Source organism: Leptodactylus fuscus, chromosome 1 (genome assembly GCF_031893055.1).
Source record: "Leptodactylus fuscus isolate aLepFus1 chromosome 1, aLepFus1.hap2, whole genome shotgun sequence".
NCBI classification, from domain to species: Eukaryota; Metazoa; Chordata; class Amphibia; order Anura; family Leptodactylidae; genus Leptodactylus; species Leptodactylus fuscus.
The window spans coordinates 45,032,605-45,104,693 of NC_134265.1; the positions used below are offsets into that span (position 1 = coordinate 45,032,605).

General features: G+C 43.1%; 1 protein-coding gene across 1 annotated transcript; it reads right to left on the bottom strand.

Annotated features, from left to right (window-relative positions):
* Window positions 1–22,918: 22,918 nt before the first annotated feature.
* DEPDC1B (DEP domain containing 1B) lies at window positions 22,919–49,922 on the bottom strand. Its single transcript, XM_075269238.1, has 11 exons — window positions 49,875–49,922; window positions 38,922–39,187; window positions 38,251–38,386; window positions 36,120–36,247; window positions 35,488–35,618; window positions 32,467–32,514; window positions 30,754–30,894; window positions 28,802–28,968; window positions 26,266–26,442; window positions 25,971–26,156; window positions 22,919–23,080 (listed from the first exon to the last, which is right to left on the bottom strand). Exons 1-11 carry the CDS (start codon window positions 49,920–49,922, stop codon window positions 22,919–22,921), a joined length of 1,590 nt encoding a protein of 529 aa, XP_075125339.1.
* Window positions 49,923–72,089: the final 22,167 nt, after the last annotated feature.

A 72,089-nucleotide genomic window follows, 5' to 3' on the forward strand; every position in this document is an offset into this window, starting at 1 on the left:
GAATTTGCCCAAACTGGGCTGGTTAGAGGCTCCCTCCACCATGAATTTGCCCAAACTGGGCTGGTTAGAGGCTCCCTCCACCATGAATTTGCCCAAACTGGGCTGTTTAGAGGCTCCCTCCACCATGAATTGGTCCAAACTGGGGTTTTTAGGGGCTCCCTCCACCATGAATTTCCCAAAACTTGGCTGTTTAGAGGCTCCCTCCACCATTAATTGGTCCAAACTGGGCTGGTTAGAGGCTCCCTCCACCATGAATTTCCCAAAACTTGGCTGTTTAGAGGCTCCCTCCACCATTAATTGGTCCAAACTGGGCTGGTTAGAGGCTCCCTCCACCATGAATTTGCCCAAACTGGGCTGTTTAGAGGCTCCCTCCACCATGAATTGGTCCAAACTGGGTTTTTTAGAGGCTCCCTCCACCATGAATTGGTCCAAACTGGGCTGTTTAGAGGCTCCCTCCACCATGAATTTGCCCAAACTGGGCTGTTTAGAGGCTCCCTCCACCATGAATTTGCCCAAACTGGGCTGGTTAGAGGCTCCCTCCACCATGAATTTGCCCAAACTGGGCTGGTTAGAGGCTCCCTCCACCATGAATTGGTCCAAACTGGGGTTTTTAGAGGCTCCCTCCACCATGAATTTGCCCAAACTGGGGTGTTTAGAGGCTCCCTCCACCATGAATTTGCCCAAACTCTGCTGGTTAGAGGCTCAATCCACCCTGATTTTCAAAACAAATGGTGCCAACCTCAACTTACTACAAGGGCCAAATTCACTGCTGGTGACAAGCTCTCCTCACTGCAAGTGCCAAATACACATGTTTCAAGGTGTTTTCCTACTGTCAGAGAGGTGGTATTGAGTGTGTAAAGTGTGTAGTTGTTAGGCTGTGATGTTGGGGTAATAGAGGGTCTTTGGTGTGTTAGATGCCCCCAGACATGCTTCCCCTGCTGTCCCAGTGTCATTCCAGAGGTGTTGGCATCATTTCCTGGGGTGTCATAGTGGACTTGGTGACCCTCCAGACACGGATTTGGGTTTCCCCCTTAACGAGTATCTGTTCCCCATAGACTATAATGGGGTTCGAAACCCATTCGAACACACGAACATTGAGCGGCTGTTCGAATCGAATTTCGAACCTCGAACATTTTAGTGTTCGCTCATCTCTATTAGTTTTATCTTAGGTTGTAGTTAAAAAATAGCAATATGGGGGGCCACACGGTGGCTCAGTGGTTAGCACTGCAGCCTTGCAGCGCTGGGTCCTGGTGTTCAAATCCCGCCAAGGGAAAAAAAACATCTGCAAGGAGTTTGTATGTTCTCCCCGTGTTTGCATGGATTTCCATCCCATATTCCAAAAAGACACACTGATAGGGGAAAAAAATGTACATTGTGAGCTCTATGTGGAGCTCACAATCTACAAAAAAAAGAAATAGCATTATGAAGCCCTGAGGATAGGAAAAACGTATAATGCCCCATTATTATTTCACTTGTATGGCGGTATTATTTAGAAATTGAAGGACAGCCTGGTGATTCATTGTCGACTTGTAGTATTGGGGTCTTGAGGTTTTATCACGATATGGCAGTATTACAGGGGCTGAAGTTACAAGGAAAATTGCAGTATATGGAGGCCAATTTACTATTTGGCTTGGTCCCAATTTTTTACAAAATCAGCTATAAAAACCACCCAGTTATATGGCCTCCCATTCAGTATAGTAGCACATCAGGCTGCTGTGGTGATTCACCACAAACCACAGATAAAGTGTAATGTGCGAGCCCATCGTTACAGTGTCCTCTCTCCCTAATGACCCCTGGTTTGGCTGCTCTTAATGGTCGTACCTGATTGATGTTCTGGGCACTGCTCAGAGTATTTTTGTTGATTCCAGAAGTCCTGACCTTGCGTAGAACAGTATGATTGTCTGTATAAATGATGAGAAAGTGACTCAGCTGCTATGCCAGATTGAAAAGACTGCAACATTTGTTGAGTTACTTGTCCTTAAGGTTTGTAGGACATTGAACCTATTAGGTTATACTATGTCCGGTGTGCCTATAGAGTAGTATATATGGGCCACTGACTGCCATAAAAGTATGTATGCAGCTATACTGATTAATATGGGGAATCCGATGCATCCTAGCTAAATGTAAGTTAAAAGGACACTCATTTGGCATATATTTGTCCATTGAAGTCTATAGGACTATGGGTGTAATGGTTGGGAAATGTTCTCAGCATATATGATCAGGGTCCATTCATACAGTGGAATCTACTGCAGATTTTGAGGTGGTTAGGGTCATTCGGCTGGACCTAATAAATGGTGGAAAGCCAAGGTAGAGGTGAGTAAGCCGCAGTATTATGGAATTGACCCTCATTCTGGTGGCAATGGTATCTCTCCTCTTTAGCAGTTTGCTATCACTATGTCTTCCCCTGGGGGTCTTCTCCAGTTTGTCCTGACCCGAAAATACCTTTTTGACCTGGGTTTCTCATGTAGTTCTCTTATTCTATCTGTACTAAGATATATATCTTCTTCCCCCACTCTCCTCATAGACTCATGCATCATGGCTATCTTGTCACATTCACAATCTCGGGGAGGCTTCTTCCTCCGACCCCATCATAGACTTCCCAATTGTGAATTCTTTCCTCCATCACACCATGACCCGACTCCACACAGAGGCGCTCTATTAAACTTATGATACCCTCTCCTCTTTGGTGGGAACCTCTTTTACTATTTTGTGACTAGTCCACAGGAGTTATGGGGAAACCCATCACCTAAGAATTCTCAACTAGACCATAATGTTCTCAAGGTATACTCCAAATATGAACAGAGCTTAATCCATCTCTTCCTATCCAAATCAAATCAAATCAAACAAGCCTTATTGGCACGTCCGAATAGATATTTGGCATTGCCAAAGCTAGTAGAGGGGGGGGCAGGAGTTGGATTTAGGTGGGTGAGTGGTGGGTATGAGGGGGTGGGGTGGGTGGTTTGGGGTATAACAGCCTGTGGAGTCTCGTCTTCCTTTTAGTTGGTGACCGCTATATGGGAGGTGGGATGGGGTGGAGTGGTGGTTTGGGGTATAACAATCCGTGGAGTCTCATCTTCCTCTTAATTGGTGACTGCTATATGGGGAGGTGGGGTGGGGTGGGTGTATTGGGATAAATATAACAGTCCGTGGAGTCTCATCTTCCTCTTAGTTGGTGACCGCTGTATGGGGGGGTGGGGTGGGTGATTTGGGGTATAACAGTCCATGGGGTCTCATCTTCCTCTTGTTTGGTGACAGCTGGACACATATTGGGCATCTCCACAATGGCCTCCTCTTCTCCCAGTAGGATGTAGAGTTTCCTCTTCTCGTCTGCAGATATGAAGTCTGGGATGTGGGCAGAGAGTCTTTGGTAGTAGACGGCCCTCACAGCTGAGTATTTGGTGCAGTGTAGCAGGAAGTGGGTCTCGTCTTCTAGGGCCCCCTGGTCACAGTGCTGGCACAGTCTATTCTCCCGTGGCTTGTACGTCTGCCTGTGTCGCCCCGTCTCCATCTCCAGGTTGTGGGTGCTCAGTCTGTACCGGCTCAGGGTCTGTCTGTGTTTGGGGTGGCGTACTCTCTCCAGGTAGGGGGCCATGGTGTAGTCCCTTTGTAGGGATTGGTACACGGTGAGTTTCTTGGAGTTATTTATTTCGTTTCTCCATTTTTCTATGTACCGCTCTCTGTTTGCCTCTGTGGTCGCCTTTATTTCGGCCTTGGTTATCATCTGTTGGTGTTTTTGGTTTGGTGGTTGGCTGTTTGGTTGGTGGGTGTCTGGTTTGCTCAAGTGGCTTAGCCATGCTTGGTGGTGGTAGGAGTCGGGCTTGCTCCCCTGGATGTGTGCCTGGAAAGCTAGCGCCCTTTTCTGTATGGTGAGAGATAGGGGGAGTCTGCCTAGCTCTGCCCTGCAGGCCATGTTGGAGGTGTTGCGATGGACATGGATCAGGTATTTGCAGAACTCCAGGTGGTAGTTCTCTGTTGGGCTGGAATCCCACTTTGACTGGTCTGGGTAGGTGGCTGGGCCCCAAACCTCGCTGCCATAGAGAAGGATTGGGGAGATGACTGCGTAAAATATCTTCAGCCAGACCCTCAACCATATCTTTGGAGACCTATATGCGGTACTTTAAGAGGGAAGCTTTCGCACATATGTTTGATGGCACATTTGCAGGAATATAACCTGGAACTTTCTGTAGAGCAGACAGTATTGTCAAACATTGTTATAAAGAAGAATTATATCATTGTTTCTTAGGAACAGTTTTATGTCCTACTTAGCTATGACTCATATGCAAATAAAAGTAACTACAAGGCACAGACATATGGTGCTCATGAAAATTGTAATGACTGGTTCAGTGTTTTAGCTGGAGCAGTTGTCGTCCTGATGTAAATTTCATTACATGGCAGTTGTCAACAATACAAGATTGGAATTTTTAAATCAACAACAATGAAGAGAAATGTTCCTCTAATTTCCACCATCTGCCATAATCTTGACATACTTTTCTGCCTTGTTTTATGCGGAAATAGTTTATAGTTACTTGTATGCAAATAATACGCACAGTAGCGTGATGTCAAGGCAGTGGTGAACTAAGTAAACCAAAGGCAATGGGCTGTTCCAAAACTAGGGCACTCCATGCTCCCCATCATCACCCTGCCATGTTGTGTCTATTGTCAATATCACCGTGCCATGACTAAACTGACAACTGGGTGTTACCATGCTTACTCAGGGTAACAAATACTTTATGTCTGGTGCCTACTTGTTCTCCAGCACCCAGTGAGAACAGAACCAAATTGTAATGAATTACTAGATGTATAAGATGGATAGATCCTAGATTAATGTATGGTGGAGCTTGCCTTCTCTCTGATGTGTACACTGTCTACCAATAAGTATTTGGACACAACATTTATTCTATCCAATAGTTGGTAGACCCCAGCAGATGCTTCCTTACAGATGGTACTGAGTGACACAATACTCCCGGATGAAACTCCTGGTGTATGTGAGCCATCGGTTGGGTGCGGTTTCTCTGGCCAGCACTCGTCAGTCTCTATCTCCCAGTTTCGGGAGTCTGCCGACTCGGTGCACATTCCGACAATCACCGTTCACCTTCCACTTCGTAATCACATAGGCCCTTGTCAATTTTGGGTAATTCAGTTCGTTTGTTATGTCCCTTAAGGATCGACCATTTCTGTGGTACCCCACAATTATCCCTTTCTCAAAATCGGACAACTCTGCACTTCGTGGCATCTTGCATGCGACTAATGCCAATGCTGTTCCCTACACAATATTTACGGCGGAAGGCACTGCAGATATCTTAATTTGCATGAGTGTCCAAATACTTATTGGAAGACAGTATATAAGGATGTCCAAAATCTTGGGGGGCAAAATGATCAGTCATGTTGACCTTTTACATGACCGATCCTTTTTTTCTAAGAGAAGATAAACTAAGGTGTCTAGTAGTGGCTCATCACCTCTCCCCATTCAGAACACATGCATGCTCGGCTGGGCGAAACGCACATATGTGTGGCAGTTTGGAGGAATAGCCGTTTGTTAAAGAGCACAGGAAACCTTTATAGCCTTTAATAATTGTTTAGATAAAGTGACTATAAAACCCACAAATATTAGGCTCTTCATTGGAGTATGCAAACACCTGTCTTGTTCTAAGGCCATATCTTAATTCCTTACAGCTTTGCTGATAATATCACATGTGTCTAATAAATCACAGTCGTAGTAAAATAAACCGCTATCAGGATCTTCTTGTAAAGAAAACAATAGACTCAGCAAAACCAGCGGATGATTTGAACGTAATTAGTTTTCTCCTTCCTATGACAGCCATTCTCGGTCTCCCTGTGTGGCCCCATAAGCTCCGGTAATATCAGAGGTATTTCATTAATCGTCCCTGTCTCTCTAATCTTTTTATCTCCAGCACTGGGTGGTTCTGCCTTCTGGGAATAAGAACGATAAGAGTCCTTGTATTTAGCGATACACAGACAATCTACTGCTGAGGTCAGCACTTTTACATTAGTGGAAAGAGCCTGGAGAAAAAATACTCTGAAAATTATCTCTCGCTTAGATTATTCTTACTGCTAAAAATAGGATTGCTTGGCGTATAGAGCATTGCAACATGATGGTTTGGTATACAGCCGTCATTAGGCGAAGGCTCTATGTAGCGGGCCGCAGCAAAAAAAAAAAAAAGAGCTGTGGGAAAAACTGCAGCGGGAGCGCATTGCGGTTTTCCTGCTGCGCTTTTCACAGAAAGTCCACAGTGGAAACCTCTGCTTTTTGCTTCCATTATACCTATAGGGAAACCGACGGCATTTCCATAGGTATGATTGACATGGTGCAATTTCCAAAACCAAAACAACGTATCTGCTACGCATGTTTTTATGGAAGGTGTGAATAAGATGTGCTAGACTGATATGTTGTGAATAAAATATAGTTATATGTCCCAATTTTTTTGGAATTGGGGTTGTATCACTTTCTTTTCATTTGTGGTTACCTGGGTTTTAAACCCAGGACATGATATGTGGACAGTAGGCACCCTAATATTCCAACCACAAGCTCCATTTCTCTCAATTGGAGGTTTTTCCTCTTACCAAACTTCAATAGTAGTTATCGTTACATGAATAATATATTGGTATATAGTGATATATCCAGGGGTGTAACCACCGGAGGAGCAGCGGCTGCATTTTTTTTTTTTAATAGGCCGTTACCTGTTGGAGTAACTCCAGCAGGTAACAAGCCCTATTTACTTACCAATGGTGGCTTCCTTGTTGGGGCCACGGCCTTAATTACTGATGCCGGCTCCTGCTCACAGCCTCCACAGAAGGAGAAGCAACAGCAGCCATGAGCAGGAGCCGGCATTAGTAAGTAAGGCCGTAGGCCCAACAAACACTATCATTATACTTGGGAGTCTTTTTGGACCCCCCAATTATAACGATCGGAGACCTAGGGGAGGTGAGGGAACATAAAAAACACTTATTTACCCCTCCTGGTTCCGGGTAGGCTTCAGGCCTACTTGTTTGACGTCCCTGATGTCACATGGGCGGGGCTTGCATCTTTATGTGTCGCGATGCAAACCCCAGCACAAGTGATGTCCCGTATGTCATTGGAGTTGCCCAACATCAGCAGGGACTGCACCAAAACCAGGGAGAGGTAAGCAACAGTGTTTTTGTATGTTTGTATCCTCCCCTGGGTCTCCGAATATTATACTCTGGGGTCTGAAAAGACCCCCAAGTATAATAATTGTTCATGGGTGTCCACAATGGGGCATAATGTGCAGGGGCCACTATAGGAAATAATACTGTGTGCAGGGGCCACTATGGGGCATAATACCGTGTAAAGGGGCCACTATGAGGCATAATACTGTGTGCAGGGGCCACAATGGGGCATAATACTGTGTGCAGGGGCCACTATGGGGCATAATACTGTGTGCAGGGGACACTATGGGGCATAATACTGTGTGCAGGGGCCACTATGGGGCATAGTACTGTGTGCAGGGGCCACTATGGGGCATAATACTGTGTGCAGGGGACACTATGGGGCATAATACTGTGTGCAAGGGCCACTATGAGGCATAATACTGTGTGCAGGGGACACTATGGGACATAATACTGTGTACAGGGGCCACTATGGGACATAATACTGTGTACAGGGGCCACTATGGGACATAATACTGTGTGCAGGGGCCACTATACAGCATAAAACTGAGTACATGAGCCACTATGTGGCATAATAGTGCATTCAGGTATGCGGAGGGGAGGTCAGTCAGTCGGGGTCTTCGGTGGGGGTTGGTCGGAGGGGGCAATTCAAAAGTTTGCTGCAGCCCCGCCATTCCTAGTTACACCACATGATAAATCTATAAAGCATACAATGAACCAACTATACCAATACAGGAAAAATAAAATACAGTACTATAGTAAGGTCAGTCCCCACAAGCAATTATTTTGTGTTATTACACCTTTAAGATTTCATTATGAAACCCCAATGTAATAACATAAACAGGCTGCTAGGTATTAACAGGCTGCACTAATCCGTGTACAATGAAGTTTGCCATGTGCCCTCTGTGCCAAGGATCATCTGTCATCTAAATATTTGTTTCTCCATCTCACCCAAGAGGTAACAATGACTCCTGTGTTATTTAGAAATATTATTAGGTTTTTGCAAAAATGTCATCTATTAATTTGGTGGAGTGAGGGTACAGGCAGAGGAAAATACCTTACATGGAACAGATAGTTCTTATGGTAATTTGAGCCTTTGGGTATTAAAGCCTTGACCTCTCTGCCACCATTGTAGCCACAATATACTGGATTAAGGTTCATAAAATACATTTCAGAAGTATTTATCATTTCTATGTCTTTGTTTTTCTCGTTTTTTTGCAACTCCTGTATGTAAAGAGTGGGCTATAATGATGGGCCCTATGGGCACGGACAGTCTGAGACTCCACCCATACATTAGGCCACACCCACAGGCATGAACGGCTTTAAAATGTTTGTCCTCTTGCACAAATTTCTGTGCAGGGTTTCCTTTGTATTGTATCTTATTTTGTCTAAATCCAAATGTCTATACACTAGTCGTATGTGACGTTACCCTTTAGCAGTCCCCTTTCGCCCAGGGACTATACAGAAAGGCATTCTATTGGATTTATATGAAGGTGTATGGCTACTGTATTATGGCTCTCTACAAGTCAGATATTGCACATAGTGTGCATGAAGTGAAACACTGGGCACATTTATAAATTACTAATATGGACCTACAAGGGTCATATAACATAGTAGGGTTTTTAAAGGGGAACTCTTACTACCTCCAACTCTTTGCTGCTTACAATAGGTGCCACTCCACTGACTCTGACATTGGTGTAGTTGGATTTTTTTCTCTAGGCCCCACCATTCCTGAGCAATCATTTCTGTTAGATTCAATTCAATTATTCTGTCTGTTGTGAGGTGGGCGGTCCCAGACTGACAGTAGTGAGTTTAATTAGCATATTTGGTGCTAATTAGTGATACTGCCCAGGAACAGTGGAGGCTAAATAAAAAAGTCCATCGGCACCAGAATCAGGGGAGTGACACCTATTGAAGGATACAAAGAATTTAAGTTGGTCGAGGACCTCTTTAATTCACTCCATTTTGCACCAATTCAGGTCAGCCCAAATATTCCAAATAGTTTTTTTTTTTTTTTTTTTTATCAAAGCTGAACAAATGGAGTTTTGTCAATGGGCAAACTAAAATGGCCACCTCTTTATACTCTGGGGTCTTTTGAGACCCCAGAATATACTGGGTGGAGGCCCTGGGGAGGTGACAAAAAAAAATAAATCATTCTCACCTTCCCTCATTTGAGCCTCCTTGCGTTGTCTGGCACTCTCCTGTGGTGTCATGCACCCAGGGTCACCATTGAGGCCTGTGATTGGGCCACCAGCGATCACTTGGGCACACAGAGCTTCATGACTTCATGATGCTAGTCGTGTCATGTAACTGCTGGTGGCCCAATCACAGGCCTCAGCAATGATCCCAAGAACATGATGTCACAGGTGAGTGCCAGACGTCACAGAGGAAGTGGAGACAGATAAATGTGTTTTTTATTTATACACCTCCCTTGGGCCTTCACCTATCATACTCTGGAGTCTGACCCCACAGTATAATAATGGCATAAGTAAGACATTATACTGTGGGGGCAGAAGGGGGGCATTATACTGTATGGAGGCATAAGTGGCCATTATACATCTGGAACTACATAAATTGCAGCTGCAGATTTCTCCCACTATTTTCAATCTGTGCAATGCAAAGATTTTGAGTTACAGAAGATGTTCAGCATTTCAGCAGATTGCTGCAGCAAAACTACCCAATTTCAGGTGTTATTTGATTCGGAACCTTTTAGAGGAAAACTTAAGTTATTTCCTTCTGCATCTACACAAGAAAACAGATGACGTCATCTCAAAAGTAATAGAAAAACTTACTGTTTAGTGCTAACGGAGGGGACACAATTTATTTGTTCTCTGTGCAATGTGCAATATTGACAATGCAGGTTCCCTTGACAGAGGCATCAATAAGGCTCCACAATGATTTTAGGAGGGAGCGGTATCACTCAATACTTGAGAACTGTGTGGTGGGCAGACTCAGTAACAGATTGCCTGGCTGCAGGAGAAGAATGGATTTTCTCATTTCTGATCATCAATCAATTCTCTGTGCGGACTTCAATCCAAACACATCATCTATTGTCACTGAAGTTTCCTTTGATCAGCAACGCAACAAATTTGTTGTTGAAATGTTTGTGTGCCTTTAATATGGTTTCATTCCCGTTGGAGAGGTGTATGAAGGGTTACATGACTTGAAAGTAACAAATTCATTATCAATTTTGACCCTTTCTCCTTCGAGGCCCGAATCGTAGGCGTGAGACAAACTTCTAGTCAATTCTGCTTGGCTTTGAAATGTAAGTAAACATAAATCTATTGTGTAAATGAACCTTCCATTACTTTCTATCTACCGGTGAGTTATTAAAGAAATATCTCTGTTTTCTCATATACAATGGGTATCAGAGCCTTATGGTTTTCATGGTCTCGTGAGTGTTTTCTTCTGGGGGATGACAGTCACACGGCTGTTCAGCTCATTAGGCTACGTTCACACAGCGCAGACTTATTGAGAGATTTTTGTAAGACTCCCACACTGACAAGTACAATACAAACCGGGTTTTTAGTACTTCGCTCTTGTCGTTGAGGTGTAACGTGCTGATGGGCAGCCACCAACACTGGCTTGTTACGGCTATATGGCTTCTACCCTTGGGATCTACTCTTGCTGACACCATGCTCATCCCCAGCCAACCCCCTCCGAGCTGCCACCCAGACTCCAACCTCTGGCAGTGAAGAACACACAGGACACTAACCTCCTTGCTTTGGCTTTCTTTATTGTAGAAGATGTTGAGCTAAACTAGATGGAACTCTATGATGAAGTTAGAGATGACAGCTGATATAACAGTGGAACTTTAGGCATAGCTTCACATTATTCCAGGCCATGGTGAACCAACAGTGTACAACCATAGACGTCCACCACCATAGAACCCATCCTCTGGTTCCAAATGTTTTGATGGTGTGTCAGATTGTAGAACAATCCCTACAGCTGAGATTGTTCCACTCCCTAAGCTGACTCCACTCCGCAAGCTTGCCGCTTCTCCAAGATAAAAAATATGCAAATCTATTCTCCAGAATGTAATTAGGAGAACAGTACCTCTGTATGCCACCCTCTAGGGGGCAGCCTCCTTAACATCATGCATGACTCAGTTAACAAGCCTACTATCATGATGCAGATTTAATTGCTAAATTAGTATTTCTATTCCAAAAGGAACAGATTTCCAGCTATGGACAGCGCTGTTTCGGTCTTTTGGACCTCCTCAGCATAGCGCAGGGATACTGATTTGGCAGAGTGAGAGACTATAGACAAAGGGTCAGGAGATAATCGTACACATTAGGGAGAGTGTGTGCCTACATAGATAGTATGGAGACTTACAAGTCATTCCTGCTCCGCTAGGGATTCTGGGTAAAAAATATGCAAATCTATTCTCCAGGATGTAATTAGGAGAACAGTGCCAGGGTGGCATACAGAGTGCACTGTTCTCCTAATTACATCCTGGAGAATAGATTTGCATATTTTTACCCAGAATCCCTAGCGGAGCAGGAATGACTTGTATGTCTCCATACTGCCTATGTAAGCACACACTCTTTCTAATGTGTACGATTATCCACTTCTCCAAGAGTGAACCCTCAATCTGTCCTCTTCTCCTATAAGCCATCCCACACAAAGCACAGGAAGAAGCTCTTAAATCTGGAGCCATTAACATCTTAGAATAACCTGGATGATGCTTGACATATATGGGAGCAACAAAACTTTTCTCGCAGTGCAACTCTAGGTAGTCAGTGTGCGATGCAGTCTCCAGAAAATACCAGAACAACTGAGCACACCATAACCTGCATCATTTAAAGTGGCACGTCTTGGGTAATGAAACACATAATAAAATATATGAAAACAATTCACCGTGCATAATACAACAATGCAATAGTAAACCATCGTGCCTGCCAATCTGCTACACTGAACCTTATTAGCACTGCGCTGCCTAACTCTGCCCATCCTTATGTCCATAGCCAATAGAAAATGGGAAATACACAAAAAAACACTACTTTAGGCTGAGGCCCCACGTTGCGGAAATGTAGCATTTTTTATTGCAGATTTTGCTTTGTTTTTTTTCAGCCAAAGCCAATAATGGTTACAAAAGGAATGGGAAATATCTAGTAAGCTCTTATACTTTTTCCTTCGGCTCAATCCACTCCTGACTTTGGCTCAAAAAACCACAACAAAATCTGCTACAAAAAAAAAAATCTGTGTTTCCGCAACGTGGTGCCTTAGCCTTAAAATTTGCAGCTTGCCTATATGGATTTGTTGCGGATATTTGCCACTAATTTCGCTCTTTACATGGTCAGATAGATATGTGGATTTTTGCTGACTTGTTGTAGATTTTGTGGCAAATCCACAACAGAGAAAAATCTACCATATCTTAAAGGAAATCTATCAGGGCGATTTTGGACACTTAGGGTTAGTTCACACGTTGGGAGTCCCATCGCGGTCACATTTTATGCTCTCCACCGCGAAACCGTTTTTTTTAAATCGGACACAGTGTCGGACATGCAGTACTCTGTGTCCGGTTTTAAAAAAACAGTTTCGTGGCGGAGAGCATAAAACGCTCACCGGCGAACACGGCCGGACCCGGTCTGACAGCTCAGAACGAACTTCGGGCGCTAGTGTGAACCTAGCGTCACTCCGGTGCAGTTCTTCACTGAAGCCAGAGGACGACACCTCAGCATCAGTGCACATGTCCCGTACCTCCTGCCTATGGGTAGTTTAGTGTCTCAAATTGACATGACAAGTTCCCTTTAAATTTTCAATGCAATACAAAACCTAGAAGAAACTCATCACCAGCTCTGACAAATGTGCAATTTCATTCACTTAGACTCTGACAGCAACATCAATGCTGAAAACACTGGCCGCACAGCTGGGTATATAGCTACCAGTTCTTGACTAACAATGTCAGGGAAGACAATATAAATAATACATCTCCAAGGCTTATAAGGAATGTATCGCCAAAAATCGCCTATTTAAACCAAGTTTTCATGTGAAACATTATTTTAAGAATATTTGATAATTTAATTTTTCATTTTCCATATCACTATCTAGATTTTTTAAATAGATTTTTAATATAATAGAAACACTTCTCTTCTGTAGGGATTGTCATTGCATCAGTCATCTCATTTACTTCATAAACAATATAGACAGGATCACAATAGAAGATAACACCTGTAACACATAACACGCATAGTGCCACCTCATTGCATCCGCTACTGACAATAGATGATGTCCTCACTCCCTTCATAGAAAATGACGAGAAAATTCTCCCACAGAACTCAATGAGTAAACTCCAGACTATTGCTACCTATGGCCATAGCAGCAGCGCCGCACCTCCCATGAGGCAACCTGAAGGCGGCGCTATGCCAGGGCCGTTGTGGAAACAGCTTTTTTTTTGTTGCAGATTTTGTAGCATTTTTGTGAGCCAAAGCCAAGAATGGCTACAAAAGGAATGGGAAATGTATAGGAAGTTCTTATACTTCTACCTTCTGCTCAATCCACTCCTGGCTTTGGCTCAAAAAACCTCAGCAAAATCTGCAACAAAAAAAGCTGCGTTTCCACAACGTGGGGCTTCGGCCTTAAGACATTTCTCATCTACGTATTGAAGAAAACAATCTGGATTGTTACTCTTTGCAATGCATAGGGAGGAATCTGGAGCGAATCTGCAGCATTTTATTAAGGGAACATAACAAAAACCGCACAAGGTTTGGCACATTTTGCTGCTGCAGTAATGCAGCAATTTTCCATTATGGAACATCTGCAGCCTATTGAGTTAGTCTTGTGTAGATTTATCCGATAAGTCTAGCTCCGGTGTGTTGTGCTGCATGACGTTCCAGCTACTAATGCTTTGTATACCACTGGCAAGTACAGTAACTCCTCCCTCAGACAAAGACGTCTTCGCTCCAGCCAAGATTTCTTTGATGTAATTCCATTTTTCACTTGACACCAAGGCTATTTAACATAAATTTTACAACCAAGGCAGAGAACATGCCAGGAATCTCAGATTTAATATTCTACTTGGCTGAACATATAGTTCCTTAAAATTCCTTTAAAGGGGTTTTCCGAGATGCTAGCAAATATTAACACATCCATCACCTACCTGGAAAAATCCCAATGGTCCCAATGATTGTCCTTAGCACTCTCATGCCACACATGTCCGCATCACTCCTGAGGATAGTGATTGGTTACAGTAGTCATGTGACTATACAGAATGCCACCGATATGGGGAAATCATCCTCGCCAATTTCCAGGAAGGGGGCATGATGTCATTGGGGAGATTGTACTTTTTAGGATACAGAAAAAGCTCCTGTCACGATCATAGAAAGTGATTTACATAGCCCAGCAGCTCTTTATGACTTATGTGTAAGCATTTGCTATATCTGTGCCTGCGGGCATTACTTTTGGCACGTGGCTATATCACGTTCATGGCATCATGTGGATGATCACCCTCTGCCACCTCTGGGATCCCCTGCCATATGATGGCGGAGTCCTAGAAGTGGCCATGGCGGACAAAATGGCAATGGGTAAAGACAAAAAACCCAGATTCACGTCCCCTTGTTGGACAGGTAAGAAGAAAAAAAAATGTTGAAAAAGTTAAAAATAAGGTATAATCAAATTAAAAAAAGTTTTTAAAAAACCTATTAATTTAAAAGCAAAAAAATCCCTTCACAAACATGTTTAGCATGTGCGTACTATCCAAAAATAGCATTATTTACCAGGCGTCACAAGTCAACGCCTGCGCAGTCGGCTCTGCCAGCGGGCCTCTGGCAGAGCTGAGTGCAAAGGCCAGCGGCCATTTTTTGTGGCCGCTTACGCGAGCATGCGCAGTACACTCTGTACTCCATAGAACTACAGGAGCGTACTGCGTATGCTCGCGTAAGCGGCCACAAAAAACTGGTCGCCAGCATGTGCACTCAGCTCTACCAGCGGCCCAATGACAGAGCCGACTGCGCAGGCGTCGAAGTGCGACCCCAGCCGGAAGAAGGCGAGTGAAGAGGCGGTTGCTTAAGAAGATGGAGGCGTCGCTGGAGAGAGTTCTCTCGCAGCATTGGGGACGCCCCCAGTGCTGCGAGAGAACTCATTTGCATACCGACAAAAACCCGGATTTTAACCGAACAGCGAGGTGGAGACGACTTCTAAAGGTAGGAGAAAAATAGTCTTTCTTAAGGCTATTCCGACATGTGAATGAGAAAAAAAAAAGAGTTTTAATGGTAGAATCACCTTAAAGTACAAAATACCCTGCATCCTTACAGGGCTCATCTTCATTTTTTTCATATTTTGGGGACCTCGGAACCAATTACTATTTTTTCCTGGAGACAATGAATATTGTTACATCCCCTTTCTCGGCGGACCCCGGCCAGGTCTAGTAATACTGACAAGTGAACTAGAGAAAACATGAAATATCACCCTATTGCGATTGCTCCAGTGGGAACGCTACAAAATGTTTAAAATGTTATTACTATTTTATTACATATTAATCCTGATGTCTCAGATTGGAACAGATTACAATAGAAATCAATGAAAAATTAGCGGACTATCATTTTACGCCAATATAATACAGATTTCTGTGCCCCTTGAATGTCCTTAAAAGATCTCTGCAGCCTAGAAGACAGAAACAGACAAGACATCGCCGTATGCTATAGGCAATTGCCAAATGTCAGCTGTTGGACTGAAGATCATATGAGTCAATCCGGGATACTGACATTTGGCATTTCCATATATATCGCACTGCGTTGTGCTCTCTTCCTTATAGACTGAGCAGCAGATGATGCCAGCCCTCTATAATCCACGCTTTACTGCGTAGGAGTCGGAAGTTCTGCATATTATCTTTTTGGGAAGTGTGTTGGAACATGATAAGGAGTTAGTTGTAATAAATGAAGACATTCACCATTAAACTTCCGCCATACAACTTGTTTGTCAAAGTCTTCTCGGTACAAATATAGCAGGGCAGAAACGGTCGGACGTCACAGAGACTGTCACTTGGCACGTTGTGGTTTGCGTAATTTTGCACACGACTCGGTGTAAGTTTGGGTTAATAGATACGTGATGAAATCAGGAAATGTCTTCTGATATTGGCCTTAGGCTATGGACATAAAGAAGGGGTCCATATACTTAGATGTATATGCAGCGACTCATTTGGAGGAAGGTTGGAAGTAGCCGTTGTGATGACGGTGGTAAGAATCTCAACAAGATCTTCAACATTTCCCAGACTAAACCCTGGGCCATGATCAGAACTGCCGGCATCATCTGTGAAGTTAGGACCCCAATTCTCTGCAGTTCTACTGTCTCTTACTGTATTTGCATTTTCAGTATGGGATACTAAAGAAATGGAAAAAAAGGAACTCCTAGCATCATAGATTGCTATAATGCCGGGACTCTGGGTCCTGACTTAAGGTTTAGTCTATATCTCCCCCACCAAATCTGTCCTCTGCCTAAGCCGCCTGTGACTTCCAGCCCATTCATTTCAATGGGGAGCGCTCGTATACTGGCTCCCATTGAAATGAATGGGATCTGCTTTATACGCGCTGATTCTGAATGTGTTTTAACGTTCAGAATCAGTCAGCGTATCCGAAATGTGAATGCACGGAACCTACTACCTGGGTAGAGATGGTACAACCCTCAACTTAGGACAGTTTTTTCCCCCCTCTGGAGGAGTTAGGAAGCGTGAGACTGTCAGCTACATGTCTACCCCAGGGTTCTGCAGTCTGGAGATGAGATATATCTCCGCTTACCTTATGGACATGTGTGCAAAGAAAGGACTGAGGGTAATTGTTAGATGGATCTCACAGAGATGACCATGGCTATAGGCCTGAGGCTGGAGAGGCAGTGGCGACAGTAGCAGTACAAAGGCATTGAACAGTGGTGAACTTTTGACAAGGGGCCCCCCCACAACCGACACCAAAGACCTCGACCGACCCCCTCCTCCGCACTCTATTATGTCCCTTAGTAAGCCCTGCACACAGTATTATGTCCATTAGTGGCCCCTGCACACAGAATTATCCCCAATAGTGGCCCAGCCAGGATAGGCAAGTAAATAGGACCCGTAACAGCCTATTAAAAAAACAACAAAAAAAAAAAAAAAACAACGCAGCGGTAGCGGCTGTCACCAGGCCCCCTAATGGCCAGGGCCCTGTGGCAGCCGCCTCCGCTGCCTCTATGGTAGTTACGCCCCTGGCATTGAATAATAGAGGTCTGAGATTTGTCAGCTCTGCGGTGTCAGACTGGGACATGATATACTTACATCCATGTGGTCATGCCAAAACAGGTCAATCGGAGAATCCTCTGGTCTGAGTTGGCTGCAAAATACAATCTATTAAACATATCAGATTCTTTTGTATATACCCCAGCATATTCTTCAGTAGCCCTAGACATAGATTGTTACAATCCACAAATCATGGCTGTATGAAGTAGTTGTTAAGTCCCACAGTCAGAGGATAAAATAGCTGGAGACCCTACAGCCTGTAGATGCATAATAACCATCAGGTACTATTTTATGGGTACAACGACTGACATTATATGGGAACTGGCACACTGTGAATAGTGATATCCATTCTAAGTGATGGCGGATTGTGATTTCTATGTAACACACCTCAAAGATACACTCAGTAAAAGACTTGTATGATGTGACTATAGGAGACCCATCATACATAATCTCTTTGTGAATTTTCTGCAGCATTTAGTCGCCTTACAGCCTTTACATTCCCATCACTTCACAGCAAGATCTACATTGTACTCAGAATTGCTAGACTTCCCTGCGTTCCTTTGTCTTCTTCCCTTTTTATTATACCATCTCAGCTAGAATTATTACACGCACATCCTATGCATTCTAAATGTCACCTGTAGTCAAATAAACTACGCGTTCTATGGCCCTATAAGGCTGACAACACTGCCCTCTACTGGCAATACACTGGCAATACACGGGATAGAAAATAAACATGGGTAAACTTTTATTAGATTTGGAAAGGAAACATATAGTGGAATTTTTACAAAATTTATTTTACAATTGAAAATTAGGTGTATAGGATTTATGTGTCAATTTAGAGACAATCATTACAATTATTAGAGGTGGGTTCTGAACCGATGTCACCCGAGGTAGAAGGACCGGATATGTAAAGGGGTTTCCCATGAACATAACTATAAAGGCGCATTCATCACTCCCTCTACGCCAGTATCTGGTAGGAGGTTTCTACAGTAGCAAGACAATTGTTAGATGGAAATTGAAATAGAAACGCGGCGATGTGTTATATTGAACAGCGGTACACAGACAGCGTCACAAAAAGTGGAGGCCCGCTCTATAAATACAAGCTTTAATGCACAGATTAGCAAGTCAGTAAAATGTCAAGGTTAAATGCAGCTTTCCCAACAAAGATATTTCCCCCCCACAAAGTTGTACGGAGGAGTTTTCATCTATAAACAAAGTCATTAACGCTCTACTGTGAAATCATCTAATAATCTGAAGAGCCAATGTATTGGACAAAACTGAGGGACAGGAGAACGTCATAGTCAGAGGTGTCACCTGAAGCTCCTTGGCCTTGATGCGATAACTATAATAGGGGCCCTTACCTGCCTTGTGCCATTTGGAATAGTGGTATATTGTATGTGATTTTTGGGGCCCCCTCTGGGTCCAGGACATTATTACAACTGTGACGGGTCATAGTTAGGCTAAGGTTCCACGTTACGGAAATGCAGCTCTCTTTTGTTGAAGTTTTTGTGCCAAAGCCACAAATGACTCAAGAAATGGGAGATACACAGTCCAGTGACATTAATGTGACCACCTGTCAAAATCCAGAATGCCCACCTTTGGCAGAGCGGACCGCTGCGAGACGTGCAGGAAGAGAGGGGATGTTGTGATGATGTCACTGGGATGTTGAGCCATGCCGACTCCAGTGCACGGGGGGGCGGGCATTCAGGCTCCGATGTCATCTTCAGCCACGCCTCCTCTTCCAGCAATGTTCTCGGGTCCCGTCTAACTAGCGAACTGACATTGATAAAAAAAAAAAAATGGCGCCTTTTTTTTTTATCACTGTCAGTTCGTGAGTTAGACGGGACCCGAAGACATCGCTGGAAGAGGAGGCGTGGCTGAAGAGGACGTCGGACCCTGAGTGCCCATTCCCGTGCACGTTCGGTAAGTTGATCATATTCTGTTTTACGGTTTCATTTTAAAACGGGGGGTAGTTTCATATAACTTTACCGGTGCCTGAATAGCCTTTTTAAACTGCTATTCATGCATATATGAGGCTCTATCAGCATGATTTTGCTGATAGAGCCCCTTTAAATAAAAACGTGATTTAAACAGCTAGTTCATTTTGTAGTGACACTTTCCCTTTAAGGCAGAAAGCAAAAAAAAAAAAAAAAAAAAGTATTATTTAATCTCGGGTTAAAATGAAACAAAGAATACATTACACCAGGGGTCTCAAACTCGCGGCCCGCGGGCCGCATGCGGCCCCCCGAACAATTTTGTGCGGCCCGCATAAGCCTAGGGACGCCGGATCCGAGTTGAATACATTGTGAGATGATTATATCCACTAGCCGCTACGTTCCGGCTAGTGGACATATATAGGCGCGATGTGATGACGTCACATATCACATCGCGCCTACAGGTCTATTAGTGAAACTGCAGAGCGCGGCGGGGGAGCGTTGGATGGTAAGTGTTTTTTTGTGTGTTAAACATTGAGGTGGAATGAAGGGGCTCATGACACTGGGGGCAGACGAAGGGAGGGGGGAGAATGGCATGACACTGGGGCAGAGATGGAGGGACATGAATCTGGGGGCAGAGATGGAGGGACATGAATCTGGGGGCAGATGAAGGGTGTATATGTAACTGGGGGAAAGATGGAGGGGGGACACATAGTTTACGGGTGACTGTAGGAGGATTATACAGTGTGGGGGCACATGAAAAATGAATGAGAATGGGTGGAGTCAACATAAAAGTGGGTGGAGCTAAATTTGCCACGGTGCGGCCCGCCGACTGGCTGGGATTTTGCTCTGAGGCCCACATGCTGAGTTGAGTTTGAGACCCCTGCATTACACCCATGTAAGAGAATTTAGTAATTCCTTTATACACGTAAATGATCAGAATCATCGATATATAAAATAAAAAAAAAATAAAAAAAAGCAGAAAGCACACAAGAAATTTTACAATATCCTGTATTTGCTGCTCAGTGGTTACAAAATAGCCTGGCTGTAATGTACAGTATATGATGATCAATAGTTACAGCAGGAAAACCAGAAGTAGTAAAGTCTGTGATGGCGCTCGCACCCAGTTTCGTGAAAGCAGTATTTTCAGTAGTATACATTTAAAAAAACAAACAAACCCGAAACACTACTTTATACATCTCATAAAAGTATACAAATTGTGCATATATGGAGCATGTATCCAAAAAAATAAAAAGTTTTATTCTTATCCAGCACTAAGATAGCCTTTCACTAGCCCCACCAAAACTAGTTCTTTTCATTCTTGAATAGGTTTCTCCCCACCGATTCTAGCAGAGTTGGAATTTTTTCTCTAGCCTCCATTATTCCCGAGCAAACACTGCTGTTAGTATTGGTGTCCAATACGGTAACTAGACCCTCTAATGGCAAGTAGGTGTTCTCAGGCAGGAACCGAGAAGGGGGACATGATTCTGAGTTCTCTCATAAAGTTAAAGTGGTATTCTCATCTCAAGGATCCAATCTGTACTGGTGGCTTATGTAAATTGAAGACTTTTCCGAAATATATTGCTTTAGAAATGCTGCTTTGTTTTCCTGCTATGTGAACTTATTCCTCCTATTGTTTACATGGTTTCCATAACGCAGGACCTGAGTGATAGGACAAGTGAGGTCACTCACTGTTAGTTACACAGCTCTGCTGTGTGTTCTCTCTCTATATAAATATACAGACAACACTGAGTCCATGCTCTATAAGCATGTGCATATTATCTGATCTGCATTTATATTAGATTTCTAGTAATGATAATAAGTATTGTGATACTTTATAGTGTCCTGTTCTGCAAGCTGGTGGAAGGGGATACAGGAAGTGAAAAGAAGAGACAGCAGGAAACGCTGCTGAAACAGGAAGATGGGAAAACCCCTTTAAATCAGAGGCAGGCACATCCCTTTGTCTGCTCCTGCCTGACACTGTCCATCTGACAGTAGAGAGCCTAAACAGAATAACAGGCACCAAAACTGCAATGATGGCTCGGAAAACAGCAAGGGATAGAGAAAAAGAATATCCTTAAAGGATCAGAATAATGAGTTGGTGAAAGTAATGAAAGGTCCTCTTTAATAAAGATAAACCCAGAATAAGAGTATTACGTAAAACTAGACTGGACATATGCACTAGCAGCCCATTAATAATCCATTACACACTTTGGCCATGTAAGCAGAAAAGACAAAGTAAAAGTTACCCTTGGAATGTCGTAGGAAAATTTCTTTATAGGAATATACGGTAATATTGCTAAAAATATTAATGACCTGTCCCAAAGATAGGTCACTAGTATATTGGTAGAGGTCTGGCACAAGTTGGTACATAGAGAATAAAGCAGGAAGCAGACAGCTGTGCTGTCTGTCTAGTGGCAGAACCGAGTCACCGCCGCTTGAGCAACATTCAAACAATAAGAGGTGATCTGCAGTACCAGGTCTGGCCACTACACAGGGAACAGAGCCGTCTGCTTCCTGCTCCATTCTATGTAGCTGCTGAGAACAGCTAACCGATGAGGGCGTCAGGTCACTATTATCATATTGGTGGTGGGTCTATATTTATGCTAGGTCATTAATATTTTCAACCCCTCCAAAATACTTTAATTTCACCTAGTTGGGATGCCATATGTAGACAAACATGTCTAAGACCATCAGTTTATCTTTGGCTATGTTGGTAGGAGATTTTTAATTGTTAACAAGAGATAAAAGATGAACAGAAAGCAAGAGATGAATGGATAGATATGAGATAATAGATTGGATGGATGGATAGATATGAGATAATAGATAGATAGAGATATGAGATAATAGATAGATATGAGATGATAGATAGATAGAGATTTTTTTATTTTCTGCATGTTCTATGCTTAGTGTTTCATAAAGTAAAATTCCATTAACTCAGAATGAACAAGACCTGATTATCAAATAATCATAGGAAAGTATATACAACTTGTAGAAGAATAGAGAACATTCTGGAAATAAAAAATAACCTGACGGATTACGAATCGGCATTCGTCCTGTGCTTTGACAGCAGAATGTTGTCTGGCTCGGTTTAGCCAATATTAACGAACAAGTGGAGCTTCACCTCATTACTTTATTACAATCAGATTATTCATATAAAAAAATTAATATTGACACTTAACATATAAAAAAAATTACTTATTAAAAAATATGATTACCCATGACACTAAACTCATCATAGGTAATGACACAAACATCTGAACATACAATATATATATATATATATATATATATATATATATATATATATATATATATATATACAGTGCTACGTTATTTTTCAGTCATCCAGTGTATTGAAGAAATTCAAGTATGTACATGATTTATAGAAGAACAAAAAAGTCGTATTCAAGTAGTTTTGGAGATGTTCCCCAAGAATGATCTCAATGTTATATATTCAGTAGTCACTTAAAATCCACAGTCGGAAAGGGGAAAAGTCTTGAAATGTTAACAACTGACCTATTATAATAAAATACTGATAAGTGGTCATCGTGTCTGGCGGCATGGCATATAAAATTATCATTACTGGATATTGTAAACCGTCGCCCATCTTCTAGATGGAATCAGAAAGCTCTTACATGCGAAAGCTTCGTGTCCGCTGAAATGACTGAAAAGGCCTTTTAAGGGCAAAGAAAGATAGCTGAGATTTCAGGCTTGTTTTCTCCGGAAATATTGCAGCTTCACTTTCTGGCGTGGGAAAACGTTCCTTGTAGACGTGAAGGTGCGCTCTCTGGAACTGAAGAACGAAAAACCAAGAGCAGTAAGGTGACAATGAAAAATTAAGTAGCTCATGTGTTGTGTAATAACTGTAAGCTATAGAACGCAAACCATAACAACAAACCAATAATTACTTCATTAATGGGAATCCAATCAGATCTATATTTGTAGATAGTGAAACATTAAACATTCCGCATCACAATCCAATCCAAAAAACTCTGTGTGAACATACCCTAAGTGGTGACTGTCTGGATACAACTATGAATGCAGAAACTTTCTATGGTCTGGGACTTGTCTGGGACCCAGCTATGTTTTTTGTAGCTGGGTTATCAGGCAGAGACACTACGTGTATAAGATATTTCAGCCACAATAAGGAAATCATGGTTGATTTTCTGACCTTAGAAAGGTCCTGCATGTGTGGTCGTATCCACTGGAAACCAATCAAGAAAACAACCTGTGACTACAAGACGTGACAGAGTCTGGAGACGCTGTGGAGAGCGATCTGCTGCCTGCAACATCCTTCAACATGACCAGTTTGGCAGTGAGTCAGTAATGGACTGGGGTGGCATTTCTTTGGAGCTTCGCACAGCCCTTCATGTGCTCGCCAGAGGTAGCTTGACTGCCATTAGGTACTGAGATGAGATCCTCAGACTCCTTGTGAGACTATATGCTGGTTCGGTTGGCCCTGGTTTCCTCCTAATGCAGGACAATGCCAGACCTCATGTGGCTGGAGTGTGTGAGCAGTTTCTGCAAGATGAAGGCATTGAAGCTATGGACTGGCCCGCCCGTTCCCCAGACCTAAATCCGATTGAGCACATCTGGGACATCATGTCTCACTCCATCCACCAATGTCACGTTGCACCACAGACTGTCCAGGAGTTGGCAGATACTTTAGTCCACGTCTGGGAGGAGATCCCAAGGAGACCATCCGCAACCTCATCAGGAGCATGCCCAGGCATTATAGGGAGGTCATACAGGTACGTGGAGGCCACGCACACTACTCAGCCTCATACTGACAGGTTTTAAGGACATTACATCAAAGTTGGATCAGCCTGTAGTGTGTTTTTCCACTTTAATTTTGGAGGGGACTCCAAATCCAGGCCTCCATTGGTCAATAAATTTGAATTCCATTGATGATGTTTGTGTGATTTTGTTGTCATCACATTCATCTTTGTACAGAACAAAGTATTCGATGAGAAGATTTCATTCATTCATTCAGATCTAGGAGGTGTTATTTCAGTGTTTCCTTTATTTTTTTTTTGAGCAGTGTATATAGTGATATCTCTATATCATACTTCCCAACTTTTAAAGGACAAAAGGTGGGCAGGCTGTGACAAATTTAGCTCTACCCACTTCTAAATTGACTCCGCCCATTCCCATCTATTTCTCATTGGGTAGACCCTACACCCCAACATTTCTCGCCTCACAGTAGACCACTGCACCACACATCTCCCCCCCCACACACACAGTACATCCTGCACCCCACATCTCCCCCCCAGTCAACCTTGCACCCCACATCCCTCCACAGTACACCCATGCACCCCACATTTCCCCTCACACAGTACCCCATATCTCTCCCCCTCAGTACAACAATGTACCCCACAATCCCCCCCCCCCCCCCAGTACATCCATGCACCCCAACATCTCTCCCTCACCCACAGGCAACCTTGAACCCCACATCTCCCCTACACACACAGTCCACCCTGCATCTCACATCTCTCCACCACACACAGTCCAACCTGCATCTCACGCCTCCCCCCTCCTCCATCTCTTCCTGGACTGCACGGGATGCAAAGACACGCCTACCCAGTCACGTGACTGTCTGATGTCACACAGGTCCTTCTGAGTACAGCAGTCAAACTTTCCCCCAATCACCAACCTCTGATCGGGGGAAAGTTTGTTTATAAGCAAAACACTTCAGGGCCATAGTGGGACATCCTGGGGGACAGTTGGGTGCTTTGCTATATATATATATATATATATATATATATATATATATATATATATATATATATACACACACTGTACATATACAGTATATACACACACATATATATATATATATTTATTTTTTTCCTATTTCTTAGGCTTGAGTACATGAAAGATATGCATCACCCTTAACAGCCATTGGAACCTTCTGTATGAGGAAATAGCATGCACTCTACCACACAAGCTCTACACAAGGGAGTATATATGCTGTTATCACAGCTACCGCTCCTGTCACTGTTATAATGAAAGCCTCCCTGACCACGTACTTATGGTCGCCAATAGCATATAGGAGCATGAAGGGCAAAGAATAATCCTAGTGTACAGTCAGCAGGAAGAGATGGCACTTGCTCTAGCTGCCCATGTGATGCTAGGGAAGGCATGCTGGGGAATAATAGGAAAGCACAAATGAAGATGAAGGTTAACTGGAACCAGAGAAAAATACAGCATGCATACAAGAGCAGAGTGTGATCTGGAGTTAAGTGGAGGATACAGGGATGGTAAGAGTCTTGGCTGGACAGTAGCGAACATCCACTGACAGTACATTTGTATTGTCTTGTACAGTAAAGGGGTCATTTTCCACTGCTCATTGATGACGCTAGGCTGTGAAGACTGATTCCTAACGCTACACTAATATTGGTAACCAAAAATAATGGCATAGATACTTTTGCAATGGGGTCACCTACAAACAAAAATGTGACTATAGAGCCCGGACCTCTTCATAATGGTTTGTAATAATCCTTTTCTTACAGGACATGAAAGGTCCTTTTAAAATATGTCAATCCTTTCAATACATTGAATCACAATGCAATGCCCAAGAGCAGGGTCTCTGCAGACAACAAAGCATCTACTGATCCTTTGACAACTTCAGTATTCAAGTCTAGGCCTTCGCATGCACTATACATGAAGAAGAATAGATTAACCTGTTTTAGCTTTTTCTTCTTTTCCTTGGAGGACAGCGACGTGTTATTTATAATGTCTTCTAGTGCAAGTTTCACAGGATCTTGAGGTTTGCTCAGCCTCTGATATTCATACTCATGTGTTGTTCCCTGTGGCTGGACAAACGCTGGATGAATTGTACTGTCGATGTTGGCCCCTGGATACTTTATCTGAAACACATAAAAGTAGAATGATGAAAAATACCACCATATGCCAAGACATCCAGTATAAAGACGCCTGCACAGTACTGAGTAAAGCGGATAGCATCAAAATGGATACCTGGACTCTTCGTTGGTGTGCCACGTAATCTTCCACAGAATTTTTATAGGATGTTGGAACCGTCAAAATATCCTGGCAGTTGTCCACCATGAAGGTAACCAGCTTTGTAGATAAAAGCTCGCCCAGGTCCACCTCCTCTTTAGAGCGAAGGACACTGCGGGAAAAGGTCTGGACCATCTGACGACAGTGAAACAGAGATGCAAGGGATTAACAGCATAGGGAATGATAGGAGTAAACTTGACGGGAATGTGCAACAAAGATTTGAGGGCTATAACATTTCAAAGTTTTGTGTATTTCTCACTGATAAATAGGGCTTTATTTTTAGTTTGTTTTTATTTTACTTTTTTTAATTTTTCCTTGTAAATGTAAACAAAAAAGGAAGTAAAATGTGTGTTTTATGTTGAAATTTTGCATGGTCATTAAGCTTATAAAAATTGTCTGATATCTCCTGTACCAATTATTCTGCGGAAGATATTTCACAGTAGAAAAACATCAAAAAACCCAAGGCAGTGCATTCATTGAATCTGCTCTTTCCTTAACCCCTGAAACCACAAAAATACTATCTATCCCTTTATCTCCTGCTTAGACTACTGCAACACCCTTGTCTGTGGCCTCCCAAAGCAAATGTATTAGACCCAACATACACACACTTTAGTTCACCTTCCAACGTAATCCAGCTCTCTCCCTGCTTTGCATTGGCCTCTCTCCTCTACCAGTCCCCATCATGCTACCCAACGCAAAGCAAAGAGTATAAAATGTGAACACTGACATACAAGGCCATCTACAACCCGCCCCTTCATACATACCCAACACCCCCACAAATAATCTCTGACCTGAAATGACTTCCATCTTTGTACTGCTCTTAACTGCTCTTCACATAACAGTCTCTAAGTCTTCTTCTGTACAACCCCCCATACCTCGAAATGTCCCATCACTATATATAAGATCTTCAAAAGGGCCCTGAAGATTCATCTCTTCAGGAAAGCCTACAGTCTTGGCAGGCCCCCACTGCCACCGGTCCATCATCAGTTTCTACCCTCACTTACAGTCTCTTATCCCCCTTCACCAGAATTAAAGGGATCCTATCATGAAAACTCAATTTTTTCTCACTAACACATCGGATTAGCCATAAGAAAGGCTATTCTTCTCCAACCTTTAGATGTCTTCTCCGCGCCACCGTTTGGTATAAATTCCGGTTTTCGACTTTATGCAAATGAGTTCTCTTGCAGCACTGGGGGCATCCCCAATGCTACGACTACCAACTTTCCAGCGCCGCCTCCATCTTCTTCAGGAACGGCCTCTCTTTGAGTCTTCTTCTGGCGGTGGCTTCAAACTTCTAGGCTTCGGGCAGTCAACTGTGCATGCCCGCCAGCCACAAGAAAATAGACGCTTACAATACTGTGCAAGCAGCCATTTTCTTGTGGCCGGCGGGCATGTGCAGTCGGTTTTGCCCTAGGTCAGAAGCGTAGAAGTTTGAAGCCTGCGCCGGAAGAAGACGCGTGAAGAGGACGTTCCTAAAGAAGATGAAGGCAGCGCTAGAGTTCTCTCGCGGCATTGGTGACACCCCCAGTGCTGTTTAAGCGCTGGGGCCCGCCCCCAGTGCTGCGGGAGAACTCATTTGCATACCGATGAAAACCGGGACTTCTACAGAACGGCAGCGCGGAGAAGACATCTAAAGGCTATTCCTACGTGTTAGTGAAAAAAAAAAAAAAAAAAAAAAAAAAGCGTTTTAATGATGAGATCCCTTTAATAAAGCACATCAAATACAATCATGAAAGTTTGCCAACTATGGGTCAATTAACACAAAAATAAAAAGGAAAACTCTTTTAGGCCGGGGGGCCCCAAGGCACGTAAACGCCGTGATTTGCCCACAGCAGAGATGCTGCGGGAAAAATTGTGGCGTTTTACAGTCCAAGCAAAGGGGATGGGATTCATGCGAATCCCATGCCCACTTTCCGGTAAAAAATGCAGTGCGGACACGCTGCGATTTGCAAAACCGTTGCGGCTTTGCAAATCGCAGCATGTAAATTATATCTACGGAAACGCTGGCGGCTTTCCCATAGATATAATTGTACCAGAAATTGTACCATAATTTTTTAAAATTATCTTTAATTTTTATAAGGCCCATCACTAGGGTAGGCCATAAATATCTGATCAGTGGGGGCCAACACAAATCATCTGTTAGGGGGTGCATCTGATCACCTTACTATACAATGTATGGAGCCATACGCAGATGGGGGATCACCTGCAGCTACAAGCAAATGATCTGTGCAGGGGCTGGCTGTTTCCATTTGCTGACTGCATGCAGAGATCTTAAAAATACTGAGGAGGTTGCATCACTTTTCATTCTAGAAGTTTTCCCCTTCTCTAATTTCTATATTTGACCATCAGGAGTTAGAAATAGTCTGATATAGATATAACACACATAAATACTCTAAAATAAAAAGGACACGAGAGGCAGGTGTAGCCGCCCCACCTATAGTGCTGAGCACAGCAGTCAAGGAGCTTCAATTATCCAGGCACTTTAATACCATACCAGTGCTCGGTTCCCAGTAGTATCACACAGAGGTGGCATTTCTCTGTTCAGGCTTATCCTCGCCATCATGCTCATTAGTAGCTGCAGTTTTCTGCGGTTTTCCGGTGGCAGAAGCATACAGCAAACTTGAAGAGCTTCAATCGCTACGAGCCTCTTTTGCAGAAGACCTGTGACAGCAAAAATCAAAATGCATGAATAAATATCCGATCGGCGAGGGTTCCAACACCTAAACCCTGCACTGATCCGCTCATCTAGCTGCATCCTTGTACTGGAAGCTCCTATTTAAGTAATAGTTGCAGAGCTGCAGCCCTGTCCACTGGTGCCGCTTTACTGCAGCTCTGTAACCATTACTTAAATAGGAACACCGCTGCTTCCGGCCGGTCCTATGCAGTTGCTTCTTATGCTGGGATGTGGCTGGATCAGCTGATTGGAGGTTTGACACCTGGACCCCTCATTATGATCAGATACGGATACCCTATCCTATTTATTTAAAAAAAACCAAAAAAAAAAAACCACACACACACACACACACACACACACCTAACTACCTTGCATGACTAAGAAAGCTGAAGTGTTTAATAAAAGATATTGGGAGATATTTATGAAGACTGGCATTACTCACACTAGTCTTCATGGCCAGCAAAACCAGCAGAGGGTGAACCTAATGTATGAAGAAGCACACGCCTCTACCATACTGTACACATAAGCTCGTAGCAGGCGTACATTTCCCCAATAAATTACACCAAATTTCTGGCATAAACTTTTCAGTAATGTAGCGTAGGTGGCGCAAATTTAGAAAAATAAAGTCCAATTTTTTTTTTTACTTTTTCCATTATATGAACACCAGAAAACTGATGCTAAGGCCCCACGTTGCGGAAATGCAGCTTTTTTGGTCGCAGATTTTATTGCAGTTTTGTGATCCAAAGTCGAAAATGGCATAAAAGGCATAATAAATCTGACCCGCCCCCTCTGACAGTCTATATGCTTGGAGGGGAAATATGCGGCAGCTCACAGTTGGTGTACATTTCCTATACTACGTATGCCAGACTTTAGGCGTTACAGAAGAGAATCGGCAAAATTTATTTTACAGAAAATATGCAACTTTTATGCCTTGTACGCCAGAAAGCTGCCATACAAGGCATAGTAACTATTCTCCAATAAAGGTTATTTTAATGTATTCATTAACTCTTCTACTTAAAAGGGATTCTACCATTAAATACCTTTTTTTTCTCCCTAACACGTTGGAATAGCCTTAAGAAAGGTCTTAAGACAGGATATTCATCTCCTACCTTTAGATGTCTTCTCCGCCCCGCCGTTTGGTTAAAATCCTGTTTTCCGATGGTATGCAAATGAGTTCTCTCGCAGCACTGGGGGTGGGCCCCATGATCAAACAGCACTGGGGGTGTCCCCAATGCTGCAAGAGAACTCTCCAGCGCCGCCTCCATCTTCTTTAGGAACGGGGTCTTGACGCGACTTCTTCCAGGGGTTGGCTTCAAACTTCTAGGCCTCGGGCCTAGGGTAAAGCCAACTTTTGAATCCACCGCCGGAAGAAGACGAGAAGAGAGCCTGTTCCAGAAGAAGATGAAGGCGGTGCTGAAGAGTTCTCTTGCAGCATTGGAGACGCCCCCAGTCCTGTTTGATCATGGGGCCCGCCCCCAGCGCTGCGAGAGAACTCATTTGCATACTGGCAGAAAACGGGATTTTAACCAAATGGCGGGGCGGAGACATCTAAAGGAAGGAGACATAGTCTTTCTTAAGGTTATTCTGACATGTTAAGGAGAAAAAAAAAAGTTTTTAATAGTAGAATCCCTTTGACATATACAATCGTTGATGCTTTTTATCATGCAATGACTCACTTCATTGCGCCTCTGTCCTTAGATATGATTTATTTCTCATTCAAGTGTTAATAAGCAGATCATTGAAAAGAAATTCATATTTAATTACTGGCTTACCGAGAATATTCACAAAAACATCAAAAAGCTCAAATGTCAGAAGAGGCTCCTGTAGAGAGCTGTAATAATCGGCAATGGTCTTAAACACATCTCTTTCAAAGCCCAAGTACATTGGCTGCTTCATTTCAGAGCAATTTGGCCCTGGATAAAAAAAAAAATAAAAAAAAAAAAAAAAGTAAAATAATGAAAAAAGATTTACACACTTACACTGCTATGTAAAATACTAGCCTAAGGGTCCATTCACATGGCCGAGTTTGACAGCCACATACCCCAAGACTGATGGCAGCAAAACTGAACTGACAACATCAGAGTGATTTATGAGGCTGCAAGTTCCTGAACTACCGCGAGTCAACTGTCCCATCATCTGAGTATAGGACCGCAAACTAGTGCTAAGTAGGAACTCGCAACATCATATATCACCTTGCATTCACCTTAGCGACGCACCCAGTATTATATGCTACTCAGTACGCCCCCCCAGTATTATATGCTACTCAGTACCCCACACAGAGTATTGTGCCCTCCCCCCCCCCCCTTCCACACACAGTATTATATGCTCTCCAGTATGACTGACTGACTGACTGACAGACAGACACACACTCTCTTTTATACTTACCCATAAAGAGCAGCCGGCGTCCACCTCCTTTTGACTGCAGGCGCTGATGACTCGCATCATCACGCCTGCGTCGGGGCAGAGGTCACACTCTGCAGTCAGTGTAGGCCGCATTTGTGTGGTCCGCGGGCTACAATGACAGCTTTCAGCTGTATGTGCATTTGCACGTACAACTGAAGGTAGCGATCACTCATTAACGGGGAATCCTGTACTGGATTCCCCGTTAGTGAGCGATACGGGCGACCACACGTGTGCCAGCATAGAGGGCTCTGCGTGCCCTCTGTTCGCCATCACTCTACTCGCAAATACAGACAATACTTCACAGACTGAACAAGTCTGTGTGAATAGGCCCTTATAGGCAGATTATCTGTGAATTCATCACACTACTAGTCTTAAAGGGGTGATCTAGGATTAGGAAGAGGAGCTGGAAACCAGACAGTTTTATTATAAAATCAACTAAAACCATAAAATGAATGAAATATTAATTACGAAGAAACAGGGTTAAATGGGGTTATCCAGTTTCCAAAAATGATCTTCAAATACATCCACTGCAGTGCTATATATACTCACTGTTCCTTTGTGCAGCCTTTGCTAGGCTTTATTTTACTTGCTGCTACTTGTATCCCAGTTATGTACACACAGTGAATTTGTGGAATAACTACATTTCCCCTGATTCATCTGCAGCTCTCACTTTGTGTACCCCTTCCTTTTCCACTCTTCTCTGTGTGCAAATTCCCTACCTGCTACAGGGTCTGTTTTTGTCACAGTATCTATCTTGTGCCTTAATTGTTCAATCTGTGCAGCATTGTTCAACCTTGAGTGCCTTCAAGGAGCAAGGAGGTCACATACTGCGGTGACATTACATTTGCTGGCAGCACTGCTCAAAGGGAGGGGTAGTGAGCTTGCAAATGAAATGTCACAGCTGTGCTTAAGGACCTAAAAAATAAATTAGATAAAATGTGCCAAGTTTAAACAGGAGATATATAAGTTATAAAGAAGTATTTTGTATTGATGCATCCTGTTATTTGGCCCACATAAAAAAAATAAATAAATAAAAACCCTCTAAGACCTTTAACGAAACAAAAATCACATTATATACTCACATTTAGCCAAGCATTTCATTGCAGACAGCAACCAATGGGGAAGCTCCTCTGCAGAAACAAGAAAATACAGTCAATAACAAATTAGGGTAGGTTTTATGTGTAAACCATACAGTCCCTGACAAAAGTTCTGTCGCTTCTCCATGTTGTGGAATCAAAAGCTTATAAGTCGACTTTAAGTTCATCTATTGATTTAAGAAATGACTCCTATGAAAGCGAAAACCCTCCCAAATGTGTTTTTTATTAAGAAAATAAATTGGCTTCACTGGCGAAATATTGATCATTTAATGAACACAGAAAGGTCAGATTTTGGCAAGACAAAAGTTTTGTCGCCTTGTCATGTGATGCCCCCAATCCTAGCGTACAGCCTTGCCGGTGCTCACTAATTGATCGGTTAATTAGTGGGTGTATAAGAAAAACTCCAGCACCCCAGACCTTCACATGAACTGCAACTTCACCTCTCACAGCATGCAAAAAAATAAACCCTGCGACCAAAGCCTTGATCATCAAGAAGCTGAAGACCAGATCCACTGCAGAGGTGGCTGGCACCTTTTATGTGTCTCTCCATCAAGTACAAAGAATTTAAAAAAAGATTTGAACAGACTGGAGATGTTTTTGACAAGCCCACGTCCGGCAGACCCCGCAAGACAATGGCTCAGGAGGAACGTTTGTTGGTTAGAAAATCAAAGCCAGCCCCTCTTCCCCTGCAGCAGAGCTCCAACAGGCCTGGTCACCTCAAGTTCCTGTGTCAGCTAGAACAGTTTGTAGGATTCTGTCTCGAAATTTCCTCCATGGTGGAATCAGTGCCCAGAAGCCATCACTGAACAAAAGGCAATTAAAGGCCTCAGCCTGCTAAACGGATGGACAATGGAAAAGTGGCAGAAGGTGGATTTATCAGATGAATCTTCAGTTGAATTACACCACAGCCACCACAAATACTGCAGGAGACCTACTGGAGCCCGTATGGATCCAAGATACACCCACCAAACCTAACTGTTTTCTGGGTGTAAGATGTAACATCATCTTGAGTTACATTCAGTATAGCAGTATGCGAAACATTTACAAGGTGGAAGGCAATATCAATAGCCTAAAATATCAACAAGTATTAGCTTCCTCTTACATTCCCAATCATTTTGCTGCAGGATGGTGCTCCATCTCATAAATCCATCTCTACATTAAAGTTCCTCAAGGCAAAGAAGATGAAGGTGCTCCAGCACTGGCCAGCCCAGTCATCAGACATGAATATCATTGAGCATGTTTGGGGTAGGGTGAAAGAGGAAGCTTGGCAGACAAAACCAAAGAGTCTTGATGAGCTGTAAGACGGCATACTTTACCATTCCTGATGACTTCATCAATAAATTGTATGAATCATTGTTGAAACGCATGGATGCTGTCCTTCAAGCTCATGGAAGTCATACAAAATATTAATTATGGCTCTAATAGCATCACAACTTCATTCACCAATTTCAGGAAATCTATCTTTGTATTTGAAACAAATTATTGGTTTGATTTTCACATTACTTTATATGGGCGACAAAACTTTTGTCTTGCCAAAATCTGACCTTTCTGTGTTCATTAAAATGTTCAATATTTCAGCAATGAAGCCAATTTATTTTAACAAAAAAAAACAAAAAAACATTTGGGTGACAACACAGTGGCTCAGTGGTTAGCACTGGAGTTTGAATCCCGCCAGGAACAACATCTGCAAGGAGTTTGTATGTTCTCCCAGTGTTTGCATGGATTTCCTCCCATTCTACAAAGACATACTGATAGGAAAAAAAAAAAAATGTACACTGTGAACCCTATATGGGGCTCACAATCTACATTAAAAAAACAAACAAACAAAAAAAAACAACATTTGGGAGGGTATCAGCTTCATATGAGTCATTTCTAAAACCAATGGATGAATTTAAATGGGTTCTATCATCTATTTTTTTTCTTCTCCCCCAATCACATAGCCATATTGCAATCATATAGCTATAGGACTAATGTAATATTTCCTATTGGTAGTATTTAATATTCCACATAACATACTAGAAGGACAGAAAAAAAAAATCCAAAGGGTAAAGTTACGAAATAAAAAAAAAAAAAGTCTGGCATTTTCGTACAGGTTTCATGGTGACAGCTTTACCAAGTTATCAAATTTATACAACTATTTTTTAGATTTCCATTTACAGGGTTATCCTCTTTGTACAAGTCATACTAATGTCTAAAGGGTGTCTAACAGGCTTCATAAATGTGGTGCAAGGCATGTTAGAGATTGCACCGAAATTCTGGCTCATTTTGCCTGATCTCCCCAATACTTTTACTTTTTTCAATTTATTTATATTTGTAAAATGGAAAAAGCGTCGGCACTACAATTTTATTATCACACTTTTTTTTACTTTTTAAGTTTTCTTTAACTTTTATTTTTAATCCCCCTTAGGGGGTCTGATCACTCAATATATTCTGCAATACTTCTGTATTGCAGTATAGTATATAATCCACTTTTCTATTACAATCTGCCCATGGCACAATGTAATAGAAGATTTATCATGATAAGCTCCCAGCTGCCATAAAAAGAGACAGACACTGCAGGGGAGGCAGCCATCGCTTCCAAGATGGCGGATTCCAGACACGGTTGTGGCTTAAATTTTTTGTGGCATCTAAGTGGTTAACAGCCATGATCAGTGCTAGCACGGTTAGATCATAGCAGGTGCCTGATGTTTAATGTGTTACATGTTGGCTCCCACTGCTCGGTAGATCATAGAGGCGAGATGCTTGCATAAGTGCCTTGACCCCTTAACTGTTATTTCCAGGCACAGTGCCATAGAGGTATGTGTGGGTGGACATGGTACTGCAGCTCAGACATGCGCAACCACACTTATATTATGATGTACATGAAAAACCTATTTCAGCAGATCAATGGGGTCCAGTTTGGATCCCAACCAACCATTGAATGATAACCCATCATAAGGATAGGCTTTCAATTGAAAGTTCAGGACAACACTTAAGCAAAGACATGGGGCAGAATGCAGCACTCACTTGATCGGTCATCCATCACCACGATCCCCTTTTTGTTGACATTGTAAACATTGTGCATTATGTGCTTCCCATTTGCCTGTTTTGTGTCCATCACATCATCCAGCGAATCAAGTCCAAAAATCTTCTGAATACTGCAAGACAGGGAAAGGTCATTCTAAAGCCATTAACAAGCCACAAGAATGGATTAAGTTTACACTCCATGTATTCTGTACATTTTACATGTGTAAAAATACATGTGTAAAATGTAGTTAGCCATTGAGTTCAATGGCATGTTCGCATAACACACGTCTTTTTGTGTGCACGCAAGGGGTTTACAATGTTTTAATGGAAAGCACTCAGATGATGTCAGACTGCCTTCCGTCTTACAAAGATTTCAATGGGGAGGTGTGTGTGTTGGGGGTATTTGTTTTGTTGCCATGGATCTGGATAGGATATGCTGCCTATTCTATGGAACAAAACAAAGCACCAGAACCCCCATGTGCAAGGGACCTCAGTGGATCTGCAGTATCCCAAACCTGATGCCATGGAACATCTTTGAAAGTGAGATCTTCATGTTAATACAGCTATTTTTAGCAGAACTGTAATTATACTAAAAACCTCTCGATCTATGTCATATTATACAGCTAGCTTACCGTAACAGTGTCCTAGACTTCCAGATCTCTTCAATATTTGCTGCAGTTAACTCTTTCCTGTACACCAGCCGACAGGTGGGCACCTCCCCGATTGCTATGCTGTGACGCTTATACCACATCTCAGAATTCTGGAAAAGACCATCGTTATTGTAGGCAACAATTCAGATGTCTCCTAGCCAACAGTCAGCCCTCTGTTTCTTTACACCTGTATTCCTCTTCTATACTTTATTTTGTTGGGTTACATAAAAGAAAGGCTTTCCCCATTGCACCCTGTGACACGACTGGAAACACTCTTTGGTTAGAAGAAAAGTAGCATTCCTTAGGATTCTCCAATGAGGGTCAAAATTTCCCACAAACTTGGTCAACCAATAGGTGGTGTAAAGTTAAAAGTGTATAAAGGTGAACCAAATTTATCATTTCACATGATGTACTTTGATAATTTTGGTGCATCTTCATATTGCCGTGTCTAAGAGTACATATTCTAAATATTGATCAGCATTGGTAAAGGTCTTGTTGGCAAAAACATTTAAAGGGGTTGTCCCATGAAGTGAAGACTGCAGGACCTTTACCCCACTCCACATTCAACCTGAGTGTAGTCAGGCTGAATGTAAACAGGACTGGTGGTGGTCAGAGATATCAGAGTGCTGTACTTCAGCTATCTGCGGCACGCCCACTGGAGTGAATGGGGGCGTCAACCACCACCAGTCCGACATCTTTGGGAACGGACAGTTAAGGACACCCATGGACAGTAAAAGAATGCACCCGATGTCCATTGAAATCAATGCAAAATGTCACGGACACAGCTACAGCAGACACTAACTGTCGGACACAGATGGTAGCGTGAACGCCCCCTAACACTTAAGAATAGCCTTAAGAAAGGCTATTCTTCTCCTACCTTTAGATGTCTTCTCCGTGCCACCGTTCAGTTAAAATTCCATTTTCCGTCGGTATGCAAATGAGTTCTCTTGCAGCACTGAGGGTGGTCCCCAGCGCTCAAACAGCACTGGGGGTGTCCCCAATGCTGCAGGAGAACTCTCTAGCGCCACCTTCATCTTCTTCTGGAACGTTGTCTCTTCATGCGTCTTCTTCCGGCGCAGCCAGTGAAACTTGTAGGCCTCGGGCAGAGGCAGCTTACACAATAAGGAAGAATCCCTTTAAAGTAACATATTCATCTGAGCCTAATGAGTTAGTCATAGCTGCAGCCGAAAGCTGGGGGATGGGGGTGGTGTAAAGGAATTTGAGATGAAAACCCGCTTCCCTTCCATCATGTGAATAAAGGCCTATGAAAATGTCCTAGTCTCTCCATAGTATTTGTCCACAGATTAATTCCTATATCCGTCTGTATGACTACTTTCTGGCATTGTATTCCTGATAAAAACCTTTAGCCTACAGAGAGCCCCAGACTTCCTAGAATCCATTCCTAACAGCAGCGCTTATGTGATTAACAGGGCTGAGGCTCCAGCAATCACTGCAGAACAATCTTAAGATACACCTGAGGAGTATGGAAACCACTGAATCATCTTGATGCCACAGCAATTTGATCTGTGCTTGAGAATTGAAGAGCTCGGTGCACGCAACAAGAGGAAATGCCTTTGATTAACATTTTCCCTTATTTCACTTGGGAATGAATAGATTAGCATAATAGAGCATCAGCCATGAAGATGAAAGTGCAGCAGGTGGCATCTTAGAATACGTTCACAAAATTACACACACAAAAAAAAAATAGAAGAAGTTTTTCTTGGTTAAATGATATGAGAAAAGAGGGAAATGTCATCCCTAGAGGGGATCTTTTATACAGAGGGGAGAGGTCTCTGCTGTAAGAGGTTGTACCTTTTACATCCCATGTGGTGCATTACATAAAATGTGCAAAGGAACAGCAGTGTTCAGAAGATGCCACTTGTTTTGGAGCACCCTAGCAGTTGGCATCCCTAGCTGACCCTGCCTATATATTGGTGCATTAGGATACTGTAAGCTATATTCACATGATGGAATCTACTGCTGACTTTGGGGTAGATTCCACCTCCAGATCAGCGGGGCAGAAATTGCAGCAGGAGACTTAAAAAATAAGTGTGTCAACACAGGCTAAAGGAGAACTCCGGTCATTAGCAAAACGTGTGCAAAGGAAACAAACCATTACGACAGGTTTCACAGGAATATGAGCCTGTGAAGTCACAGAGTCTTCATCGGTCCAGGGAGGGAATGGAAGAGGGTCCAGTTTTTGCTGAGGTCTTTTTGGGTAAGGTTTAAGTGGTGATGTTGGTGGAAACCTGCGTACAAGGGAGAAAAGGACACAATCAAACTGTGCCAATGATAAACCAGAAGATCAACGAGTGTAACATGTCAAAGGGACTTTCAAACCAATGCAAAGTAATGTTTCTCCGAAAATAAAATCTGTCTGAAAATAAACATTAGCATGATTTTTCAGGATTTTTGGAGTATGCTTGAAATAAAAGTCCTTCTTTGAAAATATATCCTAGTTACAGTTCGTCCCGCTGGCATTATTACATTATGGCTATTTCTGGTCAGCAGGGGCAGTCAACCGTTACACTTGGCTTTAGTGGAACACTGCTGTTATGTCTGTGACAGGAGTGACACAGATCTGTGTGTGACAGCCCATCCACCATTGGCACTTGTCACAGACTCTAACTGTTTTGTGTGTAAGGGGGTCTGGTGAGTAGATTGTTGTTCACGGATCAATAAATATATATATATATATATATATATATATATATATATATATATATATATATATATATACACACACACACACACATATAGACCACTTGCATTCACAGAACTCACCTGTATAGGCTGGTATTGTCCTCAAAGTCTTCTTTGCCCCATCTTCCTTTCACATCCTCAATGACGTGGTTCTTCAGGAACTTCTTTAACAGCTGGACTGTTTGACTTCGAGTTACTTCCGGCCCAAAGTTCTGGTTGCACTGGAGCAAGTCATGTAGCCAGTCCACAGCCTCTGTCGCAGTGAAACATCGATCATAGGTTTTAAAGTGCACGCGATGCTTCTTCTGGGTCATTCCAGAGCGGAAAAGTTCAATTGTTTCATTCCACTAAAAAAATAAATAAATGACAAATAAATAAATATATATATATATATATATATATATATATATATATATATATATTTATATATTATACATACACTGTATATACTTGAGTATAAGCCGAATTTTTCAGGCTTATACTCGAGTCAATAAGGACCAAAGTTACATTTTACAATCAATACTCTGCAGCAAACAAGCAAACAGAAAAACAGATATGACCCCTGTGACATGTTAGGCAGCACTATTTTTCCAGTCAAAGTTCCTGATGCACGTCCTCAATTGGATCTATTGGGCACTCTGCTCCCTGCCATATTGTGGCATAGTGCTAGGGTAGTGCGCAGGGAAAAACTAACTTCAGCCCTGCAGTCCTCCAATTGTCAGGATCAGTGATTGTCCCAAACATAGGGCCCCTACTGGCCATAAGGTGAGGATATAACCTTGCACTATACCATCACTTTATAAGTAAGTGCCTACATACAGTATGCAGAATAGTCACAGCCACAATCACTGTTTGGAGGGCCCACCATGTTGATGCATTACGCAGACAGCCCATTGATTTCTAAGGGCACTAAGTCAAGGCCTCATACACATGACCCTACTTTTTATCTGCATTTGTAAATAAAAGCACATTTCTATGTCCCCATACACACAGATGTAGTTTTCACAGATGTGTGTCCAGGCCGTAACAAAGATCTACAAAATATGGAGCAGATCATATACCATGTGTGTGGTGTATATGTAGCCTCATGCTTCATTTTCACTTAGGTGCATTGAATAGTAAGTAATAAAACTTACTCATGGAGCATGAAGGACGATGCAACTGGTCAGACAGTAAAGCTGGTGCAGGCAACCCCCTTGGGCCTGGTGCAAAAGAAGCCAAACGGGACTAAAAACTAAGCAGTGAGACGGCTCACAGGGTATATAGCAACACAATCCGATGTGCGGATATATACTGTGTATCATTCCATACCAGCCTGATATTTGTGAATATGTTTGAACCTGCTAAAGTGATGTTCACATTGTCGTTTTTTGGAGGTATATATCAGGAGGCCTCTCAACATATACCTACAAGACTACAACGCACCCCATGTGTATAGTGAAATATTTCACCCATACAGCCCAATCTGCCACCTCACATGCCCAGGTTCTGATGATGCCCAGTCCAAAGTGTTCCCAGTCTGAGACTTGGTGGAAATATTCTCAGTTGTGTATGTTCACACGGAATATTTTGCAAGCTGAAAAATCTGCTTCACGAATTTGGAAACTTTTTTTTTGAGGCAATTTTTTTAAATGATGTGGTTTTTTTGAGGCATTTTTAGTTTTTGGAGTTTTTTTGCTCCAGTATATTGTATAGACCTGAAAACCTCTCTTTAAAAAAAAATGCTAGTGGTTTTTGCAAAAACCGCGTCAAAAACCATAAAAAAAAAAAACAAACAAACCACGTATCGCATTTTTTCCACCTCCCTTTGACTTCAATGAGTTTTTCCAGGCGTAATCTGGAATTCTGCTAGCTGAAAACAAAATGCTAGAAGAAAAAAACTGCTATTGACGCCTATTGAAATGAATGGGAGCCATTTTTTCAGGCAGATTTTGCGTCAAAATCCGCCTGCAAAAAACTCTGTGTGAACAGACCCTAGCAGGTTACTCTGCTTATAACCTTTAGAGTTTTGTGGGCACATAACAGCTCTGGAGTGCAGTCTGTGTATAGGCACATGTAGGCTACTCTCACCTCTACGCCGGTACCAGACCCACCCTGATCAATTTGGTGAAAGGTTCAGAAGATGCGTTGCGGCTCACGTTTGTTGCTCCACAATATCCGGTGTCGAGGGATCGATAAAGTGTAGTTGTGCTTTAAGACAACTCCTTTAACTAAATGTTACCAAACCGGTTACATAAACGTCTACAAAGCGATTTTGATTTTTTATTTTAAGCCTTTACACCCGGAGCCCAAAAATAACTGTAAGCACTGAGTCATTTCTCTGGGCACTCAGAGCTTTACTTTCTTCATTTAAGAGAACAGGAAACATGAAATCTCTCAGCGTGAAATTGAGCTGAGCCATGAATACTAAAGACCTCTCTGCAGACTGGCTACAGGGACACGCGTCTGTCACCTGTACTCATGTTCACGGGCCGTGAAAGTGACCCCGCGGTTACACCCGCACCAGGGACAACTGTGCACTAACCTGGCGAATTCACACTCTCAGGTTGGCCACAGCAGTAAAATTAGAAAATGCATACTGGTTTTTTTCCTATGCATTTTGGATGTGTTTTTTCAGCACTCTAGTAGTCAACAATGTCCAGGGGGGGTCAAGCACAGCACATTTCTAAACTATTGGAAACATAAACCTCAAATTCCGGAACTTTCAGGTCTGTAACCTCATATAGGGGTCTACCACAGGTCAGGCTCAGTGTGTACACTAGATCAGAGAGGACGGTGACCTACTATATGACCTCACGTTGATATATAGTATATGCTATTGGTCAAGGGTTACATACTGTGAGGGCATTTATCAAGCTTCTTGCTAGTGTCTTCTTCTAATCCTGCCCACCCCCACAAAAAACTTTTTTTTATTATTATTATTAAGTTTTAAGCGAAGTTTATCATAGGTTTGTGTCTATTTTAAAGGTTTTTACACACGGTTCGTCTGCGGTTTTTTGTCAGGGAAAGTGGTCATGATTTATATATAGTAACATTTTACAAAAACAGTATAATTTTTTTATTATTATTATTTTTATTTATTTATGTGCCTTTTTTTTTTTTTTTTTTTTTTTTTAGCACAGGCCTGTACCGCCATATGGTGCAACAATTTAAGTGGAGAATAATTATGTCAAAATAAAAATAGGCAAGAAAAGAGATGCATACGGATGTACAACATGACAGATGACGGATCCATACCACTGGACAATTATTGACACAGTAATGCTGCAATGCAAAGAGCGGCTGCTCAGGAAGTAACCGCCATATAGTGCAACCTATACTTTATAATTTCCTTATAATAGTATAAACTACATACAAAGAGAAGTCTCAACAAGAAACAAGAGTGCTGTTTTATGTCAGACTTGTGTATATATATGGAGAGTCAGAAGATCGGGTGGCAGATACAGCTTGTGGCAAAGGTCGCTCTGGTTTATATAGTGAGCGTAAAGATAAAACAGGATGAAGGATGAAGTCATCTATTATAGGTCAAGGTAAAATACATGTGATATATACAACACTAGTAGTTTATATAAATACATACAGGCCTGGCAGCAGGATCTTCTTACAGAAAGAGACCGAAAGGAACAGGCAAAGTCCTCCATGATGGAAAAGCAAAACTCGCTCTAGCAACACTTTTTCCATTAAAAGTAACTTACGGTATAAGGGCGATTTAGGACACTAAGGGCTCGTTCACACGGGGGGCAGATTTTGGCACCGAGAGCGACGCGGGGAGCCACGTCACTCTCAGGTCAAAACTCGTCTGCTACGACAGTCGCGGTTTCTCCCTCCAGACCAGGCTCAAATGAAAGGGCCAATCTCGGAGGTTGCTGCCGCCAGGCGGAAGCCGTGGCTTAGTGATCCGTGGAGTCTGCCTGATGAAAGGGCAGCTCTCTTCTTTTTTCCGCTAGCGGCAACATGCTGCTAGCGGAAATAAGTACGCTAGTGGTCTCCTTAGACCACCATTGTATGGAGGCGGATTTTGAGGCAAAAATCCACCTCCTTGACCCCGTGTGAACTAGCCTAAAAAACCCACATGTCCTTATCGAATGGGGGTTTAGTGTCCCAAATGTGGACCCCGTGGCGTGCCGTAGCCAAAAAAGAATCTGGAAAAGACTGCATCCCGTTTTTTCCGCAGCATTTTTCACTTTCGGCTCTATTATAACTATATGGAAACTGCCGGCATTTCTGTAGGTGTAACTGACATGCTACGATTTACAAAAATGGCAGCATCTACACTGCAGTATTTTTTCCTGCAATGTGTGGATGGGATTAGCCAGAATCCCATCCGCTCTGCAGGTAGTGTAATACGCTATTTTTTTTGCGGAAATGCTGTGGCCAAAACGCTTCATGCACGTAACGCAGGTGGTTACTGAATTTGCTGAATTTCTCAGACAGAAAACTTCTGGGTCCCATTCACATCTGCATTTGGGTTTCTGTTCAGGGAGTCAGCTTGGGGACCCCCTGAATGGAAATGTATACGCATTAAAAAGCGGTTACCTGGGGGAAAGAATGGACCTCATAGACTATAACGGGGTCCATGTGGTTTCCACATGAAACGTGCAGAGAGAAAAGTCCTGCAAGCAGTACTTTTCTCTCCACATGTTTTATGCGGAAGCAGAGTGGAATCCATACGGACCCCATTATAGGCTATAGGATCCGCGGGTTTCCTTAGGTAATTGCTTTTTTATGCATATAGGTTTACATTTGGGGGGTCCTCAAGTGGACTCCCCTAACGGAAACCTAGTCCGCATAAATAAAGTGGACAGTAATGGGGTTTCCGCACAAAACATGTGGAGAGAAAAGTGCTGCTTGTAGAGGAACGGAATGACCCAAACACAGGACTTAATTTTTTATCTGCTTGACAAAAACAGATGCAAAATGTAAAGCAGAATTTGGAGAAGATTGCCACTGTATATTACCTTTATTGGGCAGGGACAAATTCCGTGAGCAGATTCTGTGTCAAATTCTGCACTCACAGAAAAGGTGCATTTTCCACCTCCCTCTGACAAACAAGGACACCGCCTATTTTTTCCACCTTCCAATCAGCTAGCATTAATAAAACAGCTACTGTCACCCATTGAAATAAATGGGAGACAGACTTCAGGTGGCATTTGGGATAGATTTCACAAATTCCAACATGTGAACACCCCCATGATGCTTAACTAGATAAGTCTCATGGGACTCCTCTCTGGGGTTCCCGGCACCCGCACAGTTCTTCAGTACAGCCGTGGCTATAGACTCCAGCTTGAGGTACGGGGCATATGCACCGAGGCTGAGGTTCACTCCTCTGGCTTCAGTGAAGAATTGCACCGGGGTGAGGAGAAAGGTTTTTATTCTTAATCCAAGCACTGGAGGATTTTTAACAGGGCGATTTGGAAAACTAAACCCCCAGTCCATAAAGGACTGTAGGTGGTTTAGCGCCCCAAATTAACCCCGATAGATTACCTTGAATCTTTCATGTTCTCTGACAACGGCGGTATTGTATACCGCTAGAAAGCTGACAGTATACTGAATTCAGTGAACTTTCAGCTTTGACGTTACGCGCTCCAGGCCTTACAACCTATAGTACTATCAAGGGGAAAAGGGGGGCATTACTCACGCCCCGGCAATGACGCTGAGCAGTGAGGCTCGCCCTTCCACAGCAAAAGAATACCAGAGCCAAAATTAACAGCACCCATATCTCTGGCAAGGCTGAATTCGGCACACTGTCAGCTTTCTAGCGATAATGGCGGTGTCAGAGGATGTGAAAGGTCTTCTCCAAGGAGAACCACTGACCGGACCACCACAGGGGACCGACAAAAAGACTGGACATTTGAATAGCCCTACAAATTAATACGTACATCTCAACGTAACCTCATGACAGCCTTAAAAAAATAAAAAATAAATAAAAAAAATGGCTAACACAGCCGATAAACTCGTTTGTGTTGATAGAGCTTTGGGCAAGGGTGCAGCACTTTCATAGCAGCATCCAAGCTTGCTGCAAAATCTTCATACTGAACAAGTGGGTTTCCTCAGAGTTTTAGTACACGACATGAGTGGGTTTTTTTTTTTTTAATTTAGATTGTGAGCCCCATATAGGGATCACAATGTACTTTTTTTTTTTCCTATCAGTATGTCTTTGTAGAATGGGAGGACAGCCACACAAACACAGGGAGAACATACAGACTCCTTGCAGATGTTGTTCCTGGCAAGATTTGAAACCAGGACTCCAGCGCTGAAAGGCTGCAGTGCTAACCATTGAGCCACTGTGTTGCCCTCGACATGAGTGTTTCTATCACCTGTGACGGCCTAGACACGAACGAGGCAGTCCTCTAATAATACACTCGGTGGTAATACTAAAACAACACACACATTCCTATACACAATACATAAGACATTAGAGACGTGCTGGAGCTTGTAATAGGAGAAGAGGAAGACTCAGGGTAGACGTACAGCTCAGCCGGGATTATGTACAATGACAACGTGTGATGGCGACAGGAGATCACCAAATCACCACTGGGTCACAAGTGATCAGTGCAGATCGGTCCTGACTGTGCAATTACATTGAAGAATTATGGCACAGACAACTGTATGAGCGACACACTGGGAATTGCCACAAACGGCAGTAGTGCAACCTGATCCTGCTGATAAACTGCTGAAAGGGATACATATACGTACATAGCGTGAGAGTCCCCGCAGGCTGCATTCAGACAGGCAGGTTGGGTGCAGTAAAGACCGTATGAAAACTGCACCTAAAAGTCTGCATTCACTTTTGATGTGCTAAAGGGGCAGGTTGTTTTTTTTTTTTAACATTTATTTAACATGGTTCACCTAAAAACAAAAATACTGAACATAGTTTTCTCAGATACAGTTTTTATGTGGTCCTAGTCATTCTATATAAGGCTGGATTCACACACACAAGTAGGAGACTGCAGATTCCGCTTAAAATCGACAGAAACCCAGCGGACCCCATTATAGTATAAGCTTTTATAGCCTGCTTTTTAAGCAGACAGGGTCTCCATCTTTTGGGTAAACCTAGGGTAAGCCAACCGGACCTAGTAAAGACAACCTTAGGCCCAGTTCACATCTGTGTTCGTGTTTCCGTTTGGGGAGTCCACTTGGGGACCCCACGATCGGAAACCTATCCGCATAAAAAAAAAACGGTTACCTAAGGAAACCCACGAACACCATAGACTATAATATCCCAATTTCTACAGTTTCAAACGCAAACTAAAGACGCATTTTTTCAGACAAGCCTATCACAATTCCTAATGCAAACCCTTCTTGATGCCTTTTCAGCCTAACATATTTGTCCATGCTCTATCCACATGTTAAAGGACACTACTAGTGACGGCCCATAAAGCTTTGTTTGTGTAATGGCTGCAACCTCTATTACAAAATTGTCTGAACACTGTATAAGCAATGCCGCCCCTGCTACCTCTTGTGTCACCCCCTCTACCTCATAGATTGTAAGCTCTTGTGAGCAGGGCCCTCAGTCCCATTGTGTGAAATGATGTTCTTTGTTATGTATCTGTCTGTATTTGAACCCTACAAATTGTACAGCGCTGCGGAATATGTTGGCGCTATATAAATAAAATTTATTATTATTATAATAGGGTCTGTGTGGTTTCCGAATGAAACATGTGGAGAAAAAGGTGCTGCTTGAAGGACTATTCTCTCCGCATATTTCATGCGGATAGTTGACTGGAATGGCCCGAATACAGATGTGAACCAGGCCTTAGGCTTGTGCAGAGATCAGGACTATTAGCATTATAGCCCTTTACTCTCAGTGGGACTACTGCCCCATTCTGGAAACATGAATACAGTACAGGACAGTAGAGAAGCAGGTAGCCATAGATATGTGATATATGGCCAACATCCAGTCTGTATTTCACAGAGCCAATATGGCCATGTGAAGCAGAACCCTCTTATACTATACCCCCTCCATTAGGAAAGGACAGACAGAGACAAATACATTCAGTATGCACAAGACAACTAACTTTCTTCCTGCCAATGTCTATCTGTCCATACAGCTGAGGCTTCCCTCACATACACATTTTTCCCCAAAAAAAACGCATACATTGGTTTTTAAAATATTTGGTTATAGAATTGCTACAGATTCTCTTTGCGGGTGAATTCTGCAACAAAACATATATCGCATATTATGGATATAATGTCATTTTTTCAGCTCAAAACCGTGCGCAGAGAATAAACAGCATTTTAAAAGAACAGCAAAGTTGACAAGACTTTACAAAATCTAATCCAGATGATGTGGGGGAAAAAAAAAAAAATAGAAAATCGGCAGCGGAAACTGCCCCACAGTACAGCACAGATTACACATCTGCAGCGTGCACATATACGGTGAAGGTTTTCAGTGCGGATTTCAACTCTTTGCAGATAATATATGGGGTGACCCTAGGAAATATCCATCAAATACTGCAAAATATGTATTGTGTGCACTGGATGGCGACCACTTGTTAGTACAAGTTAAATGATCAGTGTGGCGGTGTGTATATATGTATATCATATATAGCGCAGCCCTGGCATAAACACATGCCAAACATATGACTGGCATCACAAGATGCTTCGATCTAGACCAGTGATGGCGAACCTATGGCACGCGTGCCAGAGAGGGCACGCAGAGCCCCCTCTGCTGGCACGCGTGCTGTCGCCCTGATCGCTCACTAACGGCGAATCCGATGCAGGATTCCCCGTTAGTGAGCGATCGCTGCCTTCAGCTGGTTGTGCAAATGCGCATCCAGCTGAAAGCTGTCAGTGTAGCTCAGTGTAGGCCACGCGTACTACGCGGCCTACACTGACTACAGAGTGTGACCTCTGAACAAGCGCGGGCGTGATGACGTAAGTCATCAGCGCGCGCAGTGAACAGAAGAGAGAACACCCGGCAGCTCTTCAGGTAACTATATTGTGTTTGTTTGCACTGTCAGGGGAGGGGGGCAACGGTAGACATTTCATGTTGTGTAGGAGGGGGCTACTGTAGACTTTCATGCTGTGTGGGTAGGGGGCTACTGTGGACCATTTTATGCTGTATGGGAGGGGGCTACTGTGGACCTTTCATGTTGTGTGGGAGGGGGCTACTGTAGACTTTCATGCTGTGCGGGTAGGGGGCTACTGTGGACCAATTTATGCTGCTACTGTGGATCTTTCATGCTCTGTGGGAGGGGGCTACTGTGGACAAGTTCATGTTGTGTGGGAGGGGGCTACTCTGGACCATTTCATGCTGTGTGGGAGGGGGCTACTGTGGACCATTTCATGTTGTGTGGGAGGGGGCTACTGTGGACCATTTCATGTTGTGTAGGAGGGGGCTACTGTGGACCAGTTCATGCTGTGTGGGTAGGGGGCTACTGTGGACCATTTTATGCTGTATGGGAGGGGGCTACTGTGGACCTTTCATGTTGTGTGGGAGGGGGCTACTGTAGACTTTCATGCTGTGCGGGTAGGGGGCTACTGTGGACCATTTTATGCTGCTACTGTGGATCTTTCATGCTCTGTGGGAGGGGGCTACTGTGGACCAGTTCATGTTGTGTGGGAGGGGGCTACTCTGGACCATTTCATGCTGTGTGGGAGGGGGCTACTCTGGACCATTTCATGCTGTGTGGGAGGGGGCTACTCTGGACCATTTCATGCTGTGTGGGAGGGGGCTACTCTGGACCATTTCATGCTGTGTGGGAGGGGGCTACTCTGGACCATTTCATGCTGTGTGGGAGGGGGCTACTCTGGACCATTTCATGCTGTGTGGGAGGGGGCTACTGTGGACCATTTCATGTTGTGTGGGAGGGGGCTACTGTGGACCATTTCATGTTGTGTGGGAGGGGGCTACTGTGGACCAGTTCATGTTGTGTGGGAGGGGGCTACTGTGGATCTTTCATGCTCTGTGGGAGGGGGCTACTGTGGACCATTTCATGTTGTGTGGGAGGGGGCTACTGTGGACCAGTTCATGTTGTGTGGGAGGGGGCTACTCTGGACCATTTCATGCTGTGTGGGAGGGGGCTATTGTGGACCATTTCATGTTGTGTGGGAGGGGGCTACTGTGGACCAGTTCATGCTGTGTGGGAGGGGGCTACTGTGGAGTATACAGGTATAATCCTGTGTGGGGGCCACTGTGGGCCAGATTGTACTGTGTGGGGGGCCACTGAGGGGCAGATTGTACTGTGTGGGGGGCCACTGAGGGGCAGATTGTACTGTGTGGGGGGCCACTGAGGGGCAGATTGTACTGTGTGGGGGGCCACTGAGGGGCAGATTGTACTGTGTGGGGGGCCACTGAGGGGCAGATTGTACTGTGTGGGGGGCCACTGAGGGGCAGATTGTACTGTGTGGGGTCCCCTCACTATGTATATCACACAGTATTTGTTTTATAGCAGACGTGAAATTAGTACAGGATGTAATAACATTGCACGGTAAACTATAAAACAGATCCTGTGCGATGTAAATAGTGAAAATTAATTGTTTAAAAGTACAGAATGCAGAGACCTTTACCTTTCAGTACAAGATCTGTAAAGCCCCAGTCACATGACTGTAATTTGTGGGTCCGCAATTGTGGACCCACAGAGTTTTAAGGTTAAATTGCCGTGTTGGCACTCCGTGATACTTTATTTGGTTTTGGGTTGCAGTTTAGGCACTCAGTCTCAAAAAGGTTCGCCATCACTGATCTAGACTAATGCACAAAACCAATCATAGATCTATATAGTGAATGATCCTGCTGGTTATGGGATCCGGATCATTACTATAAACACCCCCCCATATCTAGCACAGACTACAGATCAGTAGGCAACAGGTCTGCAGACTGAACAACCAATATATATATATATATATATATATATATATATATATATATATATATATATATATATATATATATATATACACACAAACACACAGGACTCTTGTGTATCTGTAACCCTGTGACGTCACATCACGGTGCACTACAGCTACCTGGATGTTAGACATTCCCATGCACTAGCTATCTAGGTGTATGTAGGTGCCGCCTCTCTCTCTCACCAGCTTGGTGGCTCTGTACGGGCCCGGGCCTATGAGGCGGTGCTCCATGCTGTCCCCGGTGCGGCCCGGTCGCCTCTCCCCGGTGTTGCGCTGTTTCCAGGAGACGGGCACAGTTTGAATCTTGTACCTGTGGGACAGCGGCCGCCTATTGGCTGAGGAGACACCACGTGGTGTGCGGGGAGGGGGTGGCTTAGGCAGGGCAGGGACTGTCTCGTATCACTTGTACTGTGCTGGGGGCGGGGAGGGGCTGATAACTGCGAGTAATAGAGGACTGCAGGGGGCAGCAGTGAGAGAGGATCGTGTGCTAGTACAATGTGTCTCCATAGTGAAGCACTTTATTGCTGTATTTCCCTCACCTGCCATTAGTCCTGTGCTGAGAAGAGTCTGACATCTCACAGCTAAAGATTCACACGCTGCGCATTTCAAAGAACGCACACTAGTCTGTTTATCGCACAGGCTAAGACTAGGTTCACACTAGGATTCAGGTTTACTTCTTTTGGGTCTGCACAAAAAATGGAAACCCTATCCGCTTAAAAAGTGGACCCCACAGACTATAATGGGGTCTGCAGTGGCGTAACTAGGAGTGGTCGTGGGGCCCCAAGGCGAATATCAGCAAAATGATGCTAATAGAGCCCCACATATGCGTGAATAGCCTTTAAAAAGGCTATTCAGGCACCGTAAATGTTATATTAACCCCCGGTCCCGATTTTAAATAAAAGCATAAAAACATATATGCAAAACTTACCTGAACGAGCACCATGGGCGGGGATAAACGATGCGACGTCAGCTTCGGGCACGCCTGCCTCTTCTGTCTTCTTGGAGTAACGCCCTCTGGTTCCGTGTCTTCTTCCGGCTTCGTTTATCCCCGCCCATGGTGCTCGTTCAGGTAAGTTTTGCATATATGTTTTTATGCTTTTATTTAAAATCGGGACGAGGGGTTAATATAACATTTACGGTGCCTGAATAACCTTTTTAAAGGCTATTCATGCATATGTGGGGCTCTATTAGCATAATTTTGCTGATAGAGCCCCTTTAACATGCCCTCCCCCCCATGTTACTCCAGCAGGTAATGGGCCCTATTAAGAAAAACAACACATGCATCAGGGGCCCTCTAATGTCCTGGGCCCTGTCACTGACACTGCTATCCTGGGGGTCTGTCAGGTCTCCATGGATTTTATACTGCTTGCACGACTTTCCTCTTGGATGGAGTCTCCGAACACTAGTATGAACCTAGCATAACCAAAATCTTTTCCTCCATCCATTTCAGTTTTATAAGACTGAAACCCGACGGGCCCCATTGTAGTCAATATAACAGTCTGTGTTACCAGAGCGCACCTCTCCATTGTCCACCGACAGATCAGAACAACGAGGGGGCGACATTAGTGTGAATCTAGTTCACAAAGGAATTGATTTTCAGATAAATTCTGGCTCAAAATCTGTTCCTTTGCCTCCCTTTGTTTTCAAGGGGGGCAGTGGCAGATGTTTTTTTTATTTTTTTCAAACGCACAATTTTTAAGCAGAACCCGAAGTATGAGATTTGTGCTAACTAACCCCCATTGTATCTGACTACTCAACAGGCAAACCCAAAGCTGAAGTCTTCTTTCCGCCATAGGATCAGGATTTGAAGCAGAAGACCACCTCATGTTCCTCCTTGTGAATGTCCCCTAAAATACAGTGTTATCAAAAACGTTCAGTTTCCACAATGTGAGCCTTATCCTATGTATTCTAAACCCCGTGCGGGGGTCTTCTTACGTACCAATATAAGTTCACACTTACGCTGAAATTTTTACTTTTTTTTTTTATGTAGATTGTGAGCCCCACATAGAGCTCACAATGTACATTTTTCCCTATCATTATATCTTTTTTTTTTGGAATATGGGATGGAAATCCATGCAAACACGGGGAGGACATACAAACTCCTTGCAGATGGTTTTTTGCCCTTGGCGGGATTTGAACACGAGGACTCCAGCGCTGCAAGGCTGCAGTGCTAACCACTGAGCCACCGTGTGGCCTCCCTACATTTTTTTTTCTTATCTGTTGAAAAAACTCATTGAAATTTATACATTTTCACAAGCATTTTTGGGGCGAGCTTTTTTCTTTTATTCATACATTTTTGGTATGCATATTTTCATATCCTATAGAGAAGCCTATGAGAAGGGAAATGCAAGAAAAGCTTCTAAAGTATACTGGCATTTTCAAAAAAAAAAAAAAAAGAAACCCTGACCAAAAAAACATAAAAGCAGCATAAGGGTCCATTCACACGGAGGAATGTGGCGCTGATTCTGGCACGATAACTCGCGTAAGAATCAGCACCACTTTCCTCCATCTGAATGGAGCCTTAGGAAAGCACAAAGTGCGCTCTATATGTCATCAGATACAAAAGTGTGCGCTTTTGGCCTAGAGTTGGAGTGTCGGCACAGGCAGCAGAAGGACAAGATGACAATCTAATAATTGGGGATCTGGGGGACCCTCCTCTCTATGAGGGTACATGCGCACAACCAGGTGCAGTCTACAAGCCAGTATTTGTGGCTTTCACTGACCCATACACAAAATGAATTGATATAGTTGCAAATAAAGACAGGTATAGGACTTGCTCCATATTTTGTGGCTCCTTAATTCTGCCCAGACACACAGTCAGACACTACAGCCATGTACCGTATTTTTCGGACTATAAGACGCACAAAATTTTTGGGGAAAAGAAGGGTGCGTCTTATAGTCTGAAGGTGGCGCCTGGCATCCGCTGTAATAGAGAGGCGGAAGCCGGCAAGTGATAGACGCCATTACAGGTGCCGGGGCCTGAGACATCGCTGCGCTCCTCTGCCATGCATGAAGCCAGCAGCGGCAGGGGCTCCTCCGTCCCCCCGCCGCTGGCTTCATGAAGGGCAGAGGATCGTAGCGATGTCTCAGGCCCCGGCATCTATCCCTCCCCGGCATCCGCCTCTCTAGTACAGCGGATGCCGGGTCAGTATCCGTGGCCCCTTCTCCCCCGGGGCCGGTCCCCACCGGCCCCGTACCTGTAAAGTTACAGGCCGGCTCCTGCGCGGCGATATCGCAGGAGCCGACCTGTCCGGGTGACAGCCGGGAGCCTAATGAGGCTCCCCGGCCTGTCACTGCTGTATTAGTATTGCGGCTGGTCTCTATGACCAGCCGTAATACTAATAGACAGAATGTCCCATAGACGGCAATACAGTTGTATTGCCGTCTATGGGACTTGCGATCAAGTGACCGCAGGTTCAAGCCCCCGGGGGGGATGGAATTAAAAAAAAAAAAAAAAGCTTTAAAAATATGAAATAAATAAAAGTTCTAAATCACCTCCTGTTTTTTTTCAATACAAGGTGATCTAAGCAATAGATATCCCCCAAAATGGTATAACTAAAAAGTACAGCTGGCCCCGCAAAAAAAAAACGCTCTATGCATCCCCGTACAGCTGCAGGGTCACCTGTCAATGTGGCCTTGCAGCTGTTGCAAAACTACAACTCCCATATATTAAATATTTTACCAGTTTTTGCTTCAAAATTTTTTTTCCCTATTTTCCTCCTCTAAAACCTAGGTGCGTCTTATAGTCCAGTGCGTCTTATATATGCATTGAAATGTATGGGTTGGTACTATGTGCATGAGGCCTGAGTAAGAATGTTTATCCAGTGCTTTCTCTCCTGTGGTCATCTTCCCAACCAGAGAAGGTGCCACAGGTGTGGATGTGTCACATTTGGCTAAGCCCCATGACTACCTGTCACACCTCATACAAGAAGGGCCACTTGACTTGTGAGGATTAAGAGCTGAGTGACACTGAGTCCGCTGTGTAGCTGCAAAGCTGTACCATAGTGGTGGAGCTGAGGATGCAGCAGTGGGCACCACCTGGCCAGACCCAGCCATTGCTGACAGCTCTGTATACACATCTCTGTCTAGTAGGTCATGTACATACAATATAACAATTAAAGGGGATTTGCTGCATATGGAAGACTTTTTCACTATAGGGAACCCTGCAATCCCTAAAAAATATGGGTTGCAGCACAAGGTTAAATACAGTATAAAGGCTGAGGCCCCACGTTGCAGAAACACACCTTTTTTTATTGCAGATTTTGTTGTGGTTTTTTGATCCAAAGCCAAGAATGGCTACAAATGGAAAGGGAAATATATAGGAATTTCTTACACTTCTCCCTTCTGCTCGGTCCACTCCTGGCTTTGGCTGAAAAAAAAAACGCAACAAAATCTGCAACAAAAAAAGCTGCGTTTCCGCAATGTTGCAGAAACGCAGTATTTTCTGTTCCAGATATTGCTGCAGTTTTTGCAAGGGGACTTGGTAGAAATATATCTGACAAAGCTGGCGATACAGTACAGTGCAAAAGATTTAGACTGGTGTGGAAAAAGTGCTGCAAAGTAAGAAAGCTTTCAAAATAGAAGTGGTAATAGTTTATTTAGTGAGTTAACAAAATGAAATGAATAAAAGAGAAATCCAGAAGCCATCGATATTTGCTTTGCCTTCAAACAGTTCTAGAAACACCGACAGGATTTGACGGAACTCGTCAGGAAGCGTGTTCCAGACATTTTGGTGAATTAAGCACAGATTTTCTGTGGCTGTAGACTTGCTCCAATCCGTCTTCTAATCCTAGACAGACTGTATGATGTTGAGATCAGGGTATGGGGCTCTATATGGGTGGCAATTACACTGCTCAATAATCTTCTCAACAAAATTTTACAAAATTGATGAATTTCAAGATTCAATTTTGGTCCTGCCTGTGCAATTACACTGAAGAATTATGGCAGGGACCATTAGGGGCATTATTAATAGAAGGGGGGGGATATTATTAATAAGGGGAACTATTTAAAGAGGACCTTTCACCACCTGGGGCACATGCGGTTTTATATACCCTGGAAAGCTGACAGTGCGTTGAATTCAGCGCACTGTCGGCTTTCCCGTTCTGTGCCCCGGGTGAAGAGTTATTGGTGCCGGTACCGCAGCTCTTCACCATCAGAAGGGCGTTCCTGACAGTCAGTCAGGAACGCTGTTCTTCACAGCAGCGCCTATAACGTTGTACTGTGAGAGCAGTGAGGGACACCCCCTCCCCTCCTGATATCATCCTCTCACAGTATAGCGCTATAGGCGGTGCTGTGAAGTACGGCATTCCTGACTAACTACCAGGAACGCCCTTCTAACGGTGAAGAACTACGGTACCGGCACCGATAGCTCTTCACCACAGATCGTGAAAGCCGACAGTGCGCTGAATTCAGCGCACTGCCAGATTTCCATCGGTATAAACCGCATGTGCCCCAATAACATGAAAGGTGCTCTTTAAGGGGCTTTGTGTACGCGAGGACAATATGGGTTGGGTGCCCGGAGAAGTGAGGAGTCAAAGATGTCTGTGTTGCAAACTTCACAGAGACAAACCACATGCTGGAAGAAGTGGTCATGGCGGTCCAAAGGAAAGAGAGGCGAAATGTAAGGGAAGAGACGTCTCCGGTAAGTCACCACCAAGTGTTACTCACTGAATTCACTGTAATGTTACCACTAGCAAACCCCCCCCCCCCCCCCCCCCCCCAGTATTCAGACCGGCGGTTGGGGGGAAGTCGGCACCTTTCTGTCATCCGCCTCAGGCAGCAGAAAGGCTAGGCTCACCACTGGGTGGCAGGGACTCTTCTGTCCCTATTACCCCTTCTCCTGTCAATCAGAGAGCATACTATACTTTTGCACTCTGATTGTCACATACAGGTATAATGTAATTTCCCCCTGAGCTTTACTAGTGGGGTATTCTTATGTAATACCCTCTAAACATAACCAGGACGTTTATTGGCACTGTGACCCAGACATTTACCATTGTCCAGGTCGCAGCGCCAAAAAAAGTCGCACCAAACACTTACACAACATATACACAACGTCATGAATAATCTAGATTCAATGAATGTCTAGATTGCTAAAATTTGTGTTTTTATATACAGTATGCTGTGTTAGATTTTGGTGTCACAGTCACAGCTTGCTAGGTGCAGTATAGCTTTTTAACATATTAGTGAATAACAGTAAAATCCTGCCTGTCTTCTGTATTCATGTGTTTGGGAGTCCGAGGTCTTGTTATAGTTGATGTTTGCGTTACATATAGTATATATATATACATTGTCTACACCTTAAGCTATTATATAAAATGTATTCTGTATATGAATGTGAGATTGAACATGAGTTTTAGGCATTTTTTCAAAAATTATTTGTGTTGCATGAAGGTGGATGTGGCTATTGATGACCCATTGAGACATATGTAATCTTCAAGTTATCTACTTTCAAAAAATATATAGGGTTTAGGGGTTCGCTTACTTTTCATTAATATATGTTTAGTTGCATTTTTTCATAAAACATTCACTTTAAATCAAAATTGCATGAAGGTGCCTGTTCGTATACAGTACCAAGTGGCATTGAGACAATGCTGCAGGTGTCTACTTTAAGAAAATATATAGGTATGGGGGGGGGGGGGTTGGATGATTTTTAATGTTGCAATTTAGGTTTGATTTGTCCATCTCAAAACTGTGAAAATTGCTCTGGCTACTGGAGGTGCAAAATTTCCAGAGACCCTTGACAGTGAAAGTGTTAAATGGGCGCATTGGAGTTTAGCTGGCCATACATATTAGATTTTGGACTGTTTGCTGTTGCTTGTCCGTACATAAACCTACAACAGTTCGTCCCATACAGCTAACTAAAGTTGGTGAAAACCAAAATCTGGGTTGAATTTTTCAGACGAGTGTTGTGTTTCAGTTATCTCTGGATTCCTCCATCCACTAAGTGACAGACCTACAGGTTGCAGGTAGACTGAATGCACAGCGGAGAAAAAACATCCCCATTCACTGCAGATTTTCCACAATAAAATATCCAAAGGACATCCACCCTGTGTGAACATACCCTAAGTAAATAGATATGAAAAAGATACTTGTAAAATTATTTTTATTTAAGATGGTTTCAGTGTATGAGACATATTATTTTTGCTTCTCATGTCACTTTATGTCTTTATATCACATAGAGTTCCAGTATTATTATATCTGTAGAAATAGATTCCTTTCTAGTCAAATTTACAGTCTTGGGCATCATATAAAATTGTACACTGTATACTGCTTAGTTGTAGAATGTGTTCTCAACACCAGGTGGCGCTGCTGAGACAATGTAACTAAATCTATAGCTGCACAGGCAGTATTGAAGCATTTACTTTGTTATGTATCATTCATTACTTGTAACTTCTGTATATGTATTACGCAAATATTGTAAATGTCGCCTTACTGGTGGCTCTTCTAACAATAAAGTGATGCTTTCCTTTGAGATCTTCCATCCCTTAGCCATGATTTTGTGTTCTCTGTGCAGTCCTCAAATAAAAAATGTATCATATTGCCTTGAGAGCAATTATTTACCTATTTACAGGAATATATCATATACTTATCTCCTAGGCATCTCTTCTTTATGGTAAGTAAATTTACTTTTCAGAAGATGTAATGTATCTTTCTAGGAAGAGATGGTACAGGGACCTATTACACCATGTATGCTCTGCTGGGAATTCTGAGTAAGGAATACAAATAAGGGCTCGTTCACATCTGCGCCCGGTCTCCGTTCTGCAGGTTTCTGTTTCCTGCACAAAACAGAGGCAGGAGACGGAAAGCTGCAGGACTCTTTCTCAACCATTCATTTGAATGGGTGAGAAAGCTGTCCGGCCGTGAGCGGCGGTGAGCGTTTTATGCTCTCCGCCGCGAAACCGGGTTTTTAACCCGAACACAGAGTCGGACATTCAGTACTCTGTGTCCGGATTTTAAAAAAACGGTTTTGCGGCGGAGAGCATAAAATGCTCACCGCCGCTCACGGCCGGACCCAGTCTGTGGTTTCCGTCTTCTTGCATGCAGAAGACGGAAACCACAGAACGGAGTGCCGAACGCAGATGTGAACCTAGTGTCAGACCTCATTGGAGAAAAAGAGGAATTTGCTCTTATCGCCACCTATAGGAAGGTAGCTCCCTATAGGCTAGTACCTGTTTTTCAAAGAACTTTAAAGGGGTTGTCCCATCACAAGGATCCTATCTATACTGCTTGTTCATGTGGATTTAAGATTTTTCCTAAATACACTGCTTCAGCAAAACTTCTTTGTTTGTCCAGTATCTTAATTTATTCACTTCATTGTTTACACTGTGTTTCTATGGCCCTTGGGATTATATGCTCATTTCCCAAGTGACATAGCTGCCTGCTCTCAGGGAGGAGGGAGGGGGTGCTAAGTGCACGGGTGCGAGCCTGTGTCTGTAGCTGTTCCTGTGTCTGCACATGTGACCTAGCTTCCTGCTCTCAGATAAAGGAGGGGGGAAATGCATGCTGCTTTCTTATATAAAACAGTCTAAATCCTAGTGGGCTAAAGGACCTGGTGACTCTGCTCACTAGGATTTCGCTTTCTTATATAGAGGCTAAAAGCTAGTGGGCAGAAGGACCTGGTCCCTTAGCCCACTAGGATTTAGCTGACTCTATATAGAACAAGCTAAATCCAAGTGTTATAGGACCTTTGATGACATCACAGGCCCTTCAGTCGTCCCATAGGATCACGCTATGTGGTGGGCGGAGCCATCAGTTAATTTGGGGGCAGGGCTAAACTGGAGGTAGTCGGACAGTGTGGCTTTGCATATGAAACCCCGCCCACCAATTGACGTAGAAAACCAGGAAGAAAGAATTCTTTGCAGCAGCGAAGACTGGTGAGCAAGGGACATGGGAATACCCCTTTAAGGGCATAATATGGAAAATTCCAATACCAATGAGGTTTTAGTTGTATTCCTTACTCAAATTTACTTTACAATATTTTCTCACAACTGAGATCTTTCTTATGTCAAGTTTCGGTTGCCCCTTTGCGACCTTTCTTAGTCTGAACTCTTGGAGGCAGCTGAGCACCTATCCTGTGTTTAGAAACAGCAAAATAGCTGATGGTTCTAGCTGGTGCAAACATATGGTGGCACATATGCAGGGGCATAACTTGAGGGGGTGCAGTTGCACTGGGACCCAGGAGCCTTAGGGAGCCCATAAGCACTGGCATCAGTATTGAGATTGCAGCTTCCATCTGACCCATAAACCAAGGAGACCCCCAGATTACCCTAACCATACTAAGGTGGATTAAACTCCTTAGCACCCGTGACCATCACTATCAAGAATTCGCTGTAGTGATGAGGTAGGGAGCCCTGACAAAAGTTTGCACCAGGGCCTACAAGACTTTAGTTATGCCACTGCACCAGTGATGAACACTAAAGGTAAAAGATCAAGAACAAAACATTTGTTATAGGTATCCCTTCAACCACAACAACAAAACTATTCAAACACATAATATATCCCATATTAGACTAGGGCCACTCGGCAACTTTAGCCAAGGCATTATGTGGCCAAAGTTCACTTTGTTACCCTGCAAATCCTTCATTCATGTTAGTGAATGGAGTCACATTGAGACCCCGGGATATAATCAATGGAATATCCCTTGAAGCTTCTTGTACAATAAATGACATATCATGTCTCTAATAGTTGTTCTTCAGGTTGCCTGTCTACTTTTGAGAAATGCTGCCTTGAAGTATCTTACATTACACAAGGCCATGTGTGTTCCTGTCTAGATCATCCCTTTGCACGATAATGTGTTTAATACGAGTATAAGACAGAGCTGTGTCATATGGACAGAAAGGTCACTTTCAGTCTTAGAACAAGTTCACACTATGGGCCATAGAGTTAGAAAAAAGACAAAAAAATGCAAATGTAGGATTCTACATGCCTATACACCTGTGCACATTTGCCTGCTATTATGTATGTCTTGGAATAGTTGACCCACAAATAGAATTTACCCCCGGTGATTACACGTGAGCCCGTGTGAATGGAGTGGTGATGCACATACATGAGGTGAGTCAGGTATATAAGAGGGGAAATTGTGATCGTACACATTCACTGGGTGCAGATGACCAAAAAGCAAGTTTGTATTTTATTTTAAAAGTTTATTAAAGTTATATATTTTATATTATATATTTATTAAAATGTTATTTTAAAATTCCAAAAATCATTTAATAGCAACAATAAGATTCACTTTTCATGTTCTCTTCACGTCTCCATCTCAAGTGAGCCATGCATGGTTGTAGACAATTTCAGACAGACAACTGATGTAGAGTTACAAGGATCAGCAGTCCCGTCCCGACCGATTCCTGTGCCTGCAGCACAGAGAATCCTATTGAGAATCCTAAATGATGTTGTGGAATCATCCTTCTAATATCCTATTGTCACCCTACATTCAGCCCCCTACCCTTTTCTCATTCAACCCCCCACCCCCGCCCCTTCCCGTAGTCCTCCACATTTGTATACATATGCGTTTGCATTTGTGTGTGTATATATGTATATATGTGTGTGTATGCTTTACCACATGTCTGTGTCCATGGTTATGATCTCACACAGGCATGTGTGTATATATGTATATACGTATACTTTGTTGTGCCCTTATAATTTACAATATTCATGCTCATGCTTGTACTGTTAGCATTACTGTGTTGGAGACTGTCATATCAGTAATATCATGTCATAACTGTTCATTGTTGTTTGTACATTCACCCCTTCTATCTCTGTATTACGCTTTTATATAACTTACTGGATATTTGTTTCCACTCCAAGATGCCTTGGTAGCTTATGGGACAGCATTTCATGCAGGGGCATTTCATTTGCAGCATGCATCTTAACCAAATTGCATCTTAACCGAAGTGCAGATTAACCAAAGTGCACTTATACATGGCACTTAAACAGGGCACGAAACAGGCTAACCATGGCAGACCACCAGGTAAATTTCAACCTAAAACAACAAGTTTTACCACATGGTATGCTATAGCTGCACTGTCTCTTACTATCTTAGCCATTGTCTTCCTGCAGACCTCTCCTCCACCTCTACCACCAGTACACTCCATCCATATCAGTCCCTCTCTTCTTCCTTCTCCCATGTACAGCTCTCACACACTTTTCACACTCTGTAATCATCCCTTTATTTCTTTTAGCAGTGACACCAAACAGAAGCGCCCACATAAATCCCTGAACCACCTTCTGTCTCTGTCCATTCTGCTCCTCCTAGCTGCTGGGGACATCTCTCCTAACCCCGGCCCTCCTTCCTTCACTAACTCTTCTTTCTGCACACATAGAAGGCCTACAAACCTCCTCAATATTTACCGTGTTCCTTCCCCTCACCCCTCCCCTGTCTCTTTTAGCTGCTCTCTCTGGAACGCCCGCTCAGTGTGTAACAAACTAGAATACATTAATGACTTATTCCTTAGTAAATCCCTCAGCCTGCTCGCCCTTACTGAGACTTGGATTCAGCAGTCAGATACGGCCTCCCCTGCTGCTCTGTCTCATGGTGGCCTACAATTCTCACATACCTCTAGGCCTGACAACAGGCAGGGTGGTGGGGTAGGCTTACTCCTGTCCCCACAGTGCATTTTTCAGTCCATTCCCCCGGTCCCCTCACTCACATTCTCCTCATTTGAAGTCCATGCTATCAGACTTTTCCGCCCACTCTCCTTACGTGTAGCCGTGATCTACCGTCCACCTGGCTCACCTTACCAATTTTTGGACCACTTTGCCTTGGCTTCCCCACTTCTTATCCAGTGACATTCCTACCAGCTGCCCACAGCTGCCCACAGTTTCTCTCATTAACCACTTCTCTTGGTCTCTCACAATGTTCTTCTTCTGCTACACATGTAGATGGAAACACGATTGATCTTGTCTTCCATCGACTCCTCACAGTTTCCACATTTTCTAACTCTTCTCTGCCGCTCTCTGATCATAACCTTCTGTCTCTCACCATCAGTGCCCTCTCCCCTTCACAAGATACCCCTACCCATCACACATATAGGAATTTGCGTGCTATTGACACCAAGCACCTCTCAGATACTCTACAGTCCTCTCTGTCCCCCATCTCCTCAATCTCCTGTCCAAATCTGGCCACCAGTCACTATAATGAAACCCTTAAAAATGCATTGGATGAGATTGCTCCCCCCTCCACTCGTAAAGTCCCACGTAGGAGGCAGCAGCCCTGGCACACGCCACAGACACGATTTCTTCAGCGCTGCTCTAGGTGTGCCGAACGTCTCTGGAGAAAATCACGCTCACCTGCAGATTTCCTCCACTTCAAGTTCATGCTTAAAACATATAGTTCTGCCCTTCACCTAGCCAAACAAGGCTATTTCACCGCCCTCATCTCTTCTCTCTCCAGCAACCCTAAAAGGCTTTTTGAAACCTTTCACTCCTTACTCACACCCAAGGTACAGACGCCATTCACAGACCTTAGTGCTGATGACCTGGACACGTATTTCCATGCTAAAATTGATAAGATCCGTCAGGAAATTACTGCCCAAGCCCCAGGTGGCATTGATCCCACCACCTACCATAGCAATGATCCCCTCACCAATTGCACCTCAGACTGTCTATTCTCATCTTTTGAACCTGTTACAGAAGAGGAAGTCTCCCAGCTACTTTCTTCATCTCGCCCTACAACCTGCAGTAGTGACCCCTTCCCCTCACATCTTCTCCAATCTCTGTCGCCTGTTGTCACCACTCACCTTACTAAAATATTTAACCTCTCTCTCTCTTCTGGAATCTTCCCATCCTCCTTCAAGCATGCTGTTATAACTCCGCTACTGAAAAAACCCTCCTTGGACCCGTCCTGTGCTGCTAACTATCAACCCGTCTCTAACCTCCCCTTCATCTCTAAACTCTTGGAACGCCTGGTCTATTCTCGTTTAATCCGCTATCTTTCTGCTAACTCTCTTCTTGACCCCTTACAATCTGGTTTCCGCGCTCTGCACTCTACTGAAACGGCTCTCACAAAAGTCTCCAATTATCTCCTCACGGCTAAATCCAATGGCGATTTCTCTCTTCTTATTCTTCTGGACCTCTCTGCAGCTTTTGACACTGTTGACCATCATCTCCTCCTCACTATGCTCTGCTCAGTCGGCCTCAATGACACTGCGCTCTCCTGGTTCTCCTCTTATCTCTCAGACCGCACTTTCAGCGTATCATTTGTGGGCTCTGTTTCCTCCCCTCTTTCCCTTGCTGTTGGGGTTCCTCAGGGCTCGGTCCTAGGCCCCCTGCTCTTTTCTCTCTACACAGCCCCCATTGGACAAACCATCGCCAGATTTGGCTTCAGGTACCATCTTTATGCTGACGACACCCAATTATACACATCTTCCCGTGACATCACCCCTGTACTCATACAGAACACCAGTGACTGTCTTTCTGCTGTCTCTAATATCATGTCCTCGCTCTATCTGAAACTAAATCTCTCCAAGACTGAACTACTACTGTTTCCACCATCTAACAGATCTGTCCCTGATATATCCATTGCAGTCTCAGGCCTTACTATAACTCCTAGGCAGCAGGCCCGCTGCCTCGGGGTCATGTTTGATGCAGACCTTTCTTTCACCCCTCATATTGAATCACTCGCACGTTCATGTCACCTCCACCTCAAAAATATCTCCAGAATACGTCCTTTCCTTACCAGAGATACACTAAAGACACTTATTGTCTCTCTGATTCATTCTCGCCTTGACTACTGTAACTCCTTACTAATCGGTCTTCCCCTCACTAAACTCTCCCCTCTACAATCTATTCTGAATGCAGCGGCCAGGCTCATCTACCAGGCTAGATGCTACAGCGATGCCTCCGGTCTGTGCCAGTCGCTACATTGGCTGCCTATTCAATATAGAATAAAATATAAAGTTATCACCCTCATCCACAAGGCTCTCCATAATGCCGCACCTCCCTACATTTCCTCCCTCATCTCTGTCTACCGCCCAACCCGTGTTCTCCGCTCACTCAATGACCTAACACTTACATCCTCTATTATCAGAACCTCCCACGCTCGTATACAAGACTTCTCCAGAGTTGCACCACTTCTCTGGAATGCTCTACCCCGGACAATAAGATTAACTCCCAATTTCTACAGTTTCAAACGCAAACTAAAGACGCATTTTTTCAGACAGGCCTATCACAATTCCTAATGCAAACCCTTCTTGATGCCTTTTCAGCCTAACATATTTGTCCATGCTCTATCCACATGTTAAAGGACACTACTAGTGACGGCCCATAAAGCTTTGTTTGTGTAATGGCTGCAACCTCTATTACAAAATTGTCTGAACACTGTATAAGCAATGCCGCCCCTCCTACCTCTTGTGTCATCCCCTCTACCTCATAGATTGTAAGCTCTTGTGAGCAGGGCCCTCGGTCCCATTGTGTGAAATGACGTTATTTGTTTTGTATCTGTCTGTATCTGAACCCTACAAATTGAATAGCTCTGCGGAATATGTTGGCACTATATAAATAGAATTTTTTATTATTATTATTATATTATGCCTCCATTTTAGAGTTACCTGTTTTTTCCACTTGCCAGTGAGTTTATATTATTTATATATTTATATAATAAATTTAATTTTTTTTATAATTTATTCATTTTATTAATATCAAGATTCATGCAATATAATCATAGGGAGGCGGGAACAACTGGAGGTGGTACCCACTTCGGGTGGAACCGCCCACTTCTTCCAGCGCTCCCACCGCTTCACAAGTATCTGCGAGATACCGTCAGCAGTGACAGCGCTATTCACCATTGCCTTATACACGCGAATTTGTAGTGTTCTACCCACCAATACAAGTTCCTGCTAGCCACGCCCACTCAGTGACGTCAGCGCCTCTGCACGAGGTGCCAACAGCCAGTGGTTATCTATTCTTCCCTGTTCAGAGCGTAGGGATATTGGTTCCCACAATCTGACAGCTCAAGATATCCTGTAAGTCTATACCAAAACCTCTACCACAACCACTACCTTTGAGTCTCCTGCAGGATTGTAAAACACTGATTACAAATTAGTAATATTTTAAGCCATCCAACTAACCAGATAGATTTCAGTGTTCTGTCCATGGATTGATTTACCTGTTTAGTCATCTATGTATCTGTTATATTGTGCTTCCTTTTCTAGCTATATACATAGCACTATAGAACCCTATTGTATTGCTGACACTATGGGCACCATTCTCTGTACACATGGATTGATCTATACATATTGCATATTATTTTATATTCTCTGCATTTTATTAACATTACTATGTATTTATCACATTCTTATATTTATATTTATTTCTATGTATTTTCTATGTGTTTTCCGCGCAGTGGCGTGACGAAGACACCTGACGAAATGCGTAGCCCTTGTTTTTACTGTCTTTGGAACCAAATAAAATCAAAACAGCTTATCAAGCTCATCCTGAATCTCGTCATTTGTCAGTAGCGCTCTGTAGGTTTTCCTGGTTCTTTTTGGATTTATACTATACCATATTGTGCTTTATGTGATTAATTGTATGACGATAGACAGACAGGCTTAGATACAATGTTTTTTGTTTTTTTTTTACTTCTTTATTGACTTCATTCAAGGTATGAAATGTAGGAAGTCTAGTAGAAGTCAGGGCATTAGACTTAGAAGGGGCCCTGGTATGTCTTTAGAGTGTGGGAGGAAACCGGAGTACCCGGAGGAAACCCACGCAAGCACGGGAAGAACATACAAACTCCTTGCAGATATTGCCCTTGGTGAGGACACCAGTGCTGCAAAGCAACAGTGCTAAGCACTGAGCCACCGTGCTGCCCATTGGTGAGAACAGAGACCTTCAGGGCGCTCGATTTGGAGTTTTCTGTCTTCTACACATTTCTGGTGGAACGGCAACAGCCTGCAAAACAGAAGCCTCTTCTAATGGCACGAGCAGCCCTGGATAATCCGCGCCGGCAGGATGATACCAATCTGCGGACTGTAGCAGCTAGGAGAAGGAAATATAATGTAAGTAATGGGACAATATATTACAAGATACTACTGTGATGTCACTGCGGCAGGATGGCAGAGGAGTATTAGCTACAGGGGTAAGGGATCATTATCATTCATCATACATGTGACAGTCTCATCACTGACAGTGAACATTCGCTCCCCATGACGTATTCTCACTGACTGACAGGATACAACATGGAGGGTATTGTCACACTTACCTCTGGCTCTGATTTCTACATCTCCTATGGTTTGGTTTTGTTCTCTCAGGTTTAATGCAGATTTAGAAGGTGACGGTTGTGCAGACCTGAACAGACCTGACGATGTGTATGAGGATGACTTGCTGCTACTAGTAGTTCTCCTCTTATTGTCACCATCACCTTCAGAAGTTGAAGATTCTTTCTGCCTGTTTTATAGAAGAAAAAATGAAAATGAAATACAATACAGAACATCCAGCTAAATCCAGTGTAATGTTACTGAGCTCCCAGCTGTGAGATAAATGTATTATCATGAGGACAGATGGCAGGAAATATGTCTACACTGCTGACCTGATACCCCAACACTGGTGAGAAAGGCTTCAGCAAATACTGCCCCCATCTGGCTAGGTCATTAAAGACGGCTGGGGTGATGGATACATTTAGTAAAGTGTTACCCCTGTCTTCTATCTGTTGTTCTCTACAGATATCAACCCGGAGATCCCAGTAATAACCCCACAATCTACTCACATTTCTGAGTGGTCTGCGCTGTGCGCCAAGGAACAATCTGGAGAGGACTTGGGAGCCTCATTGGTCACCGTCCTGGTACAGAGCTAAATACACACAAGGGGATACAAGATATAATGTACATAAATATATTGTTTCCCTTTTGCTGTAAATGTATTATTTTCTAGGTATTATAGACATATAGCTCACATACTGGACTTACTTTAGAAAGCCTTTGAGTTGATGACACAAAATGTTCGTACTCTAGGCAGTCATCGTCCTCGCTTGTGTCTTCCTCATCCTCTGAGACCATATGGTGATGTCTCTTAGAACGAGCTACAAGTCATATGAATTCAAGTGTTATTACAGGTTGTTAGTATAAGACACGACACAGAAATCATTTTATCACTAGTAATAATGGCAACATAAAGAAATGGAAGACGAGACAAACAACAGCTCGGTCTAGATGACATCTCATTGTACTTACTAGCATCAAAGTTGCTGGTGTCCATGTCTGACACTAGCTGAGGAACATACTCCGGCTTCTGACTGAGAATGTTCTCAAAGTCTAAGTCCCTCAGGAATGGGTGAACCTTGATCTCATTTGCTCCTCCTAGAAAAACAAGACAAAAAGTGATGGAGAAATTGAAAGAGACTGCCAAATGGAGATATGAAGGAAAGATTGTCATGTACTAGAAGCCATAGAATAAAGAACTGCAAATAGACAATCAGACAGAGAAACAAGTCTCAGTGCTGATCCTCATGAACATGATGTTTGTCTTCTTCCAAAGTCCTAGTAGTATTAAGTATATATTAATAATATTATATATATTACTTGTCCCAAGTCTGTCTTCAGGATATTTTCGAAGAAGCTCAGTGAGAATATCTTGAACATCGGGTGGAGGAGCGTTGTCATCAGAATCCCAAGTTATGTCTTCTGTCATATAGAAAAGCAAATATTACAGACAATAAACCACTGAATTGTAATATAAAGGCACCTTCTGACTTACAGAGCAATGGACAATGACATCACGTATCATCCAGATTATGATACTTACCTGTGATGATCTTAATACAAAGCTCCTCATTGGTTTCCCCATCAAACGGAACAGATCCTACAATAAACTCATGTAGGATGATCCCTAGTGACCACCAGTCAACGGGTCTTCCAAAACCATTCATCAGGATAATCTCTGGGGCTATGTAAGAAGCTGTGCCACAGATCTGGAAACCAGCAGAAGAAAGATATAAGGATCAATGAAAATCAGTATGACCAAAAATATCAGTGCAAACAATTTCTAGCAGGGAAAATAGAGAAGTTGACAGAGATGAGATGTGTAAAGAGCAAGCTAAGAAGAAGTTAAGTTCTTGTAAGTACAACTGACCTCATAATGGAGGAACTCTCTGGTAATGTCATGAATTGGAGACCTGTACAGATTTGTTGCTGGTCTCATAAGGCCGAGTTTTACAAGCCCAAAATCGGTGACTTTAATATGTCCAGTGGGTGTTATCAGAATACTGTGAAAGAAAAGATGGTGTTAGATCCAGGTGATAATCCATAGACAGTAAGATAACTGTAACTCTCCCTTTATTATACTACAAGTGTCACTTACTTGTCAGGCTTCAGGTCTCTGTGCACCACACCATAGCTATGCAGGTATTCTACAGCAAGAACCAGCTCTGCAAAGTACATCCGAGCCAAGGTGAAAGGTAAAGAGCCCATTGACTTTAGAAGGCTCCCGCAGTCTCCTCCTGCAGCAGAAAGCAAAAATGAGGGAGTTATACAAGGCAGATCCCACATGCCATATAACCATAAGTAACCTGAGACATAGGGGAAGGATATAACATTTAGGGATATATAGAGTATATACTATCAGTCTGATTGTAGTAATGGTGAAATGAGCTAAAGCTAAATACAATGCATATACCCTACCTCCTACATACTCCATGACTATACACAGGTGATGTCTTGTTGTAAAGGAGCAAAGCATGGAGACCACAAAGGGACACTCTACGAATGTTAAGATGTCCCTTTCGATAAAGGCCAGTTCAAGTCTTCTTGGATTAAGATTCTGCTTATCCATTTTCTTCATAGCAAATAGTTGGTGTGTGTCTTTATGGTGCACTAAGTAGACAGCCCTGGAGAAGAGAAAAATGCATGGATTATAAAGAATAGAGTAGTAGATCTACAGCCATCACTACAAATACATGTCTAGTAATATATGAAATGGCACTACATAAACTATCTCCTATGGGAGGTCTACACAATGTCAGGACTGCCAGAGTCCTCATCCATGTCACATCCTCACTGACCTGAATGGTGACTATTGGATGTGGACAGTCATGTGGATCTATATCATTTCTCTATGATAACATTAAACTGGCAGAGGACAGAGGCAGAAGCATTGTCATAAGAAACCCGGGACATGTATATAATACCAACATAATACTCACCCAAAAGCCCCACTGCTGACCAGTTTGGAGGTCTCAAAGTCCCTCTTACATGGCTTTCTCGCCGCATTCAATGATCTGATCGAGTTCTAAAGAAGAATAAAAGAAATAACAATAAGACATAGAAGCTGCAGGGAATAAAAGCTCCAGATGTGGAAACTTCTCCCCTCTATATAATGTCAGCAGATACAGAGGAGGTGATACAAGCCGGACTCTACACAGACCCTATAGAATATAAGGTGTATCCACCATGCACATGTATTATTGTACAGTATTGGATGGTAAGGGATATCACACACTGGAGGTCTCAGTATAAATGTTATTATGTAACACAATAGATCTGATCTACATTAAGAATAGAGATATTTCATGGGGTATAATATCAGATATGTCATTTATACCCAGTTCTCTGGTGATATAAGGACACCTCTCTCCATGATACTTACACTGGCAGATTCTTGGACCTCTGGGGTCTCAGAGATTTTAATTTCTGCATTTGGCAACTCAGATTTATCTAAAATAGTGAAGAAGAAGAACAAAGAAGAAAGATAATGTATTAGATTATATCAATCTGAAGTACATAATACAATAACACAATGAAGACAATGACAGGGACAATCATGGACTATCTGGTCTAGATGAAGGGGAGAACTTCTCAAAGAGGTCGGCCATTGGAAATGTTTTACCATACTTGTAAATAGGATGTAGGATGGTCGGCTTACCTTCTGTCAGATCACTTTCTGGTCCCAGTTGACAGCTCTCATGGTCAGGGATTTCTGGTTCTGGAATTTGCCCCTCTTTGGTGTCGCCTTCTGTTTTGTCCTAAAAGTTATAAGACATATAATGAATTTATTTCACACACACTAAATCCCCATATATAGAAGGTAGGAAGGATTAAACCTGGATTTACATGATTTATTTCATTATTGGGTGGAATTACTTTACACTGCAGCTTCTCTCTAGCACATCCACATTAATGTAGAAGTAACTTATAATCACAACATTTCTATAATAACGTCTATTATCAGAACTGTAGCATTTACAAAAAGGACAAATCTGATAACTAAACAAGACCAGAAATAGAGGTCGGAAATAATAACTTCCCACCATGGTCCTGTGAATGCAACAGCAGAATACAGGCTGTCATAAAATATCCTGTGTCTGCCTGGAGCTGACAAGGAAGATCATGAATCTGATGTTCTGATATCTGACTCAATGTGGAGAAAACAAGGACATATCATATAGAAGATGAAACTTACCAGGCGTTCCAATGGGGCCGGACGTTCTATCACATCCAGGACGTATTCGGCCAGTTCTTTGAGAAAGACCAATCCTCTACTTTGGGATCTTTCTTCAGCCTAAATAGATCAAAGCACACAGAGAAGGAAAATCATGAGATAAGAAAGTGGACAATGGTTTGTGTATAAGATTTGGTCAGGATTTCTACCATTTACCTGTTGTAGTAACGCCCGTATGTTGGTCTGGAGATCCTCAAGATAACTTGAGGTTAGAGGACCTTGGTGACATTTGGTCAGGCAATCTCTCACTAGCTCCACCACCAGCCGGTGAGTGAAGCTGAGGATGCCATCAGGTGGTGGAAGCACAGTGTCAGGGGAATAGTTGTCAAGAATCCCCTGTAGTGCTTCCACCTGAGCATTGTCCATTAGAAATTCAGACATTGCAATCCAATCGCAGTCAGTACGTTCCTAGCTATAGAACAAACACTGACAAGTGTGACCCCAAGACTGTGAACAGTGTACTAGTAGTGATGGAAGCTGTGATGTCATAATGGACAGCCATGATCTGTGATGTCATCATGGAATCATGTTGCCTAGCAATACTTAGAACAGCGTTCCATAGACTTACAGATGTTGCCATATTATGTGGAACCGGAATGTTCACCCGCATAGCGGCACAGTCAGTCATATTATAAGAAATATTCTGCATTTATTAGGGCTCATAGATTTATCTTATTATAGCAAACAACGTGGTTGTTGACCAATGAAGAATAATCCTTATAGTTTTATGTGTTTAATGGTCTTGAAATAATTTAGATTATTAATGAAACCATTAAGTCTTGGGACAACTTAAAGTGAATCTCCACCATTTAACCTGTGGGTTTTAGGCCCTAAAATCCCATTTCTCAATATATAATTATAGCCATCAGAGCTTTGTTATCTAATATAGAATTCCAAATCTCTTTCATAGTCGTATATTCAAAAGAAAAGATTCTGCCTTCCTGCAGCCACCACTAGAGGGAACTCAGGAAATTACTGCAGACAGTCTCAGTAAATTTCTTATATTAGTGAACATAGAGGCAAAAGCGGAGGATGCCATAATATGTTAACATGTCACTCCTCCGATCTGCTGCTACAATTACATTTAGGCCTAAATAACAATTTCCTGTAAATAACCCTCTATTACAGTATTATTATTATCTATTATTGTATATAAGATTTCTGTAGAGTTTCTGCTATTTACCTGTTGTAGTAACATCCGTATGTTGGTCTGGAGATCCTCAAGATAACTTGAGGTTAGAGGACCTTGGTGACATTTGGTCAGGCAATCTCTCACTAGCTCCACCACCAGCCGGTGAATGAAGCTGAGGATGCCATCAGGTGGTGGAAGCACAGCGTCAGGGGAATAGTTGTCAAGAATCTCCTGTAGTGCTTCCACCTGAGCATTGTCCATTATAAAATCAGACATTGCAATCCAAGCGCAGTCAGTACGTTCCTAGCTATAGAACAAACACTGACAAGTGTGACCCCAAGACTGTGAACAGTGTATTAGTAGTGACGGTGAGCTGTGATGTCATAATGGCCAACCGTGTTCTGTGATGTCATCATGGAATCTTGGAATGCTAACTTTAAGGGACAACATGTAAGGGACAACATGTAAGACAACAATACCATGGACTTAACCCTGTAGTAACCGGCCTGTTGTAGGCCTTGATAACCAAACTATTTTGTTTGTTCTTTCCATCATCACATAATAAGCCCTACAGCTTTTTTTTGTCAATGTAACTGTAAGAGAACAAGTAAAAACTTAGTTTGTTATAAGATTCGTCTTTTTCCAATACCCGTTACTAAATTTTTTTTTTAATTTTTTTTTATGGAATTGAGTGAGGACTTATTTTTCAGAAAACCTGACGTTCTTATGTTTTTGTGATAACTCTGCCGTGCTATGCCCAGAACACAATGGATGTCTTATGTCAAATATTTTCTGGCCAGCTTAGAAGTAGAAGCCCTGTAAAGCTCAATTCTGCA

What these genes read in the sequence shown, in the direction of transcription:
- DEPDC1B (XM_075269238.1), bottom strand. Translation starts at nt 49,922, where the DNA reads ATGGAGCACCGCCTCATAGGCCCGGGCCCGTACAGAGCCACCAAGCTG. An exon ending in GACAATACCAGCCTATACAG is followed by an intron (nt 38,387 to 38,921) that starts GTGAGTTCTGTG and finishes CCTTGTACGCAG; the next exon opens with GTTTCCACCAACATCACCAC. An exon ending in CTACTGGGAACCGAGCACTG is followed by an intron (nt 26,443 to 28,801) that starts GTATGGTATTAA and finishes CACTGTCGTCAG; the next exon opens with ATGGTCCAGACCTTTTCCCG.